The sequence below is a fragment of the Akebia trifoliata genome, chromosome 8, assembly GCF_017979445.1.
Source record: "Akebia trifoliata isolate Shusen 1 chromosome 8, ASM1797944v1, whole genome shotgun sequence".
NCBI classification, from domain to species: Eukaryota; Viridiplantae; Streptophyta; class Magnoliopsida; order Ranunculales; family Lardizabalaceae; genus Akebia; species Akebia trifoliata.
In genome coordinates this window covers 6,657,741-6,729,829 of record NC_141382.1, presented here as the reverse complement: position 1 = coordinate 6,729,829, position 72,089 = coordinate 6,657,741, and the positions used below count along the sequence as shown (strand labels likewise).

The following is a 72,089-nucleotide window of genomic DNA, read 5'->3' as shown; positions in this document are numbered from 1 at the left end:
TCTCAAAGTTTAATGTTCTGACCCAGACCATCAGAGTTAGAAATTCAAATTCTGCAATCGTCATCTTCATCATTGTTATCCTTGTCATCAAACCTTTGTCCAAAAAAATTTGAGTCGGCTGAACAAAGCATGTTCATCCATTAAATTAAGCCACTATTCTGTTAATTCAGGTGTGTTCAAAACCAGTCTCACTGCCTCAATCCATGCTCTCAAGTTGCAAGTTCCTTCTAATTAGGGCTATAATTAGAGGGCTTCATTGCTAATGACCAAACTATCTCAATCAACTTTCCCTAGTTCATTACCCATTGAGCTACAGCTACATTTTCACGAATGTATTACTTTCTTAGTTTTTCCTCTCATCCAGCTTAGCATCATCATCTTTGCTAAGCTTAATCTACAAAGATTTTGTTTCTTGATCACCCAACATTCATCTACATAAAGCAAACCGGTTTTATCGTTGTTTTATAAAATTTTATTATTAAATCTAACTACAGAACGCCCATTGCTCCCCCAAATCTTATATACTCATAATTAACAAAGTAGGGAGGAAACAAAAAAAATTGTGATGACTTTTTCTTTTTCTTTTTTCACATGTTTAGTATGCAAAAAGGACTTTTTTCACAAAGAAATAATGCAGTAAGAAAACACTTTATGCCAATGGTTCAAAACAGATGCAAATAAACATTAATATTCAGTGTTGTAGAAACATAACCACTAATAAGAAAATATTTTTTGAGATAATAATTATTTTTTACAATAAACTAATTCAGTAAGTGAGAATATTTTTATGAGGGTTTGACACATAATAAGGATCACAACTACAAGCTTCTTACAACTATATTCCAAAACAGGGCATAATAATAGCAAATTATGCCTACTGTTGCAGGAGGCCAAATGCCAAATTTGTTGCTGACAGAATACAAAGACCAAAAATGCATAGTTAAGGAGGGAGCATCTGTAGGGTTATTAACGTTCCTCTGAGTTTCAATCACTGCCCTTCAATTCCAAAGAAAGCTGATAAAATGTTCACAACAGGTATCTTACAAGGAATCTCTAAGATTTGACCTAATTGAGATATCATGGGGTGAGTTGAAGATGACTTTCTTCAGCCCTATTGGGTAAGGGTGCGAATATCCAAATTGAGTCAAAGACGATGTTCTTTAGCAGTGGTTGTGTGTCTTTGTTCAAGGTCCCTATCAAAACTCACTTGCTAAGATGTCCCATTAAAATAAATTATAGAATGATCGGAATGCAAATCACTCGAGCTTTTACCCTGTTGTTCAATATGTTTCTCATTGTCTTCGTTTCCTTGTCTCACTTTACACAAATCATTTTCGTTGACCACAAAATCACATGAGAGTGCATCAGGGGAAAAAATGAGCTAATGAAGAATATTAGATACAAGATTAACAAATGGTTAGCAAATTTTGGCGTTGTAAGCAAGCCATCCATATGACAATCAAGTTTCAAGAATTGAACCACCATTTAAGAATTAAATGTGTGTAACAAATTTCCAAATTGTATGGATACCTCACTCTTATGTTGCTAACTTCTTTTTTCTTCGATAGGTAAGCTGGACTTGAACCCACGACCTCAAAATTGGTTTGGAATGTGTAAAACCAACTGAGCCATGGGTGTAAGCCCTCTACGTTGCTAACATCAAATTGTCATTAAATGAACCAAAATACAGAGGTCTCCAAAAATGAAGATCGCATTAAGAATGTAAAATGTAAACAACCCAATTGCAACACAGATGTCATACAAGAATCCCTGCGAAGTGATAGAGAACAGATCTCTCTCTCTCTCGACAATCTCTAGAAATCCCACCACCTTGTTGCATCCAAATTCCCCAAATGCTTCAGAAAAATTGTTTTTTCCAATATAAGATCGCTTAGTTTAGTTTAGTTAGAATGGGTATTTAAAAATGAAACCAATACCTAAATCAACGTGAACTCATCATTTATAATTTATTCAAACCTAACAAAAACCGCAAACCCCTCCATGATAACTTCATACTGAATGATCAGTTGAGATCCTCCATTAAATTCAAATTTCTGACTAAGAACTGGTAGAAACTAAGGCTTTAAATCTCCAATTAATTTAAAAAAACCCAGATATTTTTCTTAGCTTTAAAACAACAATTTGGGTTTATGTTCCCTAAATTCAACCAAAACATTAACGCCTAAAATAATTTTACCCAAATTAGAATCAGATCAAACTGTATGAAAGATTCCAAATACTAATCAACAAATATGTAGTCAATAATATTTAACAGAAGACACACCCATAAAAGATCTAAAATATCCAGAAAAATTCAAACTTGAAAGTCGCTTTCAATTAAAAAAAAAAAAAAACATCAAAGGAATCGCACAAATAACTTTATAGTCATGTAACAGAACCATCAGAGAATTAATCAAACTTAAGAAAAATCTACAATATATATAAGAGAGAAAAAAAAAATTTGAAAAAGGGAAGATTTTTAAACCTGTACTTTTGCTGGCCATGAGCACGAACCTCAGCCTGGTATTTAGTCTTACACGTGTCGAGGGGATAGAGAATTGTTGTGCTCAGAAGAGATCCAATGGCGCCTGAAGTCGCCTCTGATAGAGATTCAAGATCAACAGACATCACGAAATCTTAAAATGATCAAAAAAGAAAGAAAGAGAGAGAGAGGAAAGAAGGATCAAACATCCATGGAGAAATAAATTTTTTGCTTTGGTTTCGTTAATGAGTTTAGTTGAGACTAGAGAGCGATTGAGAGCTGAAAATTGGCGGAAAAGAGGTGAAATTTTTCTAGGGTACAACAACGTTGGATGCGGATTTTGGAACGACGGCAAAGATTGAAATGATAATAACAGACTAGAATGATACTAGAGGTTCGTAGGTGAAGATTCCTAGAAATTCTTATTAATGCATTCACGTATCAGTTGGTGTCCAGCGACGTAAGACGCTAGAATTTTTTCAGTTGGAGAAGCGTAAACGAGCGTCTCTGTCTTAACGGTGGAACTAACGGCACTTTCACGGAGCTTCTATAGTAAAATTCCACGTGCAGTCATGGAACCACTCGAAAGGAAAGAACTTTGAAACGGCCTTCAAAATTTCGGTGGAGCCGTCCCCTTTATATCACACGTGCGTATTTCACGCTTTACTAACCCAAGTTTCCTCTTTGTTAGGAGGCAAAAGAGGAAAGATAACAAAACTTGAAAAAAAAAAAAAAAAAAAATTGAAAAGATATTATTAAAAATGAGTAAAAATAAATATGAAAAAAAATTGGAGGGGGTAATTTAAAAAAAAAAAATAGAGAAAAAAAAAGAAAGTAAAGTTGATGGAATATTATTAAAAAAAGGTAGACAAAAAAGAAAAAGAAAATAAGGGTATTCTTGAAAAATAAGGAAAAAAGAAAAGGAAACCGAGTGAAGAATTGTCTTCTAGATTGGTGAAGAAATTAAATTCCAATCCCTTCTTACAAGGGATAAACATTGGGCAGTGAACTATTGTAATTTATCATGAGTAAGGATCCAGAATGGTGTCTCCTTCCTAACTAAGGTTCCATGGCATACAATTTTATGCTATGTGACATTTTTTTGGGATCCACTGACCGTATGGATATGAGGCCCATCCCTTAGTGAACCTACCTATCGAAAATCATAGTGTTTGATAACTTTTATCTACTAGATCTAAGTTCTTGAAAAATATCTTAAATCCAACGATTAGAAATCATTCTTAAGAAAATGCTATTATCAATAGATGCACATCACCAATTAACTTGATCTTTTGTGTGTAGATTCACCAAGGGATGGATCACATATCCATAAGTCAATGGGTCACAAAAATGTCATGTGGTACAAAATTGGGTGCCACCCGACCTTAGTTAGGAACGGGACATCGTTTTGGATCCCTATTCTTATTATATAGATTAGAGTTTGTCTGAGAATGGATATTCTTTTGGGATTAAAGGTTATTACTAAAAAGGATTACAAAGGAAATATAAATTTTGGGGGTAGTCTTGGAAAAAAAAACATAAAAGAAAAAAGACAATAACGTTGAAAGGGCATTCTTGAAAATAAAAAAAAGATGAAAGAAACTAAAATTAAAAATTGATGTACCCCTCTTTATGTGAGGGATGGAGAAAGAGTATAAGATCCAACGTTGTATATAGATTTGACACTCTTACGCTTTCAAATTGTTGATATACCCCTTGAACTTAGTCTTTTCTAATCAACCAATGAAAAATGATGTAAAAGTGATTTTTCTTTCCAAAATCAATCATCTTCAACTTAGTTGCATGTGATGAAGATGACGATGATGAGATGATAATGGTGGTGGTGATGATGATGACATTGAGTTCATTTTTTATTAGTCTATGATAAAAAACCAAAGTTAAGCTTCACTAATCTGAGCAAAAGAGATATCCCAAATATTCACAAAAACATAGAGGGGACATCTTTATTTTGAAAACATGAGAGGAGGCATGTGAGGCTAGCCACCAAGCAAGGTGTGACCTAAGTCCATTCAACCAAATGCAAGACGAGAGGCTTTCTCCATAATTTTGAAGAGGGTTGGCTGCTACAAAGTTGAACTCTATTTGAAGTATGTTGATTCAAATAAGAGTACGGTTGTTAATAGCCAAGGCCTCGAAAAGGTGGGTTGTACTTAGACAAGCCCTATATTCCTATCAAGTTAACCCCGAGCCTGACGTTAACTGACTTACGCGAAGTTTGGGCTGAAATAGTTTTATACAAATATTATGTAGGCAAATTTTTTTAAACATATTATCATTAATTCATTATCGATATGGTTTTCTTGAAAAATGCGACATGGGAACATGCACACCTATGCTCCATAATAGATTCTTGTTGTGATTATGAGGAGAGAAACCAAATACGCACGTCAAGAACTTTTTCACACTCCAAAAATGTTGCTCCGGTGCCCCTGTAAATAGCATTCATCAACATGTTCAATGCAATATATATGACAAAAAACTTGAGGCAAAATATATTCATTTTAGTGGATGAAATTTTTCGCTCCATCTCCTTGGTGTGCTTATAACTTGAGCAGACTAGCCCAAGCTCAAACCGGGGTCAACTCGATTAATGGCCAAGCCTGGACCAAGTCACGTAGAACATGAGTTGAGCCAAAGTTAAAATAAGTCATACCCGGCCTTAATTTGGATTGAGGGTTTGGGTGGCCCAGCTCAACCTGAATCCAAGGGTATATACTAATATATAAATATTTTTATATTAATTATATCTGTTTATTTATTTTAAAATTATTTTTTAAATATTCCTTGTTTAAGATATACATTTTTTATTTATACTAGTTGTTGTATTTTTTATTTACAATATATAAGTTCTTTGCTAATCTAAACAAAATTAGACTTCTTCAATGAGCTCAACTCGTGTTCAGAAGCTCAAGCTCAGATTGAGCTTGGGTTAATGAGCTCAGTATCAATGCTAGGGTTGAGGGCTCTGCCACTTGAGTTAAGCTTGAGTCTACACTCTAATCTGTCCAAGTTGCAATCCTACTTGAAACACAACCCTTCCAACGTCCAAGTCAAATATACAAACAAATTAGTAGAGCATTTGAGGCCAAAGAGAGGAAAAAAAAAAAAAAACGTATCACTGATTTGGATTACAAATTTGTTATTAAGAAATTTTTATGCTAAGCCGATGAATCAATGGCATGACACCACATGTATTGAAAAAGCAAGAGTGATTGGTTAGTGAAGAGAAAATTTCTGAACGGTTTGGAGTTCGGATTTTAAGTGTTTTTGTCAATACACGTGGAGTCATTCTATTGGTTCACCAGCTTAGCACAGAAATTTCTTAACATCAAATTTGTACTCTATGATTTGTGAATCCATTCTCTATTTATAAAGGAAATCTAAGAATCTTATATTCGGTTACCTTATCAATCCATATGAAACAATCGAACGAAAAACAAATTAGACCATGGAAATAAAATCATCAGTTTGTTTTTTTGTAGTGAACTGGGCTGTCCGCTATGGAGCCCAGAAAGTAGGGCCAGGTTCAAATATGTTCAGCCCTTTTAAACATCAAATTAGAATCATTTAATGAAAATCATCAAATTAAAAATTAAAATCATTTTTTAGAAGAAACAAAATCAAAATAAACAAAATTTGACAAATTAGCCGATGGGGCGGATTGGCCACATGGTGTATGGTTTTCGTTCAACCATATTGGCTTTGTCAATCAGCCACACAATGTTGCAATGAGTTGGAAAATGATTGAAATATACAACTCATGGGTTCGAAGGGAGTGCAATTTAGGGTTGCATGATTTCGGATGATAGGAAAAGGGCGATGAAATTGAAGTGAGATTCAAATAAAAATGATGTTGAATATCTTCGGAGTTTAAGTTTAATGCGAGGACTCTCTCATTAAACAAATATATTATTGTTAACCAACCAACAACTCCCAAAGAACGATCTATTGGAGAGAGAGAAAACTATGAATATAAGAGAGTCATGGGACTTAATTGGGGTATGACACACTCGAAAGTAGAGGAAAATATACACTCAACACTCCTCTTCACTTATAAGGATGGAAAGAATTGAACCCATGATCTATTCGAACTTAACACTTTGATACCATGTTAACCAACCAACTATTCCCAAAGACTAATCTATTGGAGAGAGTGAGAACTCTAAATATAAGAGGGTCACGGGGATTAACTGGGGTATGACATATATGAACCATGCATAAGGCACCATTTCACTTGGATTCGTGAACATGTTGTCCCCCGTTAAAAACAAGAAGCTTAATTTCACCCCATTCTATGTCATTTGGACACTTATTGGGTAAGGGCAATCTTTTGATAGATATAAAAAACGAATCTTCTTGAGCTATAAACAAAGTTATATACATGAGGCCATACATCCAAATTGGGTCTTCGACTTGGTATAATGCAGCAAAAATGACTTTCTATAACATTTTATTTATGACGTTCATTTAAAAATGTTAGAAGAAAATACATTCTTGTACGTGAGCGTAAACTAATATCTCTATCACCATCACCAATCAAGAAGAAAATGCATTCATGTACATAAGCGAAAAATGGCGTGGATGGTTAGAATTCTTCCATAATATAATAATTAGTCTAAAGGTAATTGACCAATATATAGGGGGGTCATTTCATGATTAAGAGACAAAAGAAAACAAAATTTCTCTCATTAATTAGTGGGATCAATAATTCCAAGGAGACAAAGAATCTTATGATCTCTAGCCATGCACTAGATTCCCTGAATATAGTGGAGGTGGGTCCATCTTGGATACCCTAATTGATCCTCTGTTATGATTTCCACCGTCCATCCTTTTTTTAACCAATTAAATATATAATACCATATTTTTGGCAAGTTAATGCAAATTATAGTTTTAAAATGGGTTGGAGTTGACTCGACTTGATTGGATTTTGAGTTTACTCATAAAAACCAAAACTTGGTGGAATCAACTCAGTGAGCCAACTTGGTAAATCATCTCTGATGATCAAGTCAAGTAACACTGGCAGAACCTCCTATGGTTCCGTTCACCTACGGATACTCTTCGTATCTCAATCGCTCATTAGACATTAATTTAATTTACAAAGAGAACTGCTATTAACACAGTAACTTTTACTTATAACACTCCAATCCATATATAAACAGGGAATATAATTTCTCTTTTACAAATATTTATTATCCATATGCAACATGCCAATAAAGAAGTCAAATCTTATATAGTCCTTTAGAGTGGGCTGGTGGACATAGTGCGATTGGGTCATGGGTGGGTTTGGTTGACCAATATGGGTCATTATGTGGAGGTGATGAGAAGGATTAGGTCCACCAAAAAAAGACAAACTTTATAATCTAATTTCCTTTTTCATTTCTTGTCTGTCCCATATTGGTTACATGGATTGCATGTTTTGCATGCCCGTTTGGTCGGTCACATTTTACATCTACATTTCATTTCTTTCCCAAAATTTTGGGAGAATTTAGTGAAGTATATATATATATATATATATATATATATATATATATATATATATATATATATATATATATATATATATATATATATATATATATATAGGGTCCCGTTCGGCACCCTAAGTTTTACCACACACTTTAACAAACGCGTTTTGTCCTACATGGGTTAGAAGTTTCGGAATGGGCTGATTTTTGGTGAGGATGATCTCTATGGTGAGGAGATCATCCTCACCAAAAATCAGCTCATTCCAAAACTTCTAACCCCATCAAAAATGATTTACAAAAAATGGACGGTCTACGATTTTTCAACTTGTAAACATGGGGCTAAACATTTCGGAATGGGCTGATTTTTGGGGAGGATGATCTTCTAATCATAGAGATCATCCTCACCAAAAATCAGCCCATTCCAAAACTTCTAACCCATGTAGGACAAAAAACGTTTGTTAAAGTGTGTGGTAAAACTTAGGGTGCTGAACATTTCCCATATATATATATATAGGGAAATGTTCAGCAACAAACATTTTGACAAACATTTTGGCAAAACATTTTTGAAAATATGGGTTACAGGTTTTGGAATGGGCTGATTTTTGGTGAGGATGATCTCTACAGGGAATAGATCATCATCACCAAAAATCAGCCCATTCCAAAACTTCTAACCCATCAAAAATGGTTTACAAAAAATGGACGGTTCACAATTTTTCAACCTGTTAACATGGGGCTAGAAGTTTTGGAATGGGCTGATTTTTGATGAGAATGATCTCCTCACCGTAGAGATCATCCTCACCAAAAATCAGCCCATTCCAAAACCTCTAACCCATGTTTTGAAAAATGTTTTGCCAAAATGTTTGTCAAAATGTTTGTTGCTGAAAGGGACCCATATATATATATATATATATATATATATATATATATATAGGGAGCGGTTCAGCAGTCCTAAAGTTTGCCAAGTTTTGTGCCAAACATTTTTTGTAAATCAATTTTGATGGGGTTAGAAGTTTTGGAATATGCTGATTTTTTGTGAGGATGATCTCTATGATGAAGAGATCATCCTCATAAAAAATCAGCTCATTTTGAAACGTCTAACCCTAGTTTACAAGTTGAAGAATCGTGGATCGTCCAATTTTTGTAAATCACTTTTGATGGGGTTAGAAGTTTTGGAATAGGCTGATTTTTGGTGAGGATGATCTCCTCATCATAGAGATCATCCTCACAAAAAAATCAGCTCATTCCAAATCTTCTAACCCATATTTTGAAAAATGTTTGGCACCAAACTTGGCAAACTTTAGGGCTGTTGAACCGTCCCCATATATATATATATATATATATATATATATATATATATATATATATATATATATATATATATATATATATATATATATATATATATATATATATATATCATAAATGATTTTTTGACTTGAAAATTTTCACTCGATTGACATGGTAAGGGCATAGAATCGTAGATATTTTTCTTTGTGTATCCCGAAGAAAAATGTCTACAATGTTGTGCTCTTGCCACATCAATCGGGTGAAGACTGGATGAAAATTTTTGAGTAAAAAAATCACGACTCTACCTATATTAGTCATAAGTGTAGGATTGGGGAGAAAAATTACTCACAGACAAGTCAATCTGGGAATCCCAAATTGATCAATTGGGCATCGACCAATTTACAAAACTACTCTCATTAGGCTTCATGCAATTGATCATCCAGAATACTATGAAATTCTACATTGACTTTTCTATGAGTAAAAGATCTCTTGGGATATTATATATGAATTCACACCCAATGACAGAAGACTTGATTTTAGATAGAGTACAATGAACGAACAATATTTATTTAACCAACCCCAAATCTTTGAGACAAGGCATTTATTATTGTTGTTGTAATATAACAATAACCAAGCAATAAACATATAGAAAAGAAATAAAAGATCAAAGATGCAAGCACACGAGGGATTCTTCCACAATTTGATGATAATGTGTTAAAAAAACCTAAACAATAACATGGATCACATGATCCTTCACCAAAGATGGATTAGTGAATTTTGGGGATGTGGTAACCCAAAGATTGCAACCATCGTGCACCTATACTCGGTCTTGTATACCACAACTTGCAATCTTCTTGCCCACTTGATTAACTTAAAGGGACATTTTAAAAAACGAAGAAAAAGTTTTTGTCAAAGGTACAAATTTAAATAAACATTTTGGTCATATACTTTGATTGATATATTCTAGTTGAATTTTCCCATCTTCATTCTAGTTTTTAGGCTTTAGCTCCATCGTCTTGGCAAGTGCACTTTGACTACTAAGTTAGTAGAAATTGCAGTAGAATAACACTGTTATATATTGAGTAATGTCACTTACCTTTGCATTTTTTTATTTAGTTTATATAATTTTTGAAATTTCCTAATTATATATATTTTTTTCAATTCTCTATTATATCCAACTCTAAAATTGATAAATGCATAAATTACCTATTTTTACCCCTACTTTATGGTGGTTATTTAACATTAATTTAATTCATTTAGCCTAATTAGTTGAATTTTCAATTTTATAAGTATGGAAATGTCAATAAGTAAAAGAATGACTAAAGATGAATTTTTTGTGAAGAAAAATTGTAAAAGGAAGGAGTAGTTATTGAAAAAAATAAAATGAATAGTCAAAAATAGAAAAAGAGAAAAAGTTTTTAAAAGAGAGACTTAAATGTACTCAAGTCTTATTCTAAAATAATCCTTACATCTCTCATATATTTTTTTTTCAATTTCTTTCCTTCTCTCATCCACATATGAATTTCTCTTTTTTTTTATTTTTTATTTATTTATTTTTCTCTTAATTTTCTATTTATTCTATAGAGAATTCTTCTTCTTCTTCAATCTTCCTTCATCTTTAGTTTTCTTCTTCTTCTTCTTTTTTTAAAAATTATTTTTCTAGATTTTTTATTCAATAATTTTTATAGATTTTTCTATAGAGTTTGTCAACAAAAATCTTAGTTTGGACTAAGGGTGAAGCTTGAAAATTATCAATTTTTTTTTTTATAATAATGATGTATAATTTTCATTTTTTTTAATTAATATAAAGATAAGTTAATTATTTTGATTAATTTAATATCCATAAATTCTTTTTGAATTTTTGTTTATAATTATCACATCGAATCTTTGAAAATTTTCTTTGATTCATTGTGGATGGATGTTATATTGATTACTTAGAGAATCCTTATGATATGTAAATGTGTTACACATGACGACTTTAGATTTTTCAAAATACTTTAATAAATAAAATTTTGATTTAATTGATATATCATCCGGTTAGAGAGAATATTTAAATTGATCAAAAATAAAATTATGAATTTTTTAGTAGATCTCTGATGCATTGCTTTTTAAATTCGTTTTTATTTTGCTCCTTATGCGAGTGTAAAAAATCATATGTTTTCATAGTTTAGTTTAATCTTCTTTCACATCACATGTGTTTTTTATTCACTTGTTACACGATCCCGTGAATCAACCTCACACTCTTGAGATTGTATTACTTCTCTACACAACCTATACTTGGGATTATTAATCTACACTATTTCAAAGATTGCAAAAGCTTCTTGGAAGATCTTCTATTCATGATGGTGTCTTAGTTCATTTATTTGCCAAGGCACATGTTTAGTCCATCAACCTCCGTTATAGGATCTGGATCATGATGTATAACCTATCAGGGTAATCCCAAAAAGGCCATGGTTACCCCCTCTCAATTATGAGGCTTTGGCTTTCAATTTTCTTAGGGCTTGGAAAATTTTTATGTTCCCACAATCATCAAGGAGACCAGAAAAAAGGAAAGAGTCGTGCTGGGGTGACATTGGGATTTACTGCAATTCTCACATTTCATAAGTGGGGTGCACACATAACCGTAGATGTTTCTTAAGATACGAGTAAAAAGCATCTAAGGTTTTGTGTGCACCTCCACATTAGAAATGTGAATCACAGTAAATCCAATGTCACCAAGAAAAACAGTACCTAAACAGTCAACATGTAGACCTAAAAGAGGTAAGCCAATTAATTAATGGTCCTGATTTTATGTGCACCAGTAGTAAACCATGCTACTGAAACTGGTCTTCTATACAAGTGAGTGTTGATAGTTTCCATTGTCTTTTAACTCCTTATGTCCACTTATCTAAAAGGGTATCTCCAATTATACATTTGTTGAGGGTATTTTGGGAATAATAAGATAAGCCAAATATACCTCCATATTGTAGAGAGAAACCATTTATAATAACATTGACAACTACCATTAAAATATTTTACTGATATCAAATTCAAAATATTAAGCCAAAAAAGGGACAAAAGGGTAAAAAATAATCAAAAAGAGTAAGAGGAGGCTTTAAGAGTGGCCACCCAAAAAGGCTCCCAAATCAAACTCCCTTTGTTCCCCAGCCTACCTTCCTTGCACCTGCTTGGCTTTTGAAATTCTTCCATTCCCATTTCATCCTCATCACTCCCTTTAATGTCATTTGTCTCCTCATCCACGTAATCTTCGACTTCTTTGCGTATAATTTCACGTACACGTTCTTGGTCTTCATAATGTTCTTCTTTTCCTTCTTCGACGGCTTCGGAGTCTAAATAAGAATAATTACAATTATTTAGAAAGTGAAGCTTAAGACAACCATCAATCCTTTCAGCTTTAAAGATTGTATTTGATGGGACAATGACGGCTTTCATCACCAAGCGTCCACCTTCGCGGTGGGACCTAATGCGGAGGCAGTTGGTACCACTGATTGATGTTAAGGGAGGTGGGTAAGATCCATTATTTATCGTACTGTACTTTGAAATTTGTCGTAATTTTGTTGGAGTTGAAAATGAAGAGATATCGAGGTTCTCACTAACATTACTTCCTGTCTCGCAACCTAAATTCTCCGTGCACAAGTCTAAGCTCTTCTGGCTAAGCCTCGACGACGAATGCTTAATGAGAGAGTGAACATAAGGCCTGTCTTTGTCCTCCTTTAGATCCTTTGAGAGACTTTGAGATGTATTAGTGATAGTTTTGATAAAGCTCCATCCCCCAAAGTCGTCATTCGAGTTGATGTTGGTGTTGTCGTTGTTGTTGTCATTGTCATCATTATTGTCGTCATTAATCGTGATGATGTTGTTGCCATACCCATCAGTGTCGTAAACTGATTTTGGTCTTTGAGACCATTTAATGGGTCGGAGGAAGTGTGACTTGGGTGCAACCAATTTGAGTCCCAAGGCTTGTGGTTCGGCAAGCTCGGGTTCAAGACATGATTGCAGCCCCTGATACACTGTGGATGACATGACTATATAATACACCGTCACGAAAATTAGTGGAGAAATGTAAAAAAAGGAGAGAGGATTGAAAGAGTAGGAAGAACAATGGAGATGGGTTTTTTAATTAGAATGCAAAAGTGTGAGGGTTTGAGACCCTTATAGTTGCATAAAAAAGATTAAGAGAAGGAAAATCCATGTGTTGGAGTGGGTGAGGAAGTTAAAAGATAAGAGGAGAAGATTGAGGAAGAGAAGAGGTAGAGAAGAAAAGAAGAGAGGATATGGGAAACAAGAGAAGAGGTAGAGAAGAAAAGAAGAGAGGATATGGGAAAGAAGTGAGAGGAGTGGGTGTGAATTTGTAGTCCCACAAAAGTGACAATAGGGACGTAAAGTGAAGACAGAGAGAAAGAGAGAGAAAACAAAAGGATTATTTGAAATATTTCATGAAAAGGGTTGCTATCTCTCCTTATTTTCCTTGTGATACATTTGTTCTCATTTATTCATTTTAGATAGCCAACTTAAGAGTCAAAAATGTATGTGGACGTGTTCAAAGGGAAGGAAACATCAAGACCCACTGAAATATATTAGTGTATGAAATTACTTAAATGCCCATACTCCAAACTCTTCCAACCTAGTGTAAGTGTCCAAATAACTTTCAAAGTTTCAACAGAACTCCACTTTGATGGTTTCTGTTGGTTTTTATTTAAAGTAAGGAGACCAACATATCTCTGCTTTTGGTCTGGCCTAGCTTGTTAAAAATGACAAAACTACACAGATAGAACAAAAGCCACCAACACACTCACATACTAACACACCCTTTGATGTATTTTATTTTATAGTTTTATTTATTTTGCTTTAGAAATGTTAAAGATCTTGAAAAGAAGGAAATGACCTTCCACTAACTCAAACAACCTTTTGTTTGATGGCTAGGTCTTAACCTATGAAAACTACTAAGGGTTGAATGGGTACCCAATTAGGTTGACAATGGATCGGATTTGGATCATACTGAAGTTCATTTGGAACCTCTTTGATAAGAGTTGGATCAGTTTGGATCCAAATGGATAACTTGGACTGGATGTTTTTGGATCTCAACAAGTTCCAACCCGATTCGGCTACTATACTTCCACTCCTGGGCCAAGAAGTGAGAGTTATTATAAGTTGGGTTTAAGAAATTCCAGGTTCAACAATTTCCACTAATGATTCACTTTTCTTCCATAAAGGAGGATTTTAGTGAATAAATATTTTATATTTAAACAAAAAATGTAGCATATATTTTACATTTTCTTGCATTTTATCATATTGGGGTCCGGTCAAATCGGGATGTAATTGACATAAACCGATAGAAATGATAGTAGATTAGATACAAAATCCATCATCCAAACCTAAAGTAATCGGATCGGATTTTGGGTCATTCAATCCCTAAGAACCAATTAATCAACGTGAAGGTGGGCCAACGGGTTTCGAACCTAGGTTGTGGGACCAACACTCTACATGACATTACCAACTTACCTAATTGTAGGGTAAGTTATACATAGTAGGGTTTGTATGACACATGGAGCTCGCTCCATGTATAGTAGTGCAAAAAATGTCATCTTTTGTCTAATACGTATGTAATTCTTATTTTTCTAATTATTTCTTCTCTCAATGTTTTTTAATACAACAGATGAGCACCTAACACTAATTGGATCTTGGGTATTAGTTGAACCGAACCGACCCATTTGAACTTTTATTACTATCCTCCCCATCCCTCTTCCTTTATGGGTCACCAGTTGTAAAAAATTTCACCATTGCCTTACTAAGTTTGAGAGGCACCACATGAGCACTTTCATCACTATTTATCGTCAAAACAAAAGTTTGTTGAACATGGGTGACAACAGTTCCCATGCAACAGTCAAGTACAAACGACTGTCACAAAAGTAAGTAATTAAAAATAAAAGAAAATAAAAACTCCCAATAGGAAATCAACCAATTAAATCGGCAAATCAACAAATTAATCCATGATTTGTCGATTAATTGCAAAATTTATCTCCTTCAACCTTCAAATCTCGAGAATAAGATGGGGTTTTTTTTTTATGGCGTTTCGTGAAGAAACTCAAAATAATCATTCATATAAGCCCCAGAATTTTCTTGAATATTTTTTTTTGAAACTTTCCCAAATTTATCTAAATTAAATCGAAGTAAGCCCGTCAAATAATTACCTAATCCGCCTCACCCAAGTGGGTACACAACATATGGTCTCCCTATTATTTATTTATTTATTTTATAAAGAAAAACATAACTCTAGTAAATATGGCATATTTAGGGACTTTTGATTACTATGGAATTATAATTGTAAAGTACATTGGAATAAGACCATCACAAGCAGTGGGGTTGAATTAACAGCTCTTTCATACCCTTTAAAATTGTTTCTTGACTTATAGTTAATTTGACCTCATCAAACTCTTGGACATAGGGGCTGTTTGGATTGTCTTTTTGAATCCAAAGTATGTATTTTTTGAAAGTGGTTTTGTGCAAAAGATAAACCTTGCTATGAAAATGGTGATCCAAACTGCCCCTAAAGCTTACTACTCTTTCTTTACTTTTCTAAGCAAATTGTGATCAAAGCCACTATCTCATATTTGCAGACTAGCTCACCATCCCAGAACACCACGTCAAACCCTTGAAACATTCCAAACCTTTAGAATTGAATGGACTTTGAAGTACACCTAAATAGAAAAAAAAAAAATGATAAATTAAAAAGAAAGCTGCTATTGGCACCCCAACAAGTTTCTTATTACACCTCAATTTCTTAAATTATTTATCACACCCCAATTAAAGATTAAAACACATTCAAACATGACAAAGGTTTGGCTCAAATTATAATCTCAACATTACAAAACATTATAACACTCTATCAAACTGTTTCAGTAGTTGTTTAAAATCCTAAACCACCACCCCCCCCCCCCCCCCCCCCCCCCCCCAAAAAAAAAAATAATAAATAAATAGAAAAAAAAAAAAAAAACAAGAGATTTTCTATTAGCACTCCAACTTTTACATATTAGCAATCATTTCCTTATTTTCTTTTTCGTTTTTAATTGGAGTGCAATTTAGTAAAAGTTGGGGTGCCAATGGCTGCTCGCATAAAATAAAATAAAAGATAATCAAAAATCAACCAAAAGGGTTGATTTTATCCACCAAGGATATCTTCTGCCAAGGAAAAAAAAATCACCTAATCTAATCAAATACCAACCAAGAGAATGCAATAGACAAGACCAGTATTCCATTTGAATGGCACCATTTTGTTTTGAAGACCGACTGATCGTGCCATATATCCAAACTCGTAAGTACCAGCACAGCATGTCTGATACAGATAAGGAGTACGAACCTTATCGTACTCCCATAGTCACTCATGTATTCCTCTTCTAACTATGGCTTGTTAAAAATTGCATAAGGTATCTTCCAAAGGTCTCACATGGGGTTATGATTCTGAAGAATATACCATGACACAAAACAAGAGGAGACAGATTGGTACCCTTTGGTGCTTCTAAAAATACATCCTTTTAGCTCTCACTTCAAGGGGGAAAAAAAAGCCTCTTTGTAAGTGAGTGCAATAAGAACATGGGCTCTTACCTCCCTACCTCCACACCCTCAAACCCCTAACCATCAAATTTGCACTCAAAAGCCCTCTTTACTTTTGATTTGGTTTGGACAACCAAGTAATAGGGAGACTCATTTAACTAAGACCCTAACCATCAAATTTGCACTCACAAGTCACAACCCCTCTTTGCTTTTGAATTAGTTTAGCCAATCAAGAAAAAGACTCTTAAAACTATGAAAAAGTGCGATTGTCTGTTTCTCATGTGCCATTGGCCTCCCTGAAGTTGCACATAATTTTTAACTTTATTTTGTGGTTTTCTTTAAGACACGTTAAGAAAGTTGTGAGAATCCACTTCATGGCTTACCCAAGCACATGTAAGCCTTTTTTGGACCATGTTAGTGCCACCTTTTTTTCTTCCCTTGCATTGGTCATCTTTGTTTACTAAAAGAAAAAAAAGAATGATCTACGTAAACCATGCAAACGTGTCACGCAATTAGTACTCGGAGAAAAAATGAATTGTGCATTGAGACCTTGAAAAACTTTAAGAGTTTGTATACATGAGGTTGAAACTCAACTTTACAGCTAATATGACAATGGGTAGAATTTCATGTGGAACTGATTGTTTTTCCGAGGTTATTGTTTTATTAAGGAAATTATCGATCGCTTTCTTGATTAGAATGACTGTTAATACATTGAAAGGTTTCTGTACTTAGTCTAACCCAGAACTAATATATTATATAATCTGACGTCGTTAGCATTTGAAGTCGTATGGTTTCTTTTTCGTAGATTCTTATCCTATTAAGAAAATAATCTATTGCTTTCCAGATTATGATGACTGATAGAAGTTGAGGATTTCTGTATTTGGCCTACCCAAAGGTATTAAGTCATCTAAGGTGTTAAAATACTACAGAATCTAATGTAAAGGTGTAGAATTTCAAGTGGCATGCATTTTTTTTTCTTAGACTTTTTTTTTTCTTCTTTTAAGGAAATATTCTATGTTTTCATGGCTATGATGGATGACTCTTAGACATTGAAGGGTTTCTGCCTACCCAAAGATATTAATTCATCTGTAGTGTTAATCTGATCTACCAAATATACAAAGATAGGTAGATGATATATATATGGAAATGTTCAACACCCTAAGCTTTACCCTACACTTTAACAAACATGTTTTGTCCTACATGGGTTAGAATTTTTTGAATGGGCTGATTTTTGGTGAGGATGATCTCTATGATTAGAAGATCATCCTCAGCAAAAATCAGCCCATTCCGAAATTTTTAACCCCATGCTTACAAGTTGACAAATCGTGGACCGTCCTTTTTTTATAAATCATTTTTTATGGGGTTAGAAGTTTTGGAATGAGCTGATTTTTGGTGAGGATGATCTCCTCACCATAGAGATCATCCTCGCCAAAAATCAGCCCATTCTAAAACTTCTAACCCATGTAGGACAAAACACGTTTGTTAAAGTGTAGGGTAAAGCTTAAGGTGGGGAACGGGACCATATATATATATATATAGGGTCCGTTCAGCAACAAACATTTGGACAAACATTTTGGCAAAACATTTTTCAAAACATGGGTTAGAAGTTTTGGAATGGGATGATTTTTGGTGAGGATGATCTCCTCACTCTAACCCATGTTTTGAAAAATGTTTTGCCAAAATGTTTGTTGCTCAACATTTCCCACATATATATATATATATATATATATATATATATATATATATATATATATATATATATATATATATATGGCATTTTTTTGACAAAATCCCAAACAACATTTTAGACAAAGCATTTTATTTTATATGGGTTAAAAGTTTCGGAATGGACTGATTTTTTTGTAAGGATGATCTCTATGATGAGAAAATCTTCATCACAAATAATAGTCAAATTTGAAATTTATAAGTTAAAGAATTGTGAACCGTCAATTTTTTACCTTAAGTTTGTAACCACTTTTCATGGGATTAGAATGTTCAAAATTGGCTGATTTTTTGTGAGGATGATCTACTCACCAATCTCACAAAAAATCAGTCTATTCCGAAACTTTTTAACCATATAAGACAAAATTTTGTCTAGAATATTGTCTAGGATTTTATCAAAATAACATATATATTTGGCCAACACATTTTGTCCTACATGGATTTGAAGTTTCAGAATGGGTTGATTTTTTGTGAGGATGACTAAAAAGGGACGGTCCATGATTCTTCCACTCGTAAACCTGGGGTTACAATTTTCATAATGAGCTAATTTTTAGTGTGGATGATTTTCTCATAGTAGAGATTATCTTCACAAAAAAATCACCCCATTTTGAAACTTCTAACCCATGTAAGACAAAAAGTGTTGGCTCATGAATGAATTGGATTTTGGTGAAAAGTGTTCGAATGGGCTGATTTTTTGTGAGGATAATCTCTATGGTAAGGAGATCATCTTTATAAATAAAAAAAAATCAGTCCATCCTTCTAATTCCATCTAAAGTGATTTACAAATAAAGATCATCATATATATAGGGGAGCATTCAAAGACCCTAAAAAGAGCCAAACATTTTTCTAGATATGAGTTAGAAGCTTCATAATAGGTTGATTTTTTGTAAGGATTATCTATAATTGATGATTCACGATTCTTCAACTTGTAAAATGTGATTAGAAGTTTCAGAATGGGCTAATTTTTTGTGAGAATGATCTCTTCACCGTAGAGATCATCCTCACAAAAAATTACCTAATATGAAAGTTTTAAACCATATAGGACAAATCTTATCTCCCAACGTTGTTCCCCTAACATATATATATATAGGGAAATGTTCAACAACAAACATTTTGGCAAAACATTTTTCAAAACATAAGTTAGAGGTTTTGGAATGGGCTGATTTTTGGTGAGGATGATCTCTACGATGAGGAAATCATCATCACTAAAAATCAGCCCATTCCAAACTTCTAACCCCATCAAAATGGTTTACAAAAAATGGACAGTCCACGATTTTTCAACTTGTAAACATGGGGATAGAAGTTTTGAAATGGCCTGATTTTTGGTGAGGATGATATCCTCACCGTAGAGATAATCCTCACCAAAAATCAGCCCATTCCAAAACCTCTAACCCATGTTTTGAAAAATGTTTTGCCAAAATGTTTGTTGTTGAACGGGACCATATATATATATATATATATATAGGGTCACGTTATTACGACCCCCTTTGCGACACACCTTTTTGTCTTATATGGGCAAAAATGTTTGGAATGGGCTGATTTTTTGTGAGGATGATCTTTATGGCGAGGGGATCATCCTGGCAAAAAATCATCACATTCCAAAACTTCTAACCCCATCAAAATTGATTTACAAAAATTGGACGGTCTATAATTTTTCAACAAAAATCGGACGGTCTAGAAGTTTTGGAATGGGATGATTTTTTGCCAGGATGATTCCCTCACCATAGAGATCATCCTCACAAAAAATCAGCCCATTCCAAATATTTTTGCCCATATAAGACAAAAAGGTGTGTCGCAAAGGGGGTCGTAATAACGTGACCCACATATATATATATATATATACACACACAGAATCTGATGTAAAGAATTAAACCATTAAGGCTTTCCACTAAAAATTACCTAGTCAAAGAATGATGGCTTCAACGTACTCAGTACCTACTTCATAATAAATAAATAAAAGAAGTACAAGATATCAACAACAACCAACGATGCCAAAAGCATAAAGTTGTAAGGACATCCAATCGAGTAAGGATTAGCGCTTCATTAGTACCTTTCGCATTAACAAGCAAAAATACAAAATGCCGCTCTAATTTATAGAGTTATAGAGAAGCAATTGGACAATTAATCAACATGCAAAGTCATTCGGGGAGAAAACATAATTTTGTATTCTCATTTGATGTATCGTATATATGTTAATACATATTTGATACAATATAATGCCGTTACAACATCGCCACTCCCTTAGGAACAATCAATCAATATGGTTGGAGAAATTTCTCAGTTTGAATGTGAGCGAAACAATTTCAAGATACATGTAGGTTTTGGATTTCAATCTGTAATGTCTGCAGTTTTTTCTCGACACTCGCTAATTCATCTTGTATCTCCAATAGTCTCTCTACTCTTTGTTGTGCTGCATCCTGATAAGGCTTGCTAATGAGCTCAACAAAGGTCTTCAGAGACTCAATTGTCTGTAAGAGATCCTTCAACATGGCCTCCTCGAGTTCACGTGCCAATGCATCTGCCGTCCTTTTGACCTTTTCTGCCACTTCTTTTCGACGAGTTGGGAAGTTTGATATTGCTATAAAACTATTAAAAATAAAGGTTCAATCAGCCCTCAAACAATGAAAATGCAAACTATACACACACACATACGTATAGAGTTCGTCCGTGCCACATCCTCTTTAAATTAAGGGGAGGGAGGTAAAAATGGAAAAATAATAAAATTGAAGGGGCATTATTAAAAATCTTCGAGGTTCAGAGGTAAAATAAGAAAAATGATAGAGTTGGAAGGGTATTATTAACAAAGGGGGAGACGAGGAAAAACAATAAAGTGGGTTAAGGGGTAAAATAAGAAGGATAGTAAAGTTAGAGGGGTATTATTAAAAACGGGATAAAAGGGGATAAATAGTAAATTAGAGAGATATTATTGAAAAAATGGAGGGGAGGAAAGGAAATACAATAAAGTGAGTGGGGAGGACCTCAACAAACTGTAGCTAAGTTAGCCCTACAGTTGTGTTTTATTTTATATATATGGAAAATGTTCGGCACCCTACTATTTGCCTTACGTGTTTTGTCCTACATGGGTTATCTCCTCACCAAAAATCAGCCCATTCCGAAACTTCTAGCCCCATGTTTACAAGTTGAAGAATCGTGGACCATCCATTTTTTGTAAACCATTTTTGATGGGATTAGAAGTTTCGGAATGGGCTGATTTTTGGTGAGGATGATCTCTACGTAAGGCAAATGGTAGGGTGCCGACCATTCTCCATATATATATATATATGGGGGCGGTTCAAGGGCCATATGTAAAAACATACGAAAAAACAATGGTTTTTCAAAATATGGGTTAGAGGTTTTGGATTGAGCTGATTTTTTGCAAGGATGGTCACTATGATGAGAAGATCATCCTCACAAAAAAATCAGCTCAATCAGAAACTTCTAAATCCATCAAAAGTTATTTACAAATTATTGACAAAAATTGACAAAAAATCGACGGTCCACATTCTAAATCACTTTTAATGGGGTTAGAAGTTTCAGATTGGACTGAATTTTTTTTCCGGATGATCTTCCCATCATAGAGATCATCCTCACAAAAAATCAGCTCAATCCGAAATTTCTAACCCATATTTTGAAAATTTATTTATGTTACATTGTTTTTACATATGTCCCTTGAACCTGACCCTATATATATATATATAGAGAGAGAGAGAGAGAGAGAGAGATTAGCAAGGAACTTTGAATCATGAAAGCAATCATTACCCGCCAGCAGAACAAAGACCTAGAGCAAGAAGATCTTCCAATGTGGTTGGCAGCACAGAAGTAAGAAGGGAAGCAGATAGACCAGCCGCTCCTAGTCCTCCAAAAGTTCCCAAAACCTGAAAATCATATCAAGTTGACTAAGACCTATCAAGTTGGTCATTTACTTGAACCAACATCACTCTAAGAATGACTTGTCTCACAAATTGAAACATTATGGAAATTAAGAGTTCTCTGAAAAAATTGAAGGAAGATTCGCAACAAGGCAACATCGAGCTTAGAAGTTGTAAGTATAGAATGATCCAAGCAATAAAAGATTCTAATATTTTATCATTATTTAGTTTTAGGATAAATAAGAAAGTCAGATGTAGAGAATACTAGGGAGACCACAGTGAGTCATAGATGACACCATTGGAGGATTCTCACCAAGTCAAAGAGAAATAATTTTGCCTACATAATGCAATATTTGAACTCACTATTTCACGAATTTCTTGCTCAAAAAGCCTTGCAGCAGCAGTAGGGTTGAAGTTCTCGATTACTTCAATGCTGAGCTCCTTTCCTTTCCTCTGCAACTCGTAATTTCCTGAATGCATCTGGTCATGCTGGTTGACAAATGAAGGCCATTTCTTCTCGAAAGTTTCCTTATAGAGACTCCTTTCACGAGCATTGTTTGATTGTAGCCAAATTGAATATTCCCCAAGTAGTTTCTACATGCAAGACGGTAGAGAAAATTAATCCATGAAATGTTAGAACCAACTCATAATATAGAAAGAAAATTCAAAGATTAGTTTACGTGACTGACCAATGCAGTATGTGAGAATATCTAAAGTGCAATGTAAATCTGGAAACCCAAAAGTGATTAAAATAGGATATGCAACATAAAATATGATATGCCAATTGTTTGTTCAGTGCTTTAGTTAATAGAAATAATTTGAAATCCTGTAATTATTGACTAAACAAACCAGGCTTCTGGATCCAAATACCGGTCTATGAACATAGGCAAAGAGCAAAAGAAACAGATGCAATATTCAATCAAAGGGAATTTGTAAGGGGCAAAATATCGTACAAAGATACAAAAAACAGAAAGCTACTACGAGTCTCAAAATGACAATGAAAAAAAAATCGAACCACTGCAAGGAAGTCTACAAAAACAATAGATGGAATTCATTTCAAGGGAAAAGAAATAGTACAAAACATACAAAAACAGAGGGACAGTAGATAAAGTCTTACAATAGTCATGAAACAAGAATTTTTTTTTTTTTTTCAAGTGTTAGCTAAATCCTCCCATCTGAATAAAAAATCATCATAGTTTGACAAGTCAGGTTAGAAGAACTTACTAATGCATCAGAAAGCGTGGGATTCATAATGTCATTTTGAACACTTGAGGTGACAGGCATTAAACCAGGTTTCTCTCCTTTGAAAACATAGGAAGAAACAAGACCAAGATTTGACAATTGAAGAGAAGATTCTATAAGCCTGACAGCACGAGCTTTTGCAGTATCAATCTGAAAGTTACATAAATAGGTCATCTCTCAAGCACAGTCTCAAACAAGGGGCATTCCACTAAATATCAGTAAGTTTCCATTGAAAATAACATAATATATATAACTTCCAAAAAACAATTACATCCAAAAAGTTTGATTTTGTTAGGAACATACCAATGACAAAGTCTGTCTCCTCCAAGACATGCTCTCACTTTCCATCTTCATCGCATAGTCTTTCACTCCACTAACTATTTCATTAACTGACATTAAATCCTGGTTGGCAGATTCAAAATCTTTCCTCACAAGTGTTTCACAGGCGGCAAGTAGTCGATCAGCAATTCCAATTGGTGTTCCAAGCTTAAGCTTCATCCTTTCCATGCCTGTATCTGTTGATCCATCTAAAAAACTATATATGAATTTCTCAAGTTCATAGAAGCCACTACTTCTCCAACGGGAATCCCTCGCCAATAATTCATCATGATTTTCCTTAACATCTGTGAGAACAGAAAGTTTTGCTTCGATTGCAGATCGTGCAGATACAGGATATAGCACCACATGTTTTGTATTCAGCAGCTTTCGAGTATTCCCTTTGATGAATGCAATGGCTTCCTCAAGCTGATGCAAATCAGAGAAATCAGACAGGTTTATTGAAGAGAGCTTCTATTGTCACACCAACTTTTACTAATGCCACCCCAAGATGAGTGCTAATTCTTTGGTGATTTACATATGAATTGGGGTGGCATTAGCAAAAGTTGGTGTGGCAATAGAATCTCTCTTGTTCAATGAAGGGAAAAAAAAACCCACTGACGGTCCAGTATGTAGGAGATCACTTATGAGAAAGGAATCAAAACATATGTAAATGCATATCTAAACCTCACTGGCATTCTGAAAGAGATCAGATTTGTTCAAGACAAACACAACTTTTTTCTTCCATTGCTGAATGTAACGAAGAAAAGTAACCTGAAAAGCAACAAGCATATGAGCAAGAATTAATTTCCACAAAAGATTAGATGATTAAGAGTCGAACCGTGGATAACAAGTTTCTTTATCTAAGACATGGAAAAATGCAGGATCAAGGAAAAGCAACATTATTTTAAAAAGAGTGATTCTATTGACCCACCAACTTTTGCTAACATAGCCCCAATTCATATGTAAATCATCAGAGAATTAGCACACATCTTGGGGCGGCATTAGTAAAAGTTGATGTGGCAATAGAAACTCTCTTTAAAAATTGACTCCTGATATAAAACAAAGGCTACTTTAGTTTATCAAAATGAGTACAGAACTAGAAACAGAAAGACCTGCAAAGAGGCCAAAATGTTTAGTTGGCAACAGAGAATTTACTTGTACCAAGTGAACTTTTAAAGATTTTCTAGAGATTCCTATAGCACTCATGGTTTAGGATTAGAGAATATATCATGTCCTTCCTGGTATTTTCTTATTCTTTTCTTCTCCTGAATAGTGCTGTGCCTATGCTACTGGGGAATACACACGCCCGAGTACTTGACCGTCATTTTTAAAAGATTTACATCGAAACACAAATCAACCATGAAACAACTTCGCTGAGACAAAAAATTGTGAAGATAAAGCATTTTGAATTTGAATATTTGATTAGCTGGAACCAAATTAATCAGCCATCATCCATCTTTATTTCTAATAAGCGAAAAACATTTAAAAAAAAAAAGCTAATGTGCTATTAAAAACATGTCATCATGGAGTTTGCCTCCATAATGAAAATGAATGCAGGGAGAAGATCCGTAAAATGGTGTTTCGAAGATAAGATCCTTAAAATGCCATCATGTCTTGTAACTTATCTGAACAAAAAAAGTGTTTTGTAGTTCACAATATTTTCACTTCCATTCCACATGCAGAATTAGGTACATAAATGCCATGTTGGCTAGTAAACTCATCATACCTCGCTTTCAGTTAATGGTCGATCAGCAGAAATAACAAAAAGAACCAAATCTGCACGAGGCACAAACTCTTCAGTAAGGCGTTGCTGCCTTTGGAGAATAACATTAGTACCGGGCGTATCAACAAGGTTCATCTGTTTCACAAAAAGATTTGGCTAAAATCCAGATGCAAGTTTAGAAAGCAAGTAAAATTGAAAATGATATGTGCTACATGACTTGTATCAAAAGAAAACAATAAAGGAATAATGAATAATAAAAATGGATGTTTCATAAAAATATGAGTCAACAAACTTAAATTGACTAACATTTTTCAGAATCGGTGCAGGTAGGTAGCAAATAAATTGACCATCAGGAAGCCTTTCACAACGTTCTTGCTCATGAGTATTCATCTCAGAATAGTGCAGCAAGGTGATCTCATTAGTTGTTGGAACAACTCCCTCTTTGAGGTACCTTCTTCCAAGGAGAGCATTGATTACAGTTGATTTTCCAGAGTTAAATTCACCCTAATAAAATGAAATAAAATAAAGATTCAAGTGGATAAGAAAAACCTTAAAACAGAAACATTTTCAAAATGGCCTGAAGTATAAATTAACAGCAGAATCTATAAGTGGCGGTTAAATAATTTAATCAAAAACACAATTTTAAATCCTACTGGTCATATCATTAGATCCAAACAGTCTACCAACAAGAAAAATACAGGAAGACACATAGAATCCGAATACTTATATGTAAAGGAATAAAGTTAGCATGCAAGATGTTCATGTTTCAATTGAACATTGTGGCAGGATATAAAACAGAAGTCAAGAGATGTTTACAATACACACAAAATTTCCTTTTCCCCAATTAGAAACAAGAGAACATATATGCATGCTGAGAATGTATATCTAATTACACTAAATAAAAAGACATGATTATGCATTGATCCCTTTATGACTTGCAAAACCATCATAACTGCACTAGAAATTATTAAAGATGATAACGGGGTTCATAGAGTTCAATACTTTTCTCCCTTTGTTGTCATAGTTGCCTATACTATTGTATGAAAACCATACTTTGTTTTTTATTCATGAGACATATCTCATTCTTAGCATATGTGGGTCAATGTGCTCCACAACAATTATATACCATGACTTGTAGACAAACCGTGTTTTGGTTCACGACTGTTGCAAAAGCAGACAATTGCCTGCTTCATGTGATTTCTTATGAAGTGTTTTTTTTTTTAAATATCGGGTCCACTTCTCCGAAGAAAGAAACTCAAATTAATTCCTTTCTTATGGATTCTACCTATGACCTATCATACATAAATTTTTCAATCAAATATGGAATCATAGGTTCTTTGATGATTTAGAGGAGGACGAGTAAAAGGTTACCTGTGAGTAGGGCTGGCAATGATTCGATTTTACCCGATATCTGATCCGTTCTGATCCGAAAAATTAGGGCTTGGATATAACAAATGGATTTTCGTATCAGATTCGGTTTGAAATTTGAAAATCCGGTAATATTTCAGATTGGTTTCAGATTTATCTAGACCCGATCAAATTATAATCCGATCCGGTAATTTTTTAACACAAAAGCCATGTCTTCCGTCCCTCTTTGTTAAATAAAAAGAAAACCCTAAAACTCATCTTCCTCAACCTCAGATGAGTCCCCAAAATCCATCTCTTCAACCTCCACCAGTCCACCACGCCACCCCATCTCCAGGTATTCTCCCTCAAAACTCTTTCTCTGGAATATTTCCATAGAGAAAAAAAGGTCTACGTCCTTTGGTCCCTTGCTTTCGAATTTCTGATCCAAGTGTTTGAGGCTTCTAGCAAATAGTGTTGTAGAGAAGTATAAGCAAACTAACAATGGCATGGGCAGCAAGAGAGAAGATCTTCACAAGTTGTATGGCCTCCCTGATCTCTCTCTCTCTCTTTGGTTCCTCCCAAACCCTAAACATCTTCTCCCTCTTCAAAAGTAAAGAGATTTTGTGTTGGATCGGATGGATTCGGTTTCAGGCTTGATTAGACCTTAGTCGGATCAGATTCGGTTCAAAAACTAATTGATCCGATCAGATCAGATTTGGATTACAGGGAACAAATTTTGGGTTGGTAGAGGTTCGATACTAATCCGGTACCGAACCGATACATTGCCAGCCCTACCTATGAGAATAAGGCATTAATGTTCAGAACTATGACACTTACCAACTAGACAAAATTGAATGGAGGAACATTATTTGTTCATGAGCTTCAAATTTTAGGATGAGCCTTTGATTATCATGACAATGATGCTTAGATGGTATTTGGTGTTCAAAAAATACCGATATTTGTTTAGATGCTTTGTGTTTCAGATAGGGCTCCCTCGTCTTTGGGGGATGATAAATTTAGTCTTTATTTTTAGTCCACTCTAGGTCTTTTCGACCTCTTAAGGTTGTACTCTCTAGGGATTGTTCTCCTAGTACAATCAATTTTACTTATCAAAAGGGATTCTTGCGCTTCTTGCATCCATAACGTGGTAATGAATTTTTTCTTTTAGATAAATATAGCTTCATTAAGAGAATGGAATAAACGACAAACCAAAACCCAAGCACATAATACCCCATGTAAAGACAAAAAATAGACCCTTAAATTTAACAAACATTTTGCACCAAAGAAATAAGAGCCCTAAGATACTCATCAGTGTTTCTTTAAGTGATTGCTCCTTTCCTTCAAAGGTCCTTTTGTTTCCTCCCAGATCCTCAACATGCTACAAAAGGAGTAAGAACCCACAAAATTCTCTATGTGAAAAAAGACCTTGATCTACCAACTTTGGAACAATGACAAAATGGAACTAGGGAAATACCCAATCAGCATGGAACAAAGAAAAATGGTAACGCTATTAGAGTGGTGTAATTAACCGGAAATCAGACCCTGGTATGCAGCAAGAATACGGTACAGACTAGGACAACTTCTAGCATGGTACAATCCGAGCAATCCCTAGGGTCCACAAGGCACCAAACAAAATAATAATAGTAAATTTCATCATAATTTGGGTTTTCACTTGTATCATGAAATGAACATACATTTAGCATCCATGATGCATCATTATTATGGAAACAACAGAACTACAAGAATTTCCTCAAGTCTAACTTTTGATGATCAAGTCCAAGCAAATAGAGATCAATCGTCAATTCATTCAAGAAAAGCTCAATGGGGTATCATCCAAATCTTCATGGTGTAGCATATAGTCAACTTGCTTTAAAAAAATGTATAATATCCCACTACTGATGAGAAATCAACCTCGACCTTCCTGATTTCTTGCTTTCAATGTTAACAAGATGGTGATGAAAAAAAAAAAGAAATATATGCAGCAGGGAAAAATAATGAAAGGAGACACCTCACAACAAAAGTTCTTACATAAAAGACATGAGACTAAGAACATCAAACAAATAAAAAAATTTCTTTCTAGTAACTAAAGCCACCTTTATATGGAACTCTATAAAGAAAATATTTGAAATTTAGAGCTAATACCAATGTATAATCCGTGGAACCAGAGTTTGCTGAAGTTCAACACACAATTACCACTATAACCAGCAAAAATGGCTCATCAAGTTGAGAAACAGCATCGGTGAGAAGTGAGACCTCCTCCATCTGTCATTCAAGACCAATGATTACATATTTAGTTTCAAATACTCATGGAAACAATTGAGAGAATAACAGATATTATCTGAAGAACAACAACTACCAAATGCTAAACATTAAAAGATCACCAGTGGTGTAGCTTTGCCGATGACTGAGATTGCTTCTAGTAAAACTATTCTTTCCATCTCTATGAACTGTTTTTCCCTATCATCCAATTTAATAAAGCCAGCGACACCTCTTTTCCCATTAAATCCCTTTTCCACATCAATTTTATTGGAGCTCTGAAACTCATCCTCCATTCTTGTATTCATCACGTTTACAGTAGAGAAAAGCTTGTTTAGAGCATCATCACTAAACAACTTCATATCTTCCAAGGAAATAACTAACCCACTAGCACCTGATTTGAATGACTTTGATGCTTTAAGTGGTGCATCCTCTCCTACCAGAGCAATCTTGGTAAAAATTGGTACCTTTACACTATGTATGGAAGAGTTCACTAGAACATCAGCATATTTTTCTCTATCAATACCAAATATAAGAAAATCTGCACCTTCAGAATTACATGCACTTAAAGCAGCATCTTCAGTTTGAACATTTCTTGCTACTAATGGGAGAAGTACAGACTCAAATTTGGATGCCATCATCATATTCCTTGCAACAAGGGTAGGAATACCTGTAAAAACAATGAAAAAAAGAAATATTATGAATAACAGTACAGACAATAGAGTTTCTTGTAAAGTGTGCAGACTATTTGATAAAGAATTTTCTGAGGATAAGTTGTGGATATCTACTATAACAACAGATTGCACGACCATGATTACCAGTCATGGCCAGGAAAAGGGACTGATATGCGTAGATACAGCATTTATAATTAAAATGAAAGTATCCGTCGGATAAGGCAAACATTTTGAACCATATAATTAACATAGCTGCACAATGACCAGGCCCTTAAGGAATGAATATTCAGATTTTATATTAGGAAATTTATTCTAGTTTTTTAGGGAAAAATATTCTGATTGTTGGGTAATCAGAGAAAAAGGATTCCTTAAATAAATCATAGCCTACACCTTATCCCAATGAATGAGGTTGGCAATACGAATCATAATTTTCCATTGTACTGTATCATGAACCATATCTTCAGTCAAGACTGTCCTTTTAAACCCTTGACTTGCACCACAGCATTATTCTTACTGGTATTGTTATTGGTCTTCTTTGCGCATGCCCAGACCATCTCATACAACTTTATATAGTGTTTCTTCGACACTATGTTGCCTGTCTCACACCCAGATGAAGGCTATGTCAAGTTTGGCAGTTCCTGTAAAAAAAATTCCCATATCCTAACATGGATCATAGTCCATCATTGAATTGAACAGAATGCAAGACTTGCTCAGCCAACTGCAGGCCTTTTGGAATAAGATTTTGATGATGATGATGATATGTGTACATGTTTTATTGCGTCTTTTGTGTGTGTGTATGTGCATCATTCACTATTGTAGTTTCCCATTGCTAAACCCCACTTGCCAATTAGACCAAATTTTGGCATCTCTTTCCAATAAAATCCATTGAATATTATTACCTACTCGCAAAGAGGGCGCTTAAACACGGCCTAATTGCACCCAAAATCAGGCCACCCCAAGTGGCTGGAATTTATAGCCGAAATAAGGCATGTAATAGGCCTAACAGTGGACAGGTTTGGGCCTTAATGGACCAGGCCCAACTAGATAAAAAATATAAATAGGACACCATGTGAACACTTAAAGTGGCACATGCCCCATCAAGTTGATGTGTTTAGCGAGAAGGCATCTCGCCTCTTTTAGATCCTTAATTTTTTAGGATTTTTGAGACCTTCTAATTTTAGAACTCCTAGTTTAATATTCTTCCTACTTTCTATTTTGGTTTAAAAGGGAAGGGAGACATTATTACCATTATATGGTATGTTGGGGGGTTTTTAACTTTTGGGACTGTTAAAAACTGATGGAGGTCGTAGAGCAGTCCATATTTTGATTCTAAGGAAACATATTGAAGAAGTTTTGCTTAACTTTCTTAAATTTTCTACACTTTTTCTCTCTATTTTTGCCAGGAGAAAACTGCCCCTTGCATTAATTCCCTTTCTATATAGAAGTGAAATGAGAGAAAAAATAGATTTGAGATAACTCGGCGATTGTGTCGCAACAGCTTGTGCACAAAGTCTGGGAAGTTTTGCTACCTCTCTTGTTATCGTTTCTACAATCCAACCATGTGAACCATTTCCCAAGTGGAGTCGTCAATATTTTGGAATGGGAATTGGAATAAGGTCTTGAATGAACGTACATGGATAAAATACAGTGAGTAGATCAGACATCCCTCCTCCTAAATAAAGAAGACGGACATTACACTAGTTGAAGGGGAAGAAAATAAAGGAGAGGATGGTAAGGTCCTATGAAAGGAAGTGTGAAAGGATGCGAGAGAGAGAGAGGAAGATAGGCCCCGATGTTAGGGAGAAGATGACAATTAGGATTGGATTAAGGATGGGTGGATGTCCATCTGTTTTTGGTGCCCTTAAATTCTCTTCTTCAGGCAAATAGGTTATATACAACTAAACTAATCCTCTCATTTGACAACCCATTTAGAAGCGACGATTGTTATATAATGGGGCACTAACATTGTCTGATAAATTATTCCTTAAAGAGAAACTGTTCGATACAACATTGTCTAATTCGTAACGAGAACATTTATTCTTGGGACTTAGATTCTAGTAAGAATCTCAAAATTTTGTAGATAATAAAGGTGACATCTCTTCTCAACCTTTTGAATGAGGTCTAAGTCAGGGAGAATGATCAGGACAAAGAGTGGATCAAGGCCAAAGATAAGAGATTCACTATCCGTTCTTATTACAAAGCTCTTCTCCCTAGGTCAGCAATTTCTTTCCCAATCCATTCCATTCGGTAGACATTTGTTCCATCTAAAGTATCCTTCTTCATTTGACTTGCCTCCTTAGGGAGGATTCTCACTTTAGACAATTTAATCTCTCGGGGATGGATCACTCCAAATTGTTGCCCCCTTTGTATGAAAGATGGAGAATCCATAAACCATACTCTTAGAAGAGTAATAGAAAGAGAATCGTTCAGCCACAATGAGGGCTGGGAAGTGTATTTATTATAATAATAATAAGAGTGAAAAGACATATATACTCTTACAAAGGGAATAACCAAAAAAACTAAACATAAAGACATAAACTGATCAGAACATATTTCAATATTCCCCCTCAAGCTGAAACAAATATATCAACTATGCCCAGTTTAATAAGATGAGAGTTAGTAATAGAAGGGCCAACAGACTTCGTAAGTATGTCACCAAGCTGATCTGAAGAAGATACAAACATTGTTTGAAGGACACCAGATCGAACTTTCTCCCTAAGAAAGTAAATATCAACCTCTATATGCTTGATTCTCTCGTGAAGAACAAAGTTAGAAATAAGCATAATAGCAGACTTATTGTCACAAAACAGTGTGGAGGAACCAGAAACAAGAAATCTCAGCTCTATCAACAAAGATCGAAGTCAAATAAACTCACATGAGCTAAAGGCCATAGCCCGATAGTCAGCTTCAGTATAAGAACATGAAACCACACTTTGTTTCTTACTTTTCACGAGATCAGGTTACCACCATGGAAAGTATAGAAATCAAAGGTAGATCTCCTATCCGTAATAAATCCAGCATAATCAGCGTTTGTAAAACAAGACAAATGAAATTGAGCAGTGGATGAATAAAAGAGTCCAAGACTTGGACACAACTTCAAGTAGCAAAAAATATGATAAACAACATCAAGATGAAAAGTGTGCAGAGTATGCATAAACTAACTAACCACAAATGAATCAGACGGCCTACGAATCTCTGAAAAGAGAAAGGATCAGATAATAAATCATCAAATTCAACATGAAGACGATGATTCTGATCCATAGGAGAAGAAACAGGACAACAAAAGCATACTAGTGTCCTAAAGAAGATCCAATGTGTATTTATACTGAGATAACGAAATACCACAATAAGAGCAGACCACTTCTACCCCTAAGAAGTACTTGAGGGGACCCAAGTCCTTAGCCTCAAAAGCACAACCCAATAACATCTTTACTCTGTCAATCCACTATGCATCATCTCCAATCCACTATGCATCAGGATAATATCATCCACATAAACTAGAACAATGGTGTAATAGTCATCCAATCCTCAACGAACAAAACAAGTATGATCTAAGTGGCATCTAGAGAATTTCATAGATAAAATAACCTTAGAAAAACGCTAAAACTAGGCTCGCGGAGACCGCTTCAGATCATACAAAGATTTGATAAGATAATATACTTTCCCAGAATACTCCCTTTGAAGATGAAACCTAAAGGGGGGTCCATATAGATAATCTCAATCATATCACCATTCAAAAATGTATTCTTCACATCAAGTTGGTGAAGAAACCACGAGTGACATGCAGTTAAAGAGATAAGAAGGTGAACAGTAAAAAGTTTAGCTACAGGAGCAAATATAGCACCGAAATCCTTTCCTGAAACTTGGGTCAATACCTTAGTAACTAGATAAGTATTGTATCGATCAACAGTGTCATCCACCAAATACTTGACATTGAAAACCCATTTACAACCAACAATTCGCTTCCCAAAGGGAAAGGAAACAAGCTCCCAAATATGATTCTTCTGCAAAGCATCCATCTTAGTAATCATGGTTACAGTCCACTGAGGATCTCGTAAAGCCTCTGAAACGGATCAGAGAACTCTAATAGAAGCAATAGCAACAAGGTAAGCCTGATAAGAAGAAAATAGTCCTTGATAAGAAATAAATTGGGTAATAAGATGATCAATAACACACACCCACTTACCTTTGCGAAGTGTAATAGGTAAGTGAGAATCAGAAACATATGGGATAAGAGTAAGGGTAGGAGATAATATACTTGAGTCCAAGGAGGAGGTTAGCAAAGTTGAAGAGGGAGAAGGTGACAAGAGTAAACCTTAAGTGTTGGTGAAGCTGGATCAAAGACCAGAGAAGAGAGCACTAGAGGAGAAGGAGCATAAGAAAAGTCTTACAAAGGAGAAGAGTCCTGTAAAGAAGATATGACATGAAAATAGGGAACATTTTCAAAAAAAGTGACATTCATAGAATGTATGACACAATGAGAAATAAGATCATAACAATGATACCCCTTCAACATAAAAGAATATCCCAAGAAAACACATCGAATGACTTTGTCATCTAACTTTGTGCAATGAAGAGTGCGGTCCTAAATAAAACAAATGCACCCAAAGACTCTGGGTGTAATAGGAAAGAGAGTGCTATCAGGACAAAGAACATGTAGAGGCACCTGACCTCTTAAGGTGCAACTCGGAATGCGGTTAATAAAAAAAACCCAAGATGAGGACAACTATATTCCAATATAACTTAGGAACATGCATTCCTCGAAGAAGGCAATGAACAATGTTTATAAGGTGACGATTCTTATGTTCTGCCACCCCGTTCTGCTCAGGAGTGTAAGGACAAGTCAATTGTTAAAGCGTATCATACTCATAAAGATGTGAATGAATCCCATCAGAGATATGTTCCCCACCGTTGTCAGACCTAAGAGATTTGACAGTAATGTTGTATTGGGTTTGAATCATTTTAAGAGAGTTAATAAAAATAGGTAACATCTCAGATCGAGAACGCATCAAATAGACCCAAGTAGAATGAGAATAATCATCTATAAATGTAACATAATACCTATGACCAGTAAAAGCAGTAACGGGAAAGCCTCCACACATCAAAATGAATCAAATCAAACATTATATTAAATCGATGCATGCGAAATATAAAAAGTACGTGTGTGTTTAGAAAGATCACACACAGAGCATTGAAACTTGTGTCCACTACAATAATTTTTTAAAATAAGAAATAAAAAACATAAATACTGAAAATTAACATATCCTAAGCAAGTATGCCAGAAGTCGAAAGACTAAGAAGAAAATGTACGACTCCCAGAGGAAGGAAACACAAAAGCTAGAGCAATATTAGTATGCGTAGATCCCAATAGGTACATCCCATCCCGCTCATATCCCACAGAGCAGTAGCATGCAGAGATCCAAAATTGTTAGCTAATGGGAGCAAAATGTGTTATCACACATATTAAAATAATCCATTGGCCTCCAAACGTGCACCCTCTCCCCCTCCCCCTACCCCACCACGTTGAATGTGGATTTGCCGCATCACACGCGACCAATCCATGCAACATACACGTGAACCAATTCATTTTGCACCATCTACAGACCAAGACAAAGCATGTGCACCGTAATTTTGCACCTAAAAGATTGGTCAAATGAGGCATTAGTTCTAGTAGGTGGGTAGGAAATACCCAAGGTGACTAGATATGGAAGAGAATATTCCCTATAGGTTGACTAAAGGAGAGATGTGCTTCCCAAGTGTCATGCATCCAACAAGAATTGATTACACCAAATAGAAAATTTTGTAAAATTGCAATGTGCCCCTCCTTGATTTAAAGGAGAAAAATCTTGTGAAGTTGAGAAAACATGTTGGGTGTAACCAAAAATAGGAGGTAGAGATGGATAAGCAAAAGGGCTAGGTAGGACAAATATCATAAATAAGCACATTTGAGGGAATGTAGGATGTATTTGGTTTGGTCACATTCAATGAAGATCAATGATGATGGCAATGAGAAGGAGAACTTCAGCGCAAGTTGATGACTCTAACAAATGAGAAGATGAACCCAAAAAATGTGGGAGGAAATAGTAAGAAAATATGTTACAAAAGATGTGGCCCCAGATAGTTGGGATAAAGCTTTTTTGATTTTACATCAATTGTAAGAAGAATCTTATCATGAGAGAAGGCAGAATAGAGGGTTGTTGACACCAAAATTTTAAATTCCAAAATGACCCCATAAAACATTCAAACTTACTAATTATCAAAGTCATTTTAGCCAAAACAAATAAAATCGACTCCACGCGAACGAAGTCGTGTCGTCAGGATGATTGAGCTTCTCCCATGCCCGAGAAAAGATGGGTTGGTTGTTCTGGGTGAGAAGAATGATGGGTTACAAACACGCAAATCCCATAACCACATTATTTAAATTTTTTTTAAAAATTTTAAAAATATCTTTCAAATTGCCTTAATTAATATTTTAATTACATAAATGCCCTGGCAATGTACTAAATGATAAACAATGATATAAGACTAGATTATCTCTTTCAAAATTTTAACATAATCCTAATTGTTGAATATTACATAAATCCTAGTTTTTGTAATACATGTGCATTGCACATTACACATTTCCACCTACTAGTACAAGGTTAATTCATTTCCTAAGTGAGCGGAATCTTTTTACTTTCCCTTCAGAGATTAATCAACAAGGCCCATTGTTTAGTTCTTATTACCATTATAAATTTAAGATAATAAAAAAAATTCTGAGAACTTTTCCAACTTACAGATAACAGTAACCAGCAATTCAAAAAATAAACAAAGCAAAGCAAAGTAAATCAAAGCGGGGATTACCTTGATCTGAGAGCACCACACCGCTTGCACCAACCGCGGCCGCAATATCTACACGCTCTGAAATAAGCAAATAAGCTCGATCTCTAATAACCGACTTCAACAAGCAAGCGGCCTCATACAACTGCCCACCACTTCCTTCTATGCTATCGAGCACAACAATTCCAACCCACTTAGAGACCGCTAAATCGATAGAATCCAAAACACCTTCGTTCCTCAGTACTTCATCTGAGTTCAATTGCAGTACAAGCGTAGGTACCTTGATTGTTGGTCGTTTGAATCCACCAGGAAACACTGTTCTAGGCTGCTGTTTCTGTTGTTGATTCAGATTATTTGATTCAAATGAGCTCATTCCAAGAGAATTTGCAGAGAATCGAACTCGGCGATTTGGGGATTTGAAAGTTGGATCATGGCGGAGAAATGTTGAAGTATGGGTTTTGAAGAGGAGAGGAAGTTGGGGGAGGTGAATGGAGGTGGAGCTAGAGAACAATGAGACCATTGAAGGTGATGGATTGGGAAATTTGGGTTTTCAGATCCAGGATTTTGTAGGTGAAGATGAGAGGAGAGTGGGATAGAGAGCCTTATCTCTGTTTCTTTGACGCTGTGGTCATAGAAAGATCTATCAGGTTATCCGTATAGGTGAAGTCGACGAGTCGAGGGAGCAAAGTGGAAAAGTGAGGCTTTTTAGTGGCAGTTTTAATTTATTTTTTTGGGTAATTTAGAGGTACTCCCTCGGCTTTAGTTCAAATTAGAGATGTCCCAAGTTTTCATGAATTTTTTTTTTGATAAGTAGTTTTCATGACATACCCATCTTAAAAAAAATCTCATTTATTATTATTATTATTATTATATCTTTTTAAAATTCCTATATTGCCCTTATTCGTTGCACTCCTCTATGTTTCTATTTTGTCCGTCTATCAAAAATAAAAATAAAAATGTAGTTGTAACCCCAATAAGTGATAAACAAAGGGAAAGTTGATTGAGATGTGCAATGAAGGTCAATTACAGGCCCAATTGTGACATGCAATTAAAGATTCTAAAAAAACAAGAGGAAGATTCAAAAGAACATTGATTAAGATAATGAGAATGGGTATGAACACACTGAATTAACAAAAGTTGTGGCTTTAGACAGGATTAAATGGATGAACAGGTTTTGTTCAAACAACCCCGAATTTTTTGTTACAAGGCTTTGATGATGATAGTGGTGTTAGTGGTGATGATGGTGATTTAAATACTTTAAACATTTTTTATAATCCAATGGTTCATGACAATGATGAGTAAATGAAAAGTAGTTATATGGAATCTCTTGCGAAACTACTTCTCTACCATTAATATTCATGAATCAACAGTGTACCGCATGTTAACATAGGGCCAATAAAATAGGTCAATTTGGAAAGCCTGTTTCAATTGATACCAGCTTAGATTGCTCAAGTCTCGAACTTCTCAAATGCTTGCATCATATAAGTCAAGTTGTTCGTATAGATAAAAAGAGCAAGGCCCTTGCACTATTGGCAAGGTGATTCTGCTTCCAATGCCATTGTTTTTAGAACGATTTTGTTACATTCTTCCTATTTTCTCTGCATGCTCTCGCTGGCACTGCCTTGGAGTTGAACGTAATTAAAAATTGCTTCAATTGGATATGGACCATGGTTTTAAATCTCAAACAAGACAACTCATCTCGGATTAGATAAACCATTGAACTCAGTTATAATTATTTATTTATATATATAAATAAATAATTATAAATATTTTGTTATACAAAATAAGGTTGATTAGAAGATGCTTAATCATAAAATTAAATTTTATTTAGATAATAGGTATGTAAATTCTAAAAGAATGGATGATTTTAATTAAAATTACTCAATCCCGATTGACTCGACTGAATTTTACTGATTGGGAGTGATTTTCAAGATCTCGGCCGAGTCATCTCGAACAAGATTTGAAGTCGTGATATGGACTCACCTGATTGATTGATATTGGTTGATTTGGGATGATTCTCATTGGGTACACCATTAGGTCATCGTATGAGGTCTAGGTCTTCTTTCTGGTGCCCTAAACTATGGAACAAGGGAAATTTGACACTGAAATCTGTGTGAGTGTAGAGGAGGGGATGGACAAATGTTTTCCCTGGTCACCTAGCAAGAAGGAAATTTGACATATCGTGTTCTCACAAAACTTGCAGCGATGGCTTATGGGATGTCATTAGCGTCAAGAAGGCAATGCAACTTGTCCTTCTGGTATGTAAACATGTGCTTCCTTGTTTCGTGAATCATTGGAACATTTTAACAAATTTATTTTGTGTAATATGCACAGATAAGATAAGGATATGCTGCAGATAAAGGGAATATGGTAGAGAAGATTGCTGATGTAGTCTTAAGTGAAGCAAAAACTTTGAGAACAAAGGATAACACATCCATAATTTTCTTGGATTTCGACGCTACCTTTTGAACTGTTCCTCATAAAGTTGATTTTAAATGTAACAATTTTGAGTTTATAGTACCCCATTCATAAAAGTTCCGAAATTATTCCGCATTCCTCACATTTTCCTCTCTTTGTGCTCATCGTAGGTCAGTCCAGCAAAATCGAAATATATGATCAGTGTGGGTAGAATTCTATCCATCAATTCCAGGCACTACTTGGATGTAGATTTTGCCTAAGCTGTATAGTTTCAAAAGGTATTACTTAGTTGGCTTTGCAAATCGAGTTTACCTCAACTGAGGACCAAGTTGTACATGTGCCATATGCATGTAGTGATGATAAATACGGTGACATAACTGTAAACACTAATGATTTTCTAACTCGAAAATTTTCACTCGGTTGATGTGGCAAGTGCACAGAACCATATATCTTTTTCCTTGTGTATCCCGAAGAAGAAGATCTATGCTTTTGTGCCCTTGCCATGTCGACCGAGTGAAAATTTTCGAGTCATAAAAGCACGGCTCAAATGTAAAACCATCTTAAGAAATATAAATGCAAGTGTGTTCTTTTATCGGCTAGCAAGAACGGGACTAGGCCAATGCCGGGGTGTCGGACTATTCTTCAAGAAACAAGGGAGCGGTTTGGGAAGACCAATCGGTAAAGCGACCTCGTATCTTCTTGACAACAACTAGTCCTCAACCCATGGCATTACTGCACATTTTCGCGCCTTGAAACTTCAATGCCGCAGAACAAGTCGTGGTTGCGTACGGCATCCCAATGTCAGTTTGCAGCCTCAACATCTGTGAATTTTTCATGCTTGATTGATCGAAGATGGATGTAAACCACCCATGAAATGAATGACTTATAGGTTTTGTTTTAAGGTATTTTGATTTGGGTATCAAGGCATTACGTTTATGATCAAGTTCCTTTTGCAGAAAATTAGATGAGAAAATTTCAAATTGAGGGGAAAAAAAAATTATATTGCCAATGATTTCCCAATAGAAAAAGATAACTTATATTGACACTCCATGAAATTAAACTTAGAGCCTGAGTGCAGATAACCACTTTATTTTTTATTGACTGAACCCCTTCCCCTTCCCATCATTTCTTCTTCAAAGAAGCTCTTCCATTTGGGATTTTACTTGAGCAGAGAAGCTCAAAAACCACATAAGACAACATCGTGGCATTTACACGAAAAATCCTTTAATGTGAAAGAAAACAATGCCTAATCCAATCAATAATCTTCAACTATATGCATCATCAAAGAAGAAAAATAACTATTGGTTTACACTATTGACCTTCACCAACAATGTGGTCTCCGATCAACAACAAACAAGAATTCTCTTATCGTGAATAGGATTGAAAATAAAAACATTGTTTTGGGATACCAATGAATGCCTTTAATAGTGCTAACGATTTTCTAACTCAAAAATTTTCATTTGGTCTGAAGTCGGCTGATGTGGCAAGGGCGGGACAGAACCGTTGATCGTTTTCCTTGTGTATCTTGAAAAAAAAGATCTATGGTTCTGTGCCCTTGCCACGTCAGCCGCTACACCAAGTGAAATTTTTTGAGTCAGAAAATGACAACTCCTTTTGTAGTGGATTAAGGTTTGTAGAGTTTAGTAATACCTTCAAAGTTACAATCGAAATGACTAAAGGAATGAGCTTGAAATGACTTCCGATGAAACTAAAATGCATTCTTTCTTGTTTCAATAGGATATACTTCTATTATTCTTTACAGTTTGGGCATTCGACCACCATCACCACCACCACCATTTCTATTATTTATCTCTTTGACTATTGATCGTTCCATTTATGCTTCCTTCCTCACAAGATGTTAAGAGATTTTGGGAAATGGATTGGTGGCTACTGCACCAGTTAATGTTTTTATTATCTCTATGATTTTAAATTATTTTTAAACATTTTTTAATGAAATTTAATTTACGCCAATATTAAAAAAAAAAAAAATTTGATACAATAAGACGTAAAACGACCATTGACTTGATTTAGATAAAATCAGAACTACCTCACTCATTGTTTTTGTAGTGCAACAAAAGTCTCTATATACCTAATTATCAATATTTAAAATCTAATCTCTGTACAATAAAAAAAAACTATCTCGATTCATATATATTGGAACAATACAAAATATTTCCCAAACATTCAGTAAATTTTCCAACCTAATTGATCAAACTTAATTTGCCAAGTAATATAGACATGTATGGTCCACTTAATTATTAATTTGAACGTTTACAATATTATTTGTCCACTATACCAATCAAAAGATTGGTCACGAGTTGGACAAGCTAGATGAATCAATTGGTGGGCCACGAAAGCCAAAAGGTATAACTACAAGCATATAGCGCGAAGGGGAATTTGTCATTGTATTTATTTATAGGGTTTTTTAAGTAAATTAAAGAAGTTCGGGACACATCTCGTCAGTTTAATATAGGAAAAAAAATATAAAAAGAGGGTTAAATATTTTAATATTAAAATGTTAATGTATTAAAATATATTATCCAAAAATTATCAAAAACGAATTAAGTTGTTGGACAATCCAACATTTTAATGTATTAAAATATATTATTTTACTAAAAATACCCTTCAAATGATTAAAATGCTGGACTATCCAGCATTTTAATAGCTTCTCCCACAATTTAGCTTTCATTCAAAACATTACTGTCCATCGACTTAATTCGTTTTTGATAATTTTTGAAAATAAATTTTTTTTTTTTAAATATTAAAATGTTTAACCCTCTTTTTAATAATTATTCCTTTAATATGGTATAAGGGCCATATCCGTAATTTACACTATTCTCCTCAGGACTCAATCTTATAACATAAAGAGAGAGAGAGGGTTTAAGTTACGAAGGTGGAGAGAGAGAGAGAAGGTTTAAGTTACGAAGGTGGAGAGAGAGAGAGATGAGAATGAGCAATTCGCAAGCAGAAGGAGAGAACCGTTTAGTTTAATATATGTTTATGTTTATTTATTAAAAAACCAAAATAATTCGCTACCATCCGTAATATTTCCCGCCATGATGGTTCAGCTGGAGAACGAATCTGGTCCGTCAATCGATCAGATTGAGAATACCAAGACCTTAATCTTCGCTCTCAATCGCATCTCTCGAAACCTTCCTCTCCCTCCCGACATCTTCGATACTGTCTCCTCCATCTATAGTTCTGATAATGGGGATAATCTCGATGAATATGGTGATGGAGCTCAGGATGGCGTTGAAGTTAGTCACAATCGCTTCTTTGAGGAGGACTCGGTAAAGGTTTTATTGAAGGTTTTTGGCTTTTGTTGTTTCTTGGGTCTGGTTGAATTGGGGTATTTTTATTCGTAATTTGATGGATTGTGGGTGATTATTTCTTTGATTTCGCGGTTTTACAATTTTACTCTCTTGTTTGATAGGAAATTGTAGTTTACGAGTTAATTTTTTTTTTCTTGGGTGGGAAGAGAATCACGGAATTGGAGTTTTGTTCCTAATTTGGTAGATTGCGGTGTGATTATTTATACGTTTATTTGTGGTTCTACTTACTTGTTTGATGGGAAATTATAGTTTAGATTTCAATTTTGTTTGTTAATTCACGTATTTTGATTTTTTTGTGGTTTTACTTTCTTGTTTGATGGGAAAAATATCAGTATTTTCCCCCCTTTTGACGCGGATTTTCTTCCTTTTCCTTTCTTGAGTTTCTTGTCGTGTTTATTTGCGTGCTTCATATTTTGTTTCTAAGAGAAACATTAGTGTTTCTGGTTTTTTTTTTGAAACTCTAAATAAAACTTTTGGTATTCTTGGAATTCTCGGTTATTTGGTTTCTTCTTATAAATGGGTTCTGTAAGGATAGCGAGCACTAGGTTTGGAAGCTAACCGATGACGAACATATGTTGCTAAGATCCTCGATTGACAGAGATGCAATGTGATCACTTATTCTTGTAAACCTCGGTTTCTAACTGACCATTAAAGTAGGGAATTTCAACCTTAATTCCATAGTCTTGTTCTTGGGGTTAGTCTTATCTTGTTTCCGCTTACTTATGGGTTGGATTGCATTTCAGAGTCTAGGAGGCGGAGAAAGATTTTTCAATGTTCATGGTTTGTGCTTTACTCTATCCATGCATCCTAGAAACTCCATCAACAGTTGGAGTTGTTGAGCTAAGCCTACCCCATATTCAGTTCATGCTAATCTATGTGCTGTTCATAGGTCTGTACTATTCCTGGATTGAGTTGCGACCACGGTTTAAAATCTCGTCTTGATAGTGTTTTTGATCAGGAGAAAACTGAAAATGAACGAAACTTTGAACCATGGTTGTAATTGATTGCTCAGACACCAATTTCAATGTAGTATAAGCCTGAAGCCTTCAATATTGGTTGCTGGTCTGCTGGACAGAAACTAGAATGTTTAAAAAAAAAAAAAAAAAAGTTGGATGTTTAGATGGTTGTGTTTAGAAAGACAGCAAGTAAAAGCTTCAATTAGAAAGGAAAAAAAAAATTGAAAGCCAAAACACTCTAATTTAAAACTACTCACAACACTTTAAAAACAACAATAACTCAAGACTCTCAGAGAAATAAGTAACACTAGTATTACTAGAGTAAGCACATGCATCCTCTTTGGGGTCAAGGGCTAGAAGAGGAAAGTTAATAAAGTTGGAGGGGTATTCTTGGAAAGGGTGGTAGAAAAGGAAAGAGAATAAAGTTGGAAGGGTATTCTTAGAATTTGGAAAGGAAGAGAAGAGGAAATACTATAAAGTGAAAAGTTGTCATCGAGATTTGCGAGGAGATTAAATCTCAACCCCTTTTTATGTGAGGGATAAAGAGAGTGGGGTCTACCGTTGTGTTTTATTTTATATTTATATATGTATATATGGGTCCCATTCGGCAACCAACATTAAGGAACCAACATGGAGCCAACTCCTTTGTCCTATATGGGTTAGAAGTTTTGGAATGGGCTGATTTTTTGTGAGGATGATCTCCTAGAAGAGATCATCCTCACAAAAAATCAGCCTAATCTGAAACTTCTAACCCCATCAAAAGTGGTTTAGAATTGTGGATTGTTGATTTTTTTACCATTAATTTGTAAACCATTTTTGATGGGCTGATTTTTTTTATGAGGATGATCTCCTCATCATAGAGATCATCCTCACAAAAAATTAGCCTAATCCAAAACTTTTAAGCCATATAGGACAAATTGTGGCTCCTAACGTGGCTGCTGAATGCTACCCTAATATGTATACATACATAGTCATGAATATATATATACATATATGGGAAGCGGTCGGAGGCCCTAAAGAGAGCCGAACATTGTGCCAAACATTTTTCAAATTAGGGGTTTGAAGCTTTGGGATGGGCTGATTTTTTGTGAGGATGATCTCCATGGCGAGGAGATCATCCTCACCAAAAACCAGCTCATTCCGAAACTTCTAACCTTAGTTCACAAGTTGAAGAATTGTGCACCGTCCGATTTTTGTAAATCACTTTTGATGGCGTTAAAAGTTTTGGAATGGGCTGATTTTTGGTGAGGATGATCTCCTCATCATAGAGATCATCCTCACAAAAAATCAGCCCATTTCAAAACTTCTAACCCCTATTTTGAAAAATGTTTGGCTCTCTTTAGGGCCTCCGAACGCCACCCTATATATACATATATCTATCTATATATATATATAGATATGTGTATATGGTGCTATCAAACTAGTCATGGCCTTCAATTTAGAATGGGAATCACTAGAGCCACAAAACATAGTGGTAAGCAGGTAAAGACACAAAGGTCTTATGTGATTGATAACTGTCGCTGGATGCTGTGATATAGATCACGCTTCCATTAGTTAAGTGGTATAGAGCATGTCACATGGATACACAACATGATGGATGTGGGCTTTGGTTCCTGATCTGGAACCAGTGGTGTTGTGTCTGTTTTCAAACTGTACTCTCGATTTCAAACTGTAATCTTTAGGAATTCGTTTAGCAGCATGAGCTGAAAATCGTAAAGCTTCATAAGTTCGCTGAAAATCATGATCCTGTTTGGTTTATTTCTTTATTGAAGTAATGCCATTTCATGTGGTGTACTTAGAGATTCACTTCAATTTGTTGTAACATTTATGCATTTCAAGCCAATGTAGAATGAAATATATGATCTTGTTGTTTGCATGTACACTTGGTTTTGAAGTATTTTTGGTGGTGTTGAATTAATTATCACATATTATATCATGTGTTTGTCTTGATTTGTGTTATAATGACTATGGAACTCATTTTACACAGAACCGTACTAGAATTTTGGATAGAGTGGATTTAATGTCAGACCTTGAGGATGCACTACTGAAGCAACGACCCAACTGCATGTCGGGCTTGGAATTGAGAGAATCTAAGGAAAATCGTTTACAAAGCCACATTCAACATCGTTTAACAGAGCTCAAAGGTTAATATTTGATGTTAAGAGCCTTAATCTTGTAAATTTACTTAGGTTGCATGTGGCCTATTATCTCCAATCTTGATGGATAATCTCATCATTTGCTTCTTTTTGAACTTTGATATCTAATTTCTTGAGAAGTGGATTCGTAGAGCATTTGAGCACATAAAAAACTATTATTATGCTTCTATAGGCCCTAGGAAAGAAAAACAATATGCTTATTAAGTTAATTTCTAGATACAGTTAAAAATTATTTTCAATTATCTGCTGTATATCAATAAAAGAGCCTATGCTTATGAATATATATTCACTTTGGATCAATGGCTGCTCACACTTCTTGATTTAATTACTTTTTGGTGTAAAGGATCTTTCTCTCTCTCTCTCTCTCTCTCTCTCTCTCTCTCTCTCACACACACACACACACACACCCACACACACACCCCCTTGCTACTAGTACCCATAGAACATTCTTTGGTCAATCAGATAAGTTCTGCTGATTTCCTCAATGGAAAGCCATAGTTTGCATGAAGATAGGGTTACAAGAGTTGACAGAGAAGCATAGGGATATTGTGTATTCTTGCATAGGGATATTGTGTATTGTTGCATTGATCTTCCTTTTTAATTTACTTTGTTTTCCAAATTCACACTCACTTTTTAATGGCATTTTTTGTTTCTTTATCATATTGCTTTTCTTTTAAATCTGAGCTTTATTATCTTTCCAGCTATGGTCTATATTTTTTCTCACAGCTGACATACGCATATAATATTTAATCAGAGTTGCCTTCAAGTAGGGGTGAAGACATGCAGATGAAGTGCTTGCTTGAGCTATATGGACTAAAGGTAACCTAATAAGTTATTACTAAAATTGCTTCCACAGCATAGTTACTTGTTTTGTTTAGTTTTTTATTGGTAAAACAAAGTTAAGTTGGTAAGTTGAAATGCATATATGTTACAAGTCAAACCTCCAATATTTTGTTCCAATCATCTACAAGATGGAGAGTCTTGGTTAAGACATTCCAAGGCAAGGTGAAACTTTAAACCAGGACTAATATTATGGTTGAGACTCAGCTTGATTCATATTTCACACTGCACACACGTATCACACACACACACACACACACACACACACACACACACACACACACTGTTAGAAAAGTCTGTGACATGAAGGTGTGTTTCTGTCAATGGACAATAATAAACTTAGTGAAAATTTACCACTTTGCATACCAAACACTTTACTGTTACTATTTTTGGGAACAATTGCAAGCTTTCTTTTAATTAATTTTCTTAGACTTCCTTCAATTTGCTTTTGTTGTGATATGGAGAGATGACATATGGTTTTGTCCTTGTGGACATGGATTCTTTTTGTAACAGCTAGTAGAGTTGCAAAGCAAGGTTCGGTCTGAGGTGAGTTCAGAGTACTTGCTGCGAGACAAATGTGCATATCCTGACAAGCTATTGTTTCACTGGGGGATGATGCGATTGCATCGTCCCTTTATATATGGTACGGGAGATGCTTTTTCTATGGAAGCCGACGATCGCCTGCGCAACAAACGCGATGCAGAGGTAATATCACCTACATGCATTATCATTTTTTTTTAGCGCTAGACTATTCAATTACTAGAAATTTGGAATATCTAAAATCTTGGCCTAATAGACTGTAAATGTGCCCGATAAACATCAGAGTTGCAAACATTGCAGCTTTCATCAGAACAAAATTTTTTGGAGCCTCAATGGGGTCATCTATGCACAATTTGACCTTGCTAAATAAGGGTTTTGTTAACGTGTGCCCTAAAGGCATATGTTTAGGTGCATTAAATACACCTTGGAAATTCAATTTCCTACCAAAAATGCTCTCAAATGCTTATTTCCAAGGTGTATTTAATGCACCTAAACGTGTACCCTTAGGGCACATGTTAACAAAACCCATAAAATAATTGGATTTATCAGATCTATTGCACTCTTTTTGGATGGTAAGAAAAAAAATCAATTGATTGTTGGTTACACTCATCCTACGAGGTAAATTTTTATCTTAGGGAGACATCTAGATGGGACAATTGATAAGTGGGTTCTGCTCCTTTGTACAAATACCAAAAGTGTGTCTATGGAGTTCATAGATGAATTTATGGTCCATAATAAGTGGGTAATTCCACCCCTTTCTATGTGTGCCAAAAGTTAGAGTTCATAGATCAATTTATGAGCTATAATAATCAAATTAGAGATCATCTTAATTTGCAAATCTTGTTTTGTCTTCATCTCTTTTATGTGACATTCAGCACACTGCTAATGTTGCGAAATCTCCTTGCTGCAGAGATTGTCAAGGTTAGAAGAAGAGGAGAAGAATCGTATGGAGACTGGAAAAAGGAGGTTTTTTGCAGAAATTCTTAATGCGGCTCGTGAGTTTCAATTGCAAGGACAAGCTGCTTTGAAGCGTCGGAAACAGAGAAATGATGGTGTCCAGGCATGTCATTTGTCTGTCTGCTTTCTTTGTAGCCTGTTTTGTCGTTCTTGTGGACCTCTGAACCTTTTACATCATGTCTACTGTAATGCACTTTTGCTGTTTGTGCAATTGGTGGATCAAGCTAGCTGAAAATGAAGTTATTCGAGGAATTCAATGTTTTATCCTTAGCAGCCCGTCATAACTATTATTGGCAATATTCCATTAATCTTGTGATAACATAACAGAACTTTAGTCTTAGACCTATAGCTCAGTTGGTTTGACAAATTGCAAAACAACTTTGAAGTTGTGGGTTCAAGTCCAGCTTACCCATCACGAAAAAAAAAAAAAAAAAAACAGAATTTTTTTATTTTAGAATATCACAAGATATGTTTACTTTAAAAAAAGCCATTGTGCACAGATTCCCATTTTGCAATCGTTTTAACATTTATCAAATTAATAAAAATATTTTCCATATTTCTATTTTTATGTGCTTGACCGAAAACAAATATCTTCTGGATTTTCTGTAGAGATTCCTATGCCAGGAAATTTATGAGGACAAGATTATGTATGTATCTAATAATGATGCAATGATGCAAACATATCTGTTATCATAAAAGGAAATGGTTCATACTACATCTAGCGTACTTTATATATATAGGGGAATGCTTACGTTCAAGGCTTCATGGGGACATTAGCATTATCCACTATATTTACTCTCCAATAATACCCCTGCCCATTTTGTCTTTTAGTGAAAAGACAAGCGTATGTTGGTCTTTTACATAATAAATGCTTGTTTATATAATAAATACGTGTTTTTTACAAATAAGTGCTAAGAGCATTTAGTCTTTGAATTTAAATGTTTTGTTTGCAATAAATGTTCTGCAAGTAAAGTTGACAAGCATTTTTTATTTTAAAGAGCATACCCTTGTCTTTTTCACGAAAAGACAAAATAAGTAAAGGTATTATTGGAAAGTGAATGTGGTGGAGAATGCTAATGTCCCCATGAGATCTTGGATGTTAGCATTCCCCATATATATAAGGTTAGGATTGGGGGACAACTATTTATAACAATCTTTTTTTACAAGTTCAGATGCTGTCCATTTTACAAGATCCTACGGTATCCAGTGGTGTTGTAAAAAACATTGAAAAAATGGATGACATTCGGGTGGTTTAGAAAAAACATTGTAACAAATAGTTGTCCCTTGACCCTGACTCATATATATATATATATAGGGAAGTGTTCAAAGGCCCTAAAGAGAGCCAAACATTGTGCCAAACATTTTTCAAATCATGGGTTAGAAGCTTCGGAATGGGCTGATTTTTTGTGAGGATGGTCTCTATGGTGAAGAGATCATCCTCACCAAAAATCAACTCATTCCGAAACCCCTAGTTTACAAGTTGAAGAATCGTGGACCGTTCCAATTTTTGTAAACAACTTTTGATGAGGTTAGAAGTTTCGGAATGGGCTGATTTTTGGTGAGGATGATCTCCTCATCATAGAGATCATCCTCACAAAAAATCAGCCCATTCCAAAATCTTTAACCCATACATTGAAAAAATGTTTGGCTCTCTTTAGGGCATCTGAACGCCACCCATATATGTATATAAAGTTCTTTTGCCTTTTATAAAATACTGTAATAAGCAAGATTTCTACTATAAGGCTATACATTCTGATTGAATCATCACCTATCATCTAAAGACTATTTTCAAATCTGGACTCCCTAAAATTTAGGGAACTACGCTTCGTCCATACAAAATGGTCCATACCTTATGTACTTATTGTATTTTCTCATAAGCTCCAACATGATACCACTAACACTTTATGTCTTTACCACGTTTGGAAAATGCCTTACATGGGCGGGCGAGCAGTAAGTAGTTCAATAATACCCAGAGGATGCATTGAATAATCATAGTAGTAGTGGTGTTGGTTGTAGTAGGAATGATAATAGTAAGGTTCATTATGTGTTCTGCGATATATAAACAGGCATGGCATGGAAGGCAAAGACAACGTGCTACTCGGGCAGAGAAATTGAGGTTCCAAGCACTTAAAGCTGATGATCAAGAAGCTTACATGCGTATGGTGGAGGAGAGCAAAAATGAACGGTTAACAATGCTTCTTGGAAAGACCAATGAGCTTCTTGGTCGTTTGGGAGCCGCTGTTCAAAAGCAAAAAGACGCAGAACACGTTGATGGCATTGAATCTTTAAAAGGCTTAGAACCCAATGACCCATCCCAGTTGTCGGCTTCTAAGAGTGAAAGCCCAGCAGATATGACTCCAGAGGAAGATGTAGAAGTAGTTGATTTAGATTCTGATCACAATGCTAAGACGAGTGATCTACTTGAAGGCCAGCGGCAGTATGATTCTGTTATCCATTCAATTCAGGAGAAGGTAAAAAGAAGACCACAGTTTTTCTGCTTTTTTTTTTCTTAATCTTCTAAGCTTTAATTTTATTTTTCAGTGCATTTTGGTACTTCTATGCATTTTATATCTAATTGCATTCAGCGTCGAACAATTAGGGTGGTATATTTCGGTCCAGTCAGTTTTGATGACTCGAGGTTACTGCCTCTATTGAACTTCACATTTAGTGAAGATCTTTATTTGGAGGAAATGCAGAGTACCTGTCAGGTAGATCAGGCCAACATGTCATTGTGACATGTGGCACACATGAAATGGTAGTGATTAGATCCACATTTTAAAGATAGATACCATCATGGGAGATCTTCTAGGCCAAAATATGGCCCCAATCAAATTATGTTAAGTTCCCTCCATGTCGAATTTTTAACTTAAGATTCCATTTTTTTTCTTCTTGTGGGCCAAAATGTAATAGATTGGTTGGTTAGGAACATCAAATAAAATGATTTTTTCATAGAGGATCTTGCAGATTGGCCCCATACAAATAGTAGGTCCCATCGTGCATGTTTAACTGTACCATTGCTCAAATTGACAGGTTGTCCTTGTGCTTTACTTGACAGATATGCAATATATCCTCTTAATAATTACTTCATACACCTTTTTGATCTTTGATGAACACTTTTAAAGTATATCACCTGAACAAGTATTAAGGGAATTTTTATCATTGCCAGACACTTGAGGATTGAGGAACAACATTTTTGACGGTTCCCAAAAATATACCCAATTTTGCAGAGGATGGTGATCTCAAGTAACAAGGAATGGCACACATAACAATGATGTTGCATGTAGAAACCATAACAAACACACAGAATAACTGACCAATTGAAAATTATTCAGTGAAAGACCAGTGAAGAGGATGGTAGAAGTAAGAAGGCAAGAGGTTGTCACAGTGCTCAGTACTAAATAATGATAATCTAATCTTTTTTTTTCTCCTTTCCATCTTTCAAATTAGCATATCATTGAGGAAATATGCGCCAGTATATTCTGAATTACTTAGGAAATGTGAAACTGAGAAAATAGGATTGGGGAACCGATCTGACATTTTTCTTTTTCATTCAAGTTTGGCATAGGCATGTTAACCAACCAACTACTCCAAAAGACCAATCTGTTGTAGAGGGGGAGAACTATGAATATAAGAGGGTCATAGGGCTTAACTGGGGTATGACACACTCGAGAGTGGAGGAAAATATAAACTCAACAAGGCATACTGATGTTTTTTGTTGATGTGACCCCTCAAGAAAAAAAATGAGTTCCTCATATGAATGTTCTTATAAGTATAACATGCAGATCTCTGGCAACATTTAGTACCTGATATTGATGGTTTCATTTAGATGAGGGCAGAGGATCTAACATACATTCGAACATTACAGGTAACAGAGCAGCCATCAATGCTTCAAGGTGGAGAACTAAGGCCTTACCAGTTGGAAGGACTTCAGTGGATGCTTTCTTTGTTTAACAACAATCTAAATGGTATTTTAGCTGATGAGATGGGGTTAGGGAAGACAATACAAACCATATCATTGGTTGCATATCTCATGGAGAACAAGGGTGTAACTGGGCCACATTTGATTGTCGCTCCAAAGGCTGTACTGCCAAATTGGGTTCATGAATTCTCGACCTGGGCTCCTAGGTACACAGATTTGTCTTTTGTAATACACGTAAATCCTTTTCTTTTTCTTTTTCTTCTTCCGTTTTTGTTACCTTTTAACATTCACTTTACTTTCAAATCACTTTCGTAAGGGTTTTCTTTTTTGATCCAGTATCGTGGCCATTCTATATGATGGGCGTCTAGATGAAAGGAAGGCAATGAGGGAAGAGTATTCAGGAGAGGGAAAGTTCAATGTGATGATCACCCATTATGATCTAATCATGCGAGACAAAGCATTTTTGAAGAAAATTCACTGGTACTACATGATTGTTGATGAAGGGCATAGGTTAAAAAATCACGAGTGCGCTCTTGCACGGACTCTTGTGTCAGGGTATGCTACATGCACATTTGGAAGGATTTGCAGATTGAATCTTTTTTGAAGTGTGATTACATACTCTAGTATTGTGTACTGCCGTATTTAGCCTGTACTTATTGTTTACCCCCCCTCTTGCTCAATTTTTTCAATGTAACTCATATGTTGTCATGCAATGTCTCCTAGATGGCACTTTGGTTCTTTTAATTGGCCGTTTTCTTGGTGCGGTGTTCTAACAATTTAAAATGCTCGCTCTAACTGTATTAATTCTTAGATCGAGTTGTACTCCATAAATTTATATCAACAAAGTTATGTCCCCAATACTACTAAAATAATAACCAAAAAACCTTAACTGATATCCCGATATGCACTATAGAGAATCTGTTCTAAACTCATAGTTAAACAAACAAAAGATCTTCTCTCTAACAATATTAAAATCATGCATCTTCACTTATCCTTATTCTTGGCTACATTACTATCTCGTCAAATTAAATAATTTTCCATCTCGCATATATACCTAATTTCTCAATATTTCAAATTGAGGTTGATGGAAATGCATTTTTTTGCTATTCATCTTACGTGGTGTTAGGTAGTTAGTAAAATTACTAATGTTATCTATGGACAAATAGTGAAAAATAGACTTATTTCATCTCAAGGAAACCAAAATTTTTATTGTTTTTTAAGTGAAAATTAATTTACACATCAAAGAAAAAGTGGGGGATCAGATGATGCAGGACACAAATCAAGCCAACAATCATGGGTTCCAATGAAAATTTTGGAATTATTTAGATTGCAACTTGTTTGGGTCTAGAGTTATTTTTTTTATTCCTTTTATTTGATTGAGACTTGTTTTAGATTAGATTATTTTATTTTTAAATATATTTTAATTATATTAGAAGTCATATATGAGTTTAGGTATTATTTACGTCATTTTTATTTAGGTCTTATTTTGATATTTTGAGAGGTCAAAATTTGTCATATTAGATTGATTTTTGTCTCATGTGATAGGTTATTCAGTTACCTATCCAACGCACCCAAGATTTCACAATTTCAATGAGTTTTGAGAAAGTTATGGTCAAAATACCGATGGGATGTCAGTCTTACACATGATTGACTTTTCTCAAGGTCAAAAGAGTCTTTTTTTTAATGTAATTTTAAGATTAAGTTTTTTGTCTAGCCTTTATATATATATATGACTATTATAATTGATTTAACAATCATGGGGAAAAAAAATTGCAGCTCGTCCAAAAATTTCTCTAGTAATTGGAGGTTATCCATCTTGGTGTGATTCCAAGGTTCTATCCTTCTATCCCTTATCTTTCTTTTCTAATTTTGATTTTCTTATTCTTAGTTTTCTTGATTCTTAAAACTCTTTTCCCTCAACCCTTAATCCTTAACCTACAAACCTCAACCTCTAACCCTGTACTTTATTTCATAAACCTAGATCCCTAATCGTTATTGCAAAATGTTGTAATTAAACCCCGCAACTAAACCCCAGGGTTTACCCTAAACTTTTAAGGTAATCCAATTTTAGCTCAAATCCTTAATGTAATCCCAAATCAAGTTCCCTAATCCCCTATATTTATTTTCTTCCCTCACCATTCTGCATCATTAGGTATGATGGGTTTTAAGGTCACAGACTCCATATTATTTTTTTTTCGAAAAGTACAGACTCCATATTATTAGTTAAGTAGTTATGGCGTTTTGGGGGGAGAAATTGAGTCTTTGGAGGAGGGTAATTAATGTTAAATATGGTGAGAAGGCTTGTGGGTGGTAGAGTGGAGAGGTGAAGCCGTCTCAGTATTATTAGTTTAGTAGTTATGGCGTTTTGGGAGAGAAATTGAATCTGTCAAGGCAAGTAATTAAGGCTATATGGTGAGAAGGCCTATGAGTGGGAGAATGGAGAGGTGAAGTCGTCTTATGGATGTAGCTTTTGGAAAGGCATTGTAAGAATACTACCAAAGCTCTGTGGAAGAATTGTCTTTTTAAGGTGGGTAGAGGTAATAGGATAATGTTTTGGGAGGATTGGTGGTACAATGTTTTACCATTAGCCCTATAATTACTTTCTTTGTACTAATTGTCATAAAATAAGAACCCAATGGTGAAACAATTCATGAGAGATCTCAGGGGATTGTGGTTTCAGAAGAAGATTGGGAAATTCCAACCTTAGCTAATCTTATCCATTAGATCATTATTTATACTATTTGTCTATAAAAGGAGGACAAGAGGGAGCAGACGTGTGATCAAGATAATTTGTTCTCGGTAAGATTGTTCTATTCATCGTTAGTGTCTCCATTTTCACGAAAGTTTCTTGTTTCATCCATTTGGGGCCACAGAGTTCCATCAAAAGTGTCATTTTTTTATTTGGTTAGCCACATTGGATACAATTCTCACCATGGATCATTTAATCAATCGGGGGTTGTCTATGTCTAATTTTGTATTCTTGTAAAGTCGATGGATCATCTTCTGATTCACTGTTTTTTGTTAGGTAGAGTTGGTCATTCGTTTGATCGTTTTTCCATTGTTATTGAGTGTTTTCTAAGTTGGCCTTGTCTTTGTTCCATTGTCGGGAATTATAAAAAAAAATAATTGATCTCTAATTCCTTTTGCAACTTCTTGGAGAATCTGGACGGAAAAAAAAAAACAAAAGAGTTTCTCAAGGGAAGGAACAATTGCATGAAGAGATAGTTACAGAAATTCTAGGGATGGTATTTTTTTGGTGCGAGCTGTTTGATAAGTTCAAAGGTTTATTTATTTATTATTTATTATTATTATTTTTAATTATTTTTTTTAAGGATTCTGTGTTCTAGTGGAATTTTATGAGTTTGGTCTAAGTGTAAAATTCGTTTTTTATTTTATTATATATATATTTGAAATTCTCTCTTGTACTTAGGTAGGTCGCCTTGATCTCCTTTGCTCAATTTTTATAAAATATTCTTACAAAAAAAAAAAAAAAAAACAGTAAAAATACCCCACTTAGAATTTTCTCCTTTGTATTGATAGGTTTAAGTGTGAAGGCAAGGTTTTGGCCCCAAGGGAGTGTCTAAACACAAAAGTTTCTTGTTTCATCCATTTGGGGCCACAGAGTTCCATCAAAAGTGTCATTTTTTTATTTGGTTAGCCACATTGGATACAATTCTCACCATGGATCATTTAATCAATCGGGGGTTGTCTATGTCTAATTTTGTATTCTTGTAAAGTCAATGGATCATCTTCTGATTCACTGTTTTTTGTTAGGTAGAGTTGGTCATTCGTTTGATCATTTTTCCTTTGTTATTGAGTATTTTCTAAGTTGGCCTTGTCTTTGTTCCATTGTCGGGAATTATAAAAAAAAAATAATTGATCTCTAATTCCTTTTGCAACTTCTTGGAGAATCTGGAAGGAAAAAAAAACAGAAGAGTTTCTCAAGGGAAGGAACAATTGCATGAAGAGATAGTTACAGAAATTCTAGGGATGGTATTTTTTTGGTGCGAGCTGTTTGATAAGTTCAAAGGTTTATTTATTATTTATTTATTTTTTTTTTTTTTTAATTTTTTTTAAGATTCTGTGTTCTAGTGGAATTTTATGAGTTTGGTCTAAGTGTAAAATTCGTTTTTTATTTTATTTTATATATATATATATATATATATATATTTGAAATTCTCTCTTGTACTTAGGTAGGTCGCCTTGATCTCCTTTTCTCAATTTTTATAAAATTATTCTTACAAAAAAAAAAAAAAAAAACAGTAAAAATACCCAACTTAGAATTTTCTCCTTTGTATTGATAGGTTTAAGTGTGAAGGCAAGGTTTTGGCCCCAAGGGAGTGTCTAACCACACAAAATAACTAATTGTTTTAGATGTTTATATTAAAAGATGGAAGAGAGGGTGAAATAATTGATGGCAAAGAAAAAAGATGGTGGAATATAAAATAAGGTGCTGTAACCTATGCAATATTGTACCATGTATTAGCACATCCAGTATCATCTTTCCAAATAGTTTCCTTTATTTTTTTCCTGTACATTTATCTTATTCCCTTGAAGAAAAAGTGAGGGGTTTGTCTAATAGATTGTCTCCTTGTGTGCAGCTATCATATAAGACGCAGACTTCTGTTAACTGGTACTCCAATACAGAATAGCCTGCAGGAATTGTGGGCCCTGCTTAATTTTCTCCTCCCTACCATTTTTAATTCAGTGCAGCATTTCGAAGAATGGTTTAATGCACCATTTGCAGATCGTTGTGAGGTTTCTCTTAATGATGAAGAAGAGCTGTTGATCATTCGTCGTTTGCATCAGGTATTTCTTGACACGTACTCTTAATTTTAAGTCATAATATCCTCTTCTTGAACTTTTGCTAATTTTATGCTGTTTTCTGGATTCTCAGGTTATAAGACCCTTCATTCTAAGAAGGAAGAAAGACGAGGTGGAGAAGTACCTTCCTGGGAAAACTCAGGTCATACTGAAATGTGATCTGTCAGCATGGCAGAAAGTATATTATCAGCAGGTCACGGACGTGGGGAGAGTTGGGCTGGATTCTGGTATGTTTGCTTTAGTTGGTATTAGCTATTTTTTGTCAACCTCCAAGGTGGGTGGTGTGATCTCTTGCTTATGTCATCTTCATCATCAAAGCCTTATCCCATAAATCTGTTCTTGGTGATGAGTTGTGGTATTTGTTGGATCAAAATATCTTCTATCATGTGTGTTTTGTTCTAATGTGGGGTTTGATCATAAACTACTCCGCATTTGGTATTGTTAATTCAGCTTGACCCTATTGTCTCTTACGGTGCCTAAAGTTCAAGCTAGGAGGTTAGACTTTCACAAGACTTACACATTTCCTTGAGAAGTTCATGATACCGTGTAGATTTGAACAGTTGTGCTCATGCCTTGTCCTTTTTTCTTGGGCTATTGCCTGAAAGGTTTAAAATTTCGTTTCGGGGGAATGTTTTAGTCAAGGAAGAAAACCGAAACAAAATGAAACATTCAATTGTTTTTTTTATATAAATATTCTCAAAACATTGCAAAACATCAGCATTTTAGTGATAAATATTGTTAAAAAAATATGTTTTATCTTATCAAATGACTATTATAGCAATATAGCTATTTTTGTCAAATATATCACAATTTTTCATGTTGATGTGCATCTATCTATAGTTCCATCATTTTCTCCCTAAATCCAATATTTTTCTTAAGGTTTGAAGGAGGTAGAATCTCAAGGTTAAAGATAAGGGTAAAAAGTTTTACTCAACATGTTGCATATGACAGGTTTTGGGGAGAAAAATCAAAGGTTTTTAACTAGAGGTTGGGGATAGGGACATTTGGGTCAATTTGGTTAATCTGCTAGAGATGATGGGCATCGAGGGACGTGTCATCAGTTTGAATACACAGGGATGTATCTCAAATATTCATCAAAAGCGGAGGGGAACTGTTTTATGGTTCCCCTATAAATAATCATTGTTTCTAATTTGTCAATTTTTTATTTTTTTAGTTTCATTTTGTTCCAGTTCATCCAAAACATTCCTGGACGAAGCCAAATATACTGAAATATTTCGAGAAAAACTGGCACTAACCAAAACATCCATTGAAACTTTGATTCCAAACATGTTTTGTATGGGAATATTCAAATAATGGAACTTTTTGGCCGATACATTTCTAAATAGTATGATACTTTGGACCATGATTGTCATTAATACAAAGTCTACCTGTCAAAAAAAGAAAAGAATCCAACAAAAAGGCACAAGAAATATGGAAATGATGTTTATTTTTAGTTGGGCCATCCCATCCATGGTTCACAGTTTCATGGCGTTTTGGAATGTTTTGGTATGTCATTCTAGTTTTGGTTGAGATCAGAATGAAACATTGAAAGTTTTAGAATGTTTCGATTGAGAATGTTTCGTTTTTTGCCCTGACTGAAACATTGCATTGAAGTGAGATGTTAAACCTTGATCCCATTTGATTGATTGGGTGCTCTTAGGTGATTCCTTAATGACCAATGCATGCCTAAGCCTTGTTTTAGGCAATACGTAGCAAGGACACTACACTTATAGGGATTTTTCCATGTTGGACATAGACACAGACACCTCAACATCCCATCTTAATGCGTAAGGTAGTTTTAACCTACATTAATTTATTGATGTGCTAAACACAAGAACGATTTAGTATCTGAAAATATGTGTTCATGTATTTATTAGAAAAAATCTTAGTTATATATAACTAGGTTATTATATTATAATATGTGTATGGATGTGTTGGCATGCCGGGTTTCTAAAATGCATTGTGTTAGACACCTCATTCTTGCATCCTTTTCTAAAGTGTATCAAGGTTGCACGTCTTAATTTTGGTCTGCATTGTTCATCCATAACTTGTGATTGGTCATCTGTGAACTTGTTTTCTGTCGTTTATTTATTAGTAATACCCAATTTTGATTATAATAGACGTGCAAGTCAAAGTTTGTTTTAAATCGCATTATCTTTGATATAGAGTTGTAATCTTCTTTCTATCATCTAAAGAATGCAATTTTTAGCTGAGTCCAGTAACAGTGTGGTTATAATTTTTCCAACTTCATCCTTTCTGTCACTTGTCTTCTCTCTCAACTTAATAAATTTCTTACCGTTTTCTCTTACTTTTCTTGTTCGACTTTCAATCCTTTTCAACTCATTAAACTAACAGGATCTGGGAAGTCCAAGAGTCTCCAGAACCTATCAATGCAGCTGAGAAAATGTTGTAACCATCCCTACCTTTTTGTTGGAGATTACAGCATTTGGAGAAAGGAGGAGATTATCCGAGCATCGGGAAAATTTGAGATGCTTGATCGCTTACTCCCAAAACTCCAAAAGGCAGGGCATAGAGTTTTACTTTTCTCACAAATGACCCGTCTCATGGACATTCTGGAAATTTATCTACAGCTGCACAATTTCAAGTATCTTAGACTTGATGGCTCAACTAAGACGGAAGAAAGAGGGACTTTATTGAAGCAGTTCAATGCACCGGATTCCCCTTTCTTTATGTTTCTTTTGAGCACCCGGGCTGGAGGTCTTGGTCTAAACTTACAAACAGCGGATACTGTTATAATCTTTGACAGTGATTGGAATCCCCAGATGGATCAACAGGCAGAGGATCGGGCCCACCGTATTGGACAAAAGAAGGAGGTGCGGGTTTTTGTGCTGGTGAGCGTTGGATCAATTGAAGAGGTGATCTTGGAACGCGCGAAACAGAAAATGGGCATTGATGCCAAGGTCATCCAGGCAGGCCTGTTTAATACAACTTCTACAGGTTGGTTGTTATCTTTGATCCTTCAATGATTGAATTAATAATAGTGATTAATCTTGATGAGAGAGGCTATTGACACCCCAACTTTTACTTGTTATACCCCAATTAAAATAAATAAAAATAAACAATGGTTGAGAATAATAAAAGTTGTAGTGCCAGTAGAATCCTTCAATGTTTGTTTAGATTTCTATTTGCTAGATTTAGGATTTATATGAGCCTAATCCTAATTGTAAACAACTGCCGAAGTTGTTTGAATGTGTTATAATGCTTTGTGATGTAGTGGTGATGACTTGAACCGAACTTCTGTAATGTTTGAATGGTGTGCTTTAATCTTTAAGTAGGGTGATAAATTTTTTTAGACATTGAGGTGTAATAAGCAAAAGTTGGGGTGCCAATAGCAGCTCTCTTAATATTTTAGTGATTTTGGGTGTTGGGGGGGGATGACAGTTTGATCCCTGGTGTTTGCTTGAAAGTTGAAACTATAAGGGCACCCCTTTTTAAAGGAACTGCTGTATCATACTCTCATTGGACACAAGTGTCTGGAACATGCCAATGACACTTTAGGGGTGTCAATGGATGGTCGAAAATTCGAATCCGATTCAAATTCGAAAAATCGGATATTATCCAAAAATTTCGGATATTGGATTCAAATTCGGATAGTTTTATATGTTTGAATCCTTATCGGATACAAATTCGGATATTCACATTTCGAATCCAATAATATCCGATTCGAGATAATATATAATATGTATTACTTTATTTGATTAATTTTTTATATAAATAATATTATATATATTATTTTATTTTATTTATTTATTATATAAATATTTTAACAAATAATAAGTTTTTTTTTTTAATATTGAAAAATCAGTTGGACAAGGAAAAATTATGTTTTTTTATGTACAAATTATTCGAATTCTAATCGGATATTATCTGATATCTGATAGGATAATCGGATTCGAATTTGGATATCAGATAAAATTTTTGGATATTGCTGTATCCAAACTGTTGACTGCCCTAATATACTTCAGCTACAATCTTTTAGAGACATATTTGCATCTGGGTGTGAAGATGGCAGAGCCATGTTCCCTGTATTTGCCCTATTGCGTGTTAGAGTGATATGTCAGAATATGAGGATCGTCCCTTTAGAATGATTTTTGATCTCTCGTCCTGACAATTTTGTTTTTTAATATTAATATTGCATATATGAACTTACATGTGTAAATTGATCCTGTACTGTGTTTAGTGTTATGGGTGTGACAATATATTGGGATTTTCGGGGAAAGTACGTCTGTCAATATGAAGCTACTTGATCTCTTTTTATGCAGCTCAGGACAGACGAGAGATGTTGCAGGAGATTATGCGTAGAGGTACAAGCTCACTTGGGACTGATGTGCCGAGTGAGAGAGAGATCAACCGCCTCGCAGCCCGATCTGAGGATGAGTACTGGTTATTTGAGAAGATGGACGAGGAGAGACGGCGGAGAGAGAACTACAGATCAAGATTGATGGAGGAACATGAGGTTCCCGATTGGGCATATTCTGTCGCCAAGGGAGAAAACAAGAAGGATCCCAAACCTGATAGTGGCACCACCATCACAGGAAAGCGGCAGAGAAGAGAGGTGGTCTATGCTGACACCCTCAGTGACTTACAGTGGATGAAAGCTGTGGAAAATGGAGAATTCTCTAAGCTGGCAACTGGAGGTAAAAGTGACCGTCTTCCTCCTGAGGCCAATGAATCAAGCAGTGACAATGTCTTGGGAGAACGAGAAGCATCAGAACAGAGGAATGACGGTGACTATATGGTAAGTTGGGATGCAACCGGAGATTTCTTGGGTCGATCCAAGTCTGAACCCACCCAATCCAACAAACCCGAATATGAAAATGTTGGAGGAAATGGTTGGAGTTGGGACATGTTAACTTGGAAGGCACACAAGAGGAAGAGATCAAGCCTTGGGGTGTCAAGTTCATCATCCAATGCAAGAGGGCCGACTCCTAACAACAGAGGAAATTGATGAGTTTTGATTGTAACTTCAGCTCTAGGTACCCAAGTGTTTTGGGCCTCAGAATCAGTCATTTTAGAAGAAAAAATATGTTATTAGAAGCAAAATGGGTTAGCCAACTGTGGAATAATAAGGATTTGATGATGATGGTGATTAACATCTAGTTGTTACACCTCATCGAGCCACCTCTAACATTTCTAAATAAAACCGTATTTCCATCTCCTGTCAAAAGTGAAAATTCTGAAAACTAAATACTTGAATTATAGCAAGTACCATTCTGTTCAGAATCATATTTTTTGATTTGTAAAGGTAATCTCAGAATTAAAATTTGAAAATCAAAGGTTTCTAACATCCTACATCTGGTTTGGTCCATCATACCATAAGAGAGGATTAATCCAATGTGTAATAGTCAAAAATAACATTATTGGGATAGGAAGAACACGTTTATTTAATAAACTTTCCAAAGCAATTCTAAGAGCCTACATTTTCAAGTACATTAGACCATTAATGAAGCAAATTATGGTGTTTCCGAAACAAAAATTTATGCTCCCAGTGTAGCTAAGCTACTTAAGAAAGATCTTCTGAATGAGATGCAGCAGCTGATCTTTCTCCACGTAAAATAGTAGGCTAAACAAGGCAGGAGTCTTCTTGGTTGACTTCGAGATGCTTAAGCTTCAATCCCAAATCATCCTCATTTCCATCACTCTCTTCTTTTGACTCCTCTTCATCATCTTCACCTTCCCCTTCGGGATCATTCTCATCCAAGGGTCCAAGTACGACAAGGGATTTCTTGAACAACTCCCTCACCTCATCAATGCTTTCATCAGATATGTAATTTCCATTGATATTCAACAATTTAAACTCAGACTTACGAACCACAACCTGTGCCAAGAACCTCGCCCCAGGCCTTCTTATTGCATTGTTGCTCTTATTGACTTCCTTTAACTGGTTGTCACCATCTTCCAATGCCTTGCTGATCAGAATGACACCCTCGTCCTTTAGTTCATTTTTGGCCAAGTTCAACTTAGTGAGGAACCTCTTTGCCATTATACAGGAAGCTAAAGCGGTGGCAGCTTTGGGTGTGATGTCGTTTCCAACCATCTCGAGGACTTCGAGAGAAGGAGCACTTCCCTCAAGAGCCCTAGCAAGAGCAATGGCTCCCTCATCTTCCAGATTTAGGTAGCTTAGGTAAGCCTCAGTGAGACCTACATGCGAAGAAATAGCTTTACTAGGAGCAACACCGGCTTCCACGCCAAACATGTTGCCCGTCAGATCGAGCTTCTTCAAATTAGTACATGACCCTAGTGCCTTGGTTAAAGCAACACCCCCTTTAGAGCCTACCCTTGTAGAGGAGCATTTGAAATCCTCCAATACATGAGAACGCTCCACAATCTCGGAAATAGCAATGGCCCCTTCATCTCCCATCATATTATTGTGAAAATGTAGGACTTTAAGCTTCTCAGTGGAAGGAATTAGCTCTCACACTGCTTGCGCAGCCTTCTCAGAGATTCCATCATTCATCAAATAGAGCTGCTCCAAGGTATTTTGTGATTTCAAGAGTGCCCCAAAGGCCCTGACACCCTTCTCACCTAAGGTGTTGTTTGAGAGGTTCAGAGACTTCAACACACAGCCCTCAAGGGCTTTAGAGAATATATTCATGACTTCAAGAGCTTCTGCTTCTGGTAAACTGATCCTGAATGGATACCAAGATAGGCTCCGCAACACGAGCTGCATCAACTCCAAAGCTTCTATTGCTGAAGCATACCTTAGTGTTTGAATTCGCCGTCTCCACTAATGACCTTAGAAACTCCTTAGCTTCCTCTGCATCAATAAAAGCTCAACAGCCACTGGATGTATCGAAAAACATTTTATTAGATACGGGAACTTTTCCCTCCTTCGTTCTTAAGCTGCTTTTAAGAACTTTGAGCATAAAGCTTATTGGCTTCTTTGGCATAAAGTTGAACCACAGAACTTCCGTCACCATCAGTTGCCTCTCGTAATGTTCATTAGCAGCGGAAAATGCCATATCTTCTGTTTGTTTGGCATTCTCCTCAGCCTCTTCTTTGCTCAATAGATCATATTTCCTGGAAGGGTGGAAAGATTCTTGGTCATTCGTTCCACAAGCACTACTAGCCTTGTACTCTGGTTAGGTGGCCAAAGTTTAATTGATAATGAACGCTGTTGAAAAGTCTCAGCAGTGGTCTCCATTCACCCTGCAAATCGCATTATGGGTTCCATAGAAACAATGAAAAATTAAAATGTAAGCAAAAACGCCAACTTTCTCTAGATGAAAATACCAGTGAGAAAACAGGTAAATTTCATGTCTCCAACTAGTTAAGTTTTAATTGGTTCCATGAAGTGTGATCATATGTAGCTTTAGCATTTAGTATCCAATTCACAAGCAACCCACTGAAGAAAAGTATAGTAGTAGTTGTCAACAAGGGCCTTTCAATGGTTTCTTCAGTCTCAACCCAAAATTGCAATAACCAGGCCAGTCACATTGTTCACACATAAGACAATGTATGGACAGCACCTACAATTGCTGGATGAATGCAACAGGGTGAAGTCTTTCAACCAAATGAAGGAAAAAAGATTAAAATAGCATTCACAGAGAACAACTCCAAAACTCTCTCTAAGACCCACCATTGTTAACTCTCACTACTAGCTTTTTTGCATGGAGAAAATATTAAATTTACACACTCCTTACCATACCCTTAAATTTCTTATGTATTAGAATATGTTGCTGAAGCCCAAGGGCTCAATTGTGTCACTACAGACTAATGTTTGTTCCAATTCTGACATGTCTACAAGTATCTGTGTAATACAGTAACTAGAAACATTTGCACATATCTTCATTCATTTCGTCTCATATCTCCATCTATGTCATCTCTGCCACTACCAATAATTTCAGCTTCAAGCTTGCACAAATAACATTACGAATTGCCTCAATTCACAGATTGGATGAAGTATTTAACATATGCACGACACGTTTGCCAATAATTAGTGTGTAGAGGATGGATCACACCAAACCTACAAGAAATAATTAAAATAAAAGCAACATTACCCTATGTGTTAGGATATGTTTTTGAGTGTGCAAGGGTGTCTCTATGTTGAGACATCCCCAGCACGTATCCATAAGACCATCGATATTATTGGATCAATCAAGAAACAATTGTGATTTGTATTTCCAAGGTAGAAATACATCAACACTGGAAATTTGTATGTATCATTTATAGGACATATAAAACAACGAAAAATGAGGTAAAATCCATTTAGGAGGATGATATACGGAACATGGTTTTAAATCTCGTCTGAGAACCGAGACGACTCGTCCGAGTCATCTCGGTATCGTCCACCAACGAGATGGGTTGACATGGTTCGAAACCTTATTGGATTTCATCCTTAACAGAATCCAAAACATTGATCCAAACCCGAAGTTATTGGATCGGAACAAATCGGATTCAGTTCTAATCTGATCCATTGACAACCTTAATTGGGGAATATCACAATACTGATATTAGGGTTATTTAACATATTTACTAATAATTTAGGACCATAAAATTAAAAAACCTTACTAATCAAAATAATTATTTTGCTTACATTGTAAATAATTTTGGAATGTGTGCTGTTCCATTAAACATATATTTAAATTTCAAACTTAATTTTTCTTCTGTTGTGTAAACCTTGATTAGTATACATTATCATCACAAAATGTCATTTCGTACTAATCACACTATAGGCATCATTTAAGGAGACCTCGCAATTCTCTAAATTATCCAAAGGTCCATAAAATCAGAGTTGGCCCCCACACACCTAAATCAGGATCCATTGATTGAGGCATGCTTCATGTAGTTTGGTCTGAGTTTTCGCAGGTAAAACCCATCGTACACCTAACAAATGGGTTAGCTCATGGTTAAGTTTGAAACCCACAAAAATGAGTTGGATCAATAATCAAATACCATTTAAACCAATTATGTAACATTAGGTTGAGTTGGGGGGCATATTTGAAAATATTCTCTTACCCTAAATTTATAAATACCAAAGCCTCCCTCATATGAGATGGACTGGGATTACTATCTTAGAAGAGGGAAGCTCTCTCTCTAGAGAAAAAGCTCTTAAGCCCTCCCTTAGAGACAAAGCAAAGTTTTTTAAGAAACTCAAACTCCGATTAAAGAGAAGATCAAGTCTAAAATCCTTTTTCGAAAGTCAAAAAATCATTCTTAATCGATAAAGTATGAAGAGAAAAAATCTACAAAAGTCTTTACAGAAGATCAAACATAGCAAAGCTATCATCAAAGAAACCCTTCTCAGTTGATAAAACGCGAAGTTCAGATAAAAGAAAGTCACACACATATCATTATTACTATTTTTTGTACGTGACTGTTAATCAGAAGATAATACTGAGATTTGTACATTCATTTTCATGAAATCAACAAAATCATTTATGATATTATTTCACAAATCTTGAGGTAGATTTGTAAAATTTGTTGTCACACATTTATATTCTTAAACTTATGTGACAACATGGTTTCAAATCTCGGTATTTCACTTCGTCTCGTCCATAAACGAGACCGAATTGTCTAGATTCACAATCAAGTTTGGGGTCAAGTCCACTTAGCCAAGTTTCAAATCGACTCGAAGAATTTTGAAACCATATATATATATATGTATAACCCATGGCCTCAATCAATATTGCAAACCTTATGTTTTAATTGCCAAAGACATGCTTGATTCCCCTCCGCAAATGAAATAAAATCAAGAACAAGCTTATCCCCTAAATCTAACTCCCTCCAATACATCACCCCAATTTTCTTCAACAACAATATCAATGTCGTTGTCTAGGATCCATTACTTTGATCTTCCAATGCCCATCAGACAAATTAGCATTCTCCGCTCTTCCTCTCCACTTCTTTATCCTTGCATCCATGCTCTTCGAGAGGGCGCAAAATGGATGTAACTTCTTCGGCATTGCATCATAAACTCCCCACCATTTCTCATGAGCAGAATCGCTAGCAAAAGGATGATGATCCAACATGTCCCAATTACAATCATAGTCTCTATAACACATCCATGGCTTCAAACCCAAGTAATGAATCGCGTAAAGCGACTTGGGTACCTCATGTTGTTGTGTCTTATTAACTCCATCATCGAAAATCTTGAGAAAATTCAACTTTGTTGGCCAACGATGCCACCACGTAAAAGCTTCATTAAGGAAACCTTGGTCACCACCATTGTATGAAACTAAGGTGTGTCTCTTCTTCATGAGCATCTCGAATACACATTTCGAAGGTTCGATCAACATTATCCCGGAATTGAACAGTACTTTATCATTCCCAATTGCGGATAATTGAGGGTACACAAAGAATTTATCAATGTTTTTAAGAATGATAAGGTCGGAGTCTATGAAGATGAGCTTGTCGTATTCGGTGAGTTGCCATATACGAAGCTTACTGTAGTTCCACTTATTGTAGGCGTCTCTTTCGGCTTGTGGGCTTCGAATGCGCTCGATGCGCTTAATTTTCCATCCCGCAGCCCTTAGAGCTCGATGGCTTTTCTTGGTTATGGATTCATCGGCTAGGAGGACGAGATCTTTCATCGAGTTGGTTTGAATTATGCTTTGGGCTAAAGCAATGGCACCACAAACATAAGCTTCTGAAGAATGTAGGACTGTTACATAGGCCTCTTTGGGGTGTTCAATGGGGTTAGCAAGATTTGAGGAATAATGGCCGATTTTTCCTTCACCTACATTTCATCCGCAAAACAAATAAATTAAAAAAAAAAAAAAAAAAAGAAATGGACACGGAGAACAAAAAATGAGAAACATAAGGAAAAAAAAAAAGATAATTATGTTAGTGGATGCAGATTTTAATAACACCAAGCGATGTTTTAATGCCAGTTTACACTGATTTTTTTTTTTTGGTTGTAGATATCGCAAAGGTTCAAGAATTATTTAGAACAATAATTACTAATTAATGATTTTGGAGGTTTAATTTTAAGGTAAATTCTCAAATAATTATCAAAGTTTTCAAAAATACTGAAAGTGCTACATGTGTTGACACAACTACTATGTAATGTTAACAAAATATTATCTAATTGTAGTATTTCGAAAATACCGAAAACTTTTATAGTTATTGGGAAATTTACCCTTAATTCTAACATCTAATGCTCGGCTTGAAAGTTAGCATATCCCCTTTAAAATAATGGGTGGAGAAATCAAACTAATCACTTTGATAATACCCTTCGATTCAACACCCATTTTATTATTTTTAAATTTTTGTGGTTTAATTTTATCATTAAATTGTCAAAAATAATATTATGAATGCCACCTTCTAACACGAATCATGATCATTTGATTCAAATGACTTGATTGATTACAATCTTAATAAGAAGGAATGGACAAGTTGAAAGTTCTACTAGAGCAATGTAAAAACTTTAAAGAACATAAATAGAGATGGTGATATCGGATATGAAAACAATTTCACTAATAAAATGCACATGGTTCTAGAAAGATGGAGTCCGACTTTGAAGCGGGCAGCACACTCAAAATTTCGATAGAACCCTGTTCGCAACACACATGGCTTCTTGCATTTAGTTAACACCCCTACTTTTTCATCAATATTTGGGATTCCTCCTTAGACACACCACATTTAATCCAAAGAAGAGGATTCTACTTTTTCAAAGAGATGGCTAGAACCACACACAAGAAATGAAGGTTTTGAGTTTGAAGCCCCTCTTAAGGGGACACTCGGATTAGTTGGGTGCTTTGAATAACTCAATGAGTCGTGATGATTCGACGCTCTTTTTTCAAACACCCCCTATACACCCACATCACATTATCCTAGATCCTTTGCTTTGAGATACACAAGAAAAATATGTTTGATTTTGTAATTGCCAGGTTAAGGAGCATATGAGGGGGACGTCTGAAAAAAGAGCGTTAGATTATCATTAGGCTAACTCAATATAAAAAATTAAAAAAAGAAAAAAAAAAAAAGTTGTGATGAATGCATGCGATATATATGCGATTGACGTGGGAAGATAATAAAATCATAGATCTTTTTCTTCGGGAAACACAAGAAAAAATATCTGTGGTTATTTGCCCTTGTCACATCTAGGGGTGTCAATGAATAGACGAAAATTCAAATCCGATTCAAATTCTAATTCGAAAAATCAGATATTATCCGAAAATTTTGGATATCGAATTCGAATTCGGATAGTTTTATATATTCGAATCCTTATTGAATATAGATTCGGATATTAACATTTCGAATCCTATAATATTCGATTCAAAATAATATATAATATATAATATATTTTATTTTATTTTATTTTATTTATTATATAAATAATATAATATATTTTATTTTATTTTATAATAGAATTTTTTAAATAATAAAAAATCAATAGGATATAGAAAATTTGTGTGTTTTTTTACTTCAAATTATTCAAATTCTAATAAAATATTATCCAATATCCGATAGGATAATCAGATTCGAATTTAGATAGAATTTTAGAACATTCATCAGATTTGAATTCAAATTTGGTTATCGGATAAAATTTTCGGATTCAAATTTAGATAATACTATATCTGAACCCATAAATATCCGTTGACAGCCCTAGCCACATCAGCCGCTTTTGATTCACACGTGCATTCTTTAATAAATAAATATAAACAAAAAAAAGCGTAGGTTGGTAACGTTGGAATGGTGGGTCCCACTTACGTGCATGTGTGCCACGTGTACTGGTGTGAAAAGGATGTACAGAACGATTCCAAGAAACCTTTTGCCAACTAAGTTACCAGGATGTGGATGACACGTGTGGAACACTTAAAAGGCATGTACAATGGTCTCACCCAAAGCTTCCTTCACCTACCATTATTAAGGCCAGTTTGTTTCTTAGTTGAAAGTAGGTAAGTATTTCTTACCAAAATTAATACAATATTTAGAAAATAAAACTACTTTCTTAGGGTCTGTTTTTTCGGTGGAAAATTAATTTTTCTAGGAAATATGTTTCAACATTTTGAAAAGAAATTGATTTTCTGATCTAATCCAATTTCTTATTATCAACAAAGAAATATTATCTTATATCTTACGACCGATCAACACCTGATTCCATTAAACTTTTCTTTAGAACCTGAGAAATTAATTTCCCCCAATCTATTGTCACCGTATATAAATGAAGATTTTCCCATAAAAATCTTTTCTAAGCAAACAATCATAACCTTCTAATTTTGCTTAAGAAAAAAATTGTATCATAAAATAAGCTGAATTTATCAATGACAAAAAAAAAAAAAAAAGTGGTTGCCATGGAAAATCGTTGTGATCAATTTTTTCCCGGAAAATGTGATTTTTAGGTGTATGATTGCGTATTTTTCTTCCCAAGGTGATATTCCACATTGGGCCAAAAAAATGTTTTCCCACCATAAATGATTTTCCCACCTATTACAACTCTCCTTTGGAAAATTTTCTAGATGCAATCAAATGGTGGAAATCATTTTCATAAGGAAATCATTTTCCCTTGAAAAATGATCATAAATACAGAACTTAAGAAGAAGAGAGAGAGAGAGAGAGAGAGAGAGAGAGAGAGGGTGGTAAGGTCATCACCTTGTTTATCATAATTTAGAGCAATTTGACATGTCCCTACAGGCATGAGCACCTTCTGTTTCAGTCTCCTCAAATCAGGTTTATACATCCAAAACTCCTCTTCTTGCTTCACAAGATCATCACATCTGAAGATCTCCCACATGGGCCCACACGACCCGATAAACACGACAAACACTTGATCATCAATACCATTCTTCCTTCTCCTCCCATTTTTAACCACCAAGTTAGCTACCACTAAATTAATTTGTAGTCTAAACACATCTCTAATGCCTTCTCTCTCCACCCCATTTCCACAAGGTATCCTTGAGACGACAACGTCGAATTCATCGTAATCTTCATATATCGGCATTGGAATTTCCATACATTTAGGTACTTCCCACTTCTCATCTTCATCGATCCATTCGGGGAAGAAATCGTCCCAACGTCGCTCTTTTGGTACTCGATCGAAACGTACTAGACTCGTCTTGCCTAATCTTTCCCATTCTTCTTTTTCTTTTTCATGCATGTTTACTAAACCAATCTTCATCTTCTTTCCCTCAAATTTCTTCGTGAGGAAATCTAATCGGGGTGATGGTTTCTTTTGCTCATGAGTTGGATCAATGATCATCGATCCATGGAAGACGATTGGATGAGATTTTAGTGTCAAAGTTGAGGTAAGGAGTATGAGGGAGAGAGAAAGGGAGAGAAGAGAGACGACTAAGAGATTGAGTTTTAGGTTGTTGGCTCTTGAAGCCATTTTTCAGCTTCTTACGTCTTACGTTTTGCTTTGTAAGACAAATGATCCTTGTCTTCTATTTTTAAGTGGGTATACGTTACATGGAAAATTACTAATCTCTAGGAAATCTAAGTTTTCCTCTCATCTCAGACCTACATTTGATGCTGATGTTGTTTGAGGTTAGTAATTTAATATACAACAACATTTGGCACACAAGTTTTAACGTACGGCTGAGATGAAAGGCCACCTGTGGATTGTCCAAGATGGATATGGCTCTGGTCAGTCATCCTAATCTCGAAGGTAACTTGGTGAGCTGGTCAATGTGAATTATTTGCCATATTAATTAACCCACGTGAGAAAATGAATTATCTGATATTTCGAAAGATTAATGCTGGAGTGATCTCATTGGAAGATACACGGGAGACATCTTGACGTGGTGGTGCGCAAATGTTAGATGCATTTCTACGATAAACATGTAAAATGCATCTATAGACATGCGCGCGCCACCATGTCAAAGTGTCTCCGCTGAAGTCACTCTAGCACGACTCATTTTGAAAATATTATCCGAATTAATGAAATTTTTACTAAGTTAATAAAGCTATATAATTATTGGAAGGGTTAGGTTCTTGTGACTCATGGAAAAAACACAAGATCCCAATCATTTAAACACAAAATCTATTGATTGAGATTTATATATATGGATCGTGATAACACAAATCTTAGAGATACTTATCTTAAGGATAAATCTCAACCATTTGGTTTTTTTTTTCCATCAGTCATTCTACATGCGTCACCACGTACCATTTCTTGACCCTTATTTAAATGAGTATATAAAATAAGATTTCTTGACTAAGCTTCTAGTTATCCACCTAAAGTAAGAAAAAAAATTATAATTATAATTTTCCTTCTAAGGTTAGGTGGGTATTGGCGTCCTAACTTCTAATAACTAACATGAAGCTATACCTACAAAATGATTCAATTTCTTTCTTCTTTTTCTTCTTCTTCTTCTTCTTCTACTTCTTTTTTTTTAAGTTGTTGCAATCTGACATCTAAATTGCAGTTTAGAAGTAGAGTTGCCACATATTCAATAAGAATTGGG

At 35.1% G+C, this 72,089-nt stretch overlaps 5 protein-coding genes, 1 long non-coding RNA gene and 1 pseudogene across 7 annotated transcripts in view; 1 reads left to right on the top strand and 6 right to left on the bottom strand.

Moving 5' to 3' along the window:
• Nucleotides 1-2,827, bottom strand: part of PNC1 (peroxisomal adenine nucleotide carrier 1) — a 6,109-nt gene extending 3,282 nt beyond the window's left edge. Inside the window, exon 1 of the mRNA XM_086450549.1 lies at nt 2,486-2,827. Within this exon, the coding sequence (XP_086306675.1) occupies nt 2,486-2,628 (143 nt within the window). The 5' untranslated portion in view covers nt 2,629-2,827. The remainder of the gene's footprint in view (nt 1-2,485) is intronic.
• A 9,500-nt stretch (nt 2,828-12,327) lies between these two features.
• Nucleotides 12,328-13,278, bottom strand: LOC147395785 (protein FANTASTIC FOUR 4-like). Its single transcript, XM_086449342.1, has one exon. The coding sequence runs from the start codon at nt 13,276-13,278 to the stop codon at nt 12,328-12,330; it is 951 nt and encodes a 316-aa protein (XP_086305468.1).
• Nucleotides 13,279-20,669: 7,391 nt separating this feature from the next.
• Nucleotides 20,670-37,461, bottom strand: FZL (FZO-like protein). Its single transcript, XM_086449924.1, has 11 exons — nt 36,801-37,461; nt 29,409-29,953; nt 29,221-29,289; nt 25,987-26,184; nt 25,684-25,815; nt 24,642-24,728; nt 23,943-24,383; nt 23,622-23,789; nt 22,761-22,991; nt 22,288-22,403; nt 20,670-21,114 (listed from the first exon to the last, which is right to left on the bottom strand). The coding sequence occupies exons 1-11, from the start codon at nt 37,294-37,296 to the stop codon at nt 20,832-20,834; spliced, it is 2,766 nt and encodes a 921-aa protein (XP_086306050.1). The 5' UTR covers nt 37,297-37,461; the 3' UTR covers nt 20,670-20,831.
• On the bottom strand, nt 31,251-36,794 carry LOC147395784 (uncharacterized). The gene is made up of 2 exons (XR_015180388.1): nt 34,273-36,794; nt 31,251-34,069 (listed from the first exon to the last, which is right to left on the bottom strand). It is a non-coding gene; the product is annotated as an uncharacterized LOC147395784 (long non-coding RNA).
• Nucleotides 37,462-42,080: 4,619 nt separating the features above from the next.
• LOC147395782 (putative ATP-dependent DNA helicase CHR12) lies at nt 42,081-61,898 on the top strand. Of its 2 annotated transcripts, none has more exons than XM_086449813.1 (12): nt 42,081-42,484; nt 45,470-45,626; nt 46,393-46,457; nt 46,992-47,183; nt 47,929-48,078; nt 50,042-50,446; nt 51,841-52,100; nt 52,231-52,449; nt 56,496-56,703; nt 56,792-56,945; nt 59,074-59,676; nt 61,002-61,898. In XM_086449813.1, exons 1-12 carry the CDS (start codon nt 42,251-42,253, stop codon nt 61,685-61,687), a joined length of 3,333 nt encoding a protein of 1,110 aa, XP_086305939.1. In that variant the 5' UTR covers nt 42,081-42,250; the 3' UTR covers nt 61,688-61,898. The 2 variants fall into 2 exon arrangements, with proteins under 2 accessions (XP_086305939.1, XP_086305938.1); XM_086449812.1 differs by having other exon boundaries at nt 42,081-42,502.
• A 328-nt stretch (nt 61,899-62,226) lies between these two features.
• LOC147395781 (RAN GTPase-activating protein 2 pseudogene) lies at nt 62,227-64,339 on the bottom strand (annotated as a pseudogene).
• Nucleotides 64,340-66,324: 1,985 nt separating this feature from the next.
• LOC147395780 (putative UDP-glucuronate:xylan alpha-glucuronosyltransferase 5) lies at nt 66,325-71,156 on the bottom strand. The gene is made up of 2 exons (XM_086450705.1): nt 70,276-71,156; nt 66,325-67,417 (listed from the first exon to the last, which is right to left on the bottom strand). Exons 1-2 carry the CDS (start codon nt 71,009-71,011, stop codon nt 66,501-66,503), a joined length of 1,653 nt encoding a protein of 550 aa, XP_086306831.1. The 5' UTR covers nt 71,012-71,156; the 3' UTR covers nt 66,325-66,500.
• Nucleotides 71,157-72,089: the final 933 nt, after the last annotated feature.

Coding starts and splice junctions, on each gene's coding strand:
- LOC147395785 (XM_086449342.1), bottom strand. CDS start 13,278: ATGTCATCCACAGTGTATCAGGGGCTGCAATCATGTCTTGAACCCGAG.
- FZL (XM_086449924.1), bottom strand. CDS start 37,296: ATGGTCTCATTGTTCTCTAGCTCCACCTCCATTCACCTCCCCCAACTT. Junction 24,729..25,683: donor GACCATTAACTGAAAGCGAG/GTATGATGAGTT, acceptor GTTGCTTTTCAG/GTTACTTTTCTTCGTTACAT. Junction 22,992..23,621: donor CCACGCTTTCTGATGCATTA/GTAAGTTCTTCT, acceptor TCTTGCATGTAG/AAACTACTTGGGGAATATTC.
- LOC147395782 (XM_086449812.1), top strand. CDS start 42,251: ATGATGGTTCAGCTGGAGAACGAATCTGGTCCGTCAATCGATCAGATT. Junction 45,627..46,392: donor TCGTTTAACAGAGCTCAAAG/GTTAATATTTGA, acceptor ATATTTAATCAG/AGTTGCCTTCAAGTAGGGGT. Junction 48,079..50,041: donor AGAGAAATGATGGTGTCCAG/GCATGTCATTTG, acceptor ATATATAAACAG/GCATGGCATGGAAGGCAAAG.
- LOC147395780 (XM_086450705.1), bottom strand. CDS start 71,011: ATGGCTTCAAGAGCCAACAACCTAAAACTCAATCTCTTAGTCGTCTCT. Junction 67,418..70,275: donor TCTAAATTATGATAAACAAG/GTGATGACCTTA, acceptor GATGAAATGTAG/GTGAAGGAAAAATCGGCCAT.